At 43.2% G+C, this 72,089-nt stretch overlaps 1 pseudogene; it reads right to left on the bottom strand.

Annotated features, from left to right (window-relative positions):
- Positions 1–28,864: 28,864 nt before the first annotated feature.
- LOC118729550 lies at positions 28,865–29,559 on the bottom strand (annotated as a pseudogene).
- Positions 29,560–72,089: the final 42,530 nt, after the last annotated feature.

Here is a 72,089-nt window from a genome sequence, read left to right as displayed (position 1 = left end):
CTTGTCCCTTCGGGAAGCTGTTCTCCACAGAAGCATCTCCCCAATCATCTGTGGCGTACAGAGGACGGGAGCTCTTCAAGAATGCTAATACTGCTCTTCTCAGTGTGGCTTTTTTTCTAGCCAGTAGATCAGCTACTGTAAATCTACTCTAATATTCCGGTCTCCTTAAGTCTTTGGGTTCCCTTCTCTACATCAGGAAATGGGTGGCACTCAAAGCCCTTGTGCACAGGCCATTATGAAAACCCAGTTTCAAACAACCAAGAGAGTTTAATCCCCTTCCAATCATGTTGAATGCAGAATTTTTTTGGTGAGGCCCCCTCTAAGATAAATATGATCCAATCTAAAATTATATGCTTCTCTTCCTAACACTCTCAGAAAATTTTCCCTTAATCTTGTCATGCTTTGGGTATACAGGCCTTCTCTTCCCAGGTTCGATTTTGCCTTCAGGGCATGTTGGAATCTGACTCTAATTGTAGGTCTGGAGTAATGAGCAGAGGTAGAGGTAGAAGACTCCCCTTACAAGGTGACCCCTGAGAAAGTTAGTGTCTTTGAACAAAACAGGGCCAGCCTCATCAGAATGGGAGGAGGGCTACTATTGTTAGCCCAGGATGCTCTGTGATTTCTGGGGCTTTAATTTTGGGGGGTTATCTGACTCTTCCAAAATATCTCCACTTCAGTATCATGGGAAGAACACCAATAAACAACTTAAAAGACTTGATGAAACTGTGAATTCAATCTATTTTGTAATTCTTCTATCTTCAGGATCCATCTCTGCCTCTGATTCTCAGCTTCATTAGCTCTCTGCCTTCATGAGATAAAATCGTTTTTTAGGGAAGTCACAGAAACTGCTTATTCACTGACCATGCTTCAAAGTGAGAATCTGAATCCTTATGCCTGTGGTTGTTTTTTAAAAATGTTATCACACTCCTCAGTCTAGAGTTCTTTCTATCAAACCACACTTCTCTTCCAATCTAGGATTGAATTTGTCTGCATATTACAGACAGCCAAAAATAAGAGTGGGCCTAAGCTAGAAAGCCTTGTCACAGGACCCAAGCTCCTTTAGGCTTCCCCTCCCACCGTCCCTAAGGCATAGCCTTCTCTGGTTGGAGGCAGCTGCTGGAGTTCCACTCATCATGTCATGTTCAAGCAGCGGGGTAGAAGGAGGAGTGCAGAGAGACTGCCCATGATAGGATTAGCTGTCTTTTCAGGTCTCCCAGAAGCTGCATTTTACTGCTGCTTACATTTCATTGGGCAGAAGCAAGTCACATGGCCATAGCAAATTTCAAAGAAGGCTGGGGATGGGTGGGTGGGGGGTAGGTGAGTGGGAGAAAATAGATCTTTATTAAGGATAGCCCTGCTAAAAAATGAAGTGTTCAGCTAAAAATACACCCAGCTAAAAATGAAAATTTGCCTTTATTTGGAGAGAAGGAGATGGATATTGGGATAGGCAGATAGCAAGCTCTCCCGATCCCCTTTGGCATGAATATTTAAAGGATAATGGAGCTGTCAGGTCCTAGCAGAATAAGATGGCTCACACAGAAGAAATGAACTGAAAAAGAAATTAATGGAAAAATTATTTTCAAAGGTTTGGGACAGATTAAGAGAACTGTAAAGGGGTTCTGAGACATCCAGACGCTAGTGTTGTGGGGTCGAACCCTGGGTTCAAAATAAGACCACCGGAAGCTGATAATTTATTTTTAAAAAAGCAAACAAGAATTTATTAAACTGGCCAGGGCAGCTGCAAGAGCACCACACGCAGGCAGACCCTACACGACTGCCCCGCTTTAGGGGCAGGTAGTTATTTTTAAAGGTTCTGAGAAGGAAAACCCCCATTCTGCAACAAACTGTTGTTTGGAATTTTCTGCTGTTCTTCCTAGATAAAATGTTGCTTTCTAGTTTGCTTTAGCCCGTTTGAAGAATGATGAAGATAAACTTAGCTGTCTGACCTTGCAGGCCAGAGACCAGATATGCCCACAATCTCAATACTATGCCAGGTGCATTTTTATTTTAATTGGATAGAACAGCATTGTTTTTCAAGGCCAGCATCAAGATTCCCACTAAGTGCACATAGGGCTGGTTCTTTAATAAAAAAATTTAAAAAAGGAAGTTCTGCCTGTAACCTTGCTTAGAATTTGAATTCATCCTATTTCAGCTAGTAACAAAAGGAAGCTGCTCCCACCTCCTAGACTCAAAAGGCAAGAGAGGGGCCGAGATTAAAGACCCCAACCTCTCTATCCCCCTCCCCTCCTATCTTCTACATGCAACCCCCCCATGTCCCACCTGAGGGCAAGGGAGCCTGGGTGATGCAGCCTCGGAGACCTCTGGGGGCCTAGAGCCAATAGAGGAGGGCAGAGGATGGTGTGAGACAAATGGGGAATATCCAGCACAGTCACCTCTGCAGATACTACCAGACCCCATGTCTCCTCATACAAGGCAAGGTGACTGGCCCTTACCGTGTGATTTGCAGCAGTTTGAGTTCCAGGAGAATCTTAAACTTTCAGCAAGGGCACAGGAGGGGAGAGCCCCAAGCTATGTCGTGGGGATGATGAGGAATGCTCTGTCAGCTCAGAACTTGGTGCAGAAATGAAACCACAACCTGCCCCCTCTCTGTGCAAAGAGAGTAAGGACCATTACCTGCTTTCTCTCTGTCGTACAGCTTCTGAGTGAGCTGCAAACAATGTGCAAGAATCAGTGGGTGGCTAACTGCTCAAACACAAACACCAATAGGCACACCTAAGTCTCCACAGGCAGGCAGAGAAGAGCAGGAAAACAGAAGCAAGGGAGACGCATCTTTTTTTTAAATTTTTTTTTTATTTTTACATATTTTATTATTTTTTTTGCCCCCCTCCCTCCCTCCCACACATCCCCTCCCTCCCCAAAGTTTTGTGTCCATTGGTTGTACTTATATGCATGTACACAAGTCCTTCGGTTGATCTATTAACTCCTCCAGATCTTCCTCCCCTCCCCACTGTTATTTGACAGTCTGCCTGTTGCTTTACTTTCTCTATATCTGTCTCTTGGTTCATCAGTTTATAATGATCTTTATCATCCACCAATGAGTGAGGTCATGTGGTGTTTCTCCTTCATTGATTGGCTTATTTCACTCAGCATGATGTTCTTCAATTCCATCCAGGTTGCTGCAAATGATGAGAATTCCTTCTTTTTTATGGCAGCATAGTATTCCATTGTATAGATGTACCATAGTTTTTGGATCCAATTATCTGCTGACGGGCACCTAGGCTGTTTCCAAATTCTGGCTATTGTAGATTGTGCTGCTATGAACATAGGGGTGCAAATATCCTTTCTGATTGGTGTTTCTAGTTTCTCGGGATATATTCCTAGGAGTGGGATTACTGGGTCAAATGGGAGTTCCATTTTCAGTTTTTTTGAGGAAACTCCACACTGTTCTCCACAGTGGTTGTACCAGTCTGCATTCCCACCAGCAGTGCACGAGGGTTCCTTTTGGGAGACGCATCTTTACACACTCCCGTCCCTCTTTGATTCTGAGTGTGAATTGCATATTGCCTGCTGTTGTTTCCAATGTATGTGTCCTACTTTATCTATGTCCTCCAAAACACATAACAGTGAGGTAGAATACTATAGAAAAATGCAGTCTGGAAGCCCTGGATTCAAGACTTCTTGGAAAGAGCACATTGTATCGTTTCCATTACAGAAAATATCTTGAATAGGCAACTCTAGAGAGACACAAAGTAGACGAGTGGTTTCCAGGAGCTGGAGAGCAGGGAATGAGGAATGGCAGTTAAATATTTGGGGCTGCTTTGGGAGTGATAAAAAAAGGTTCTAAAATTGATTATGGTGTTGATTGCACAACTCTGCAAATATACTAAAATCCATTGAATTTTATACTTTAACTAGAGGCCTGGTGCACATCCGGAGGGGGGTGGTCCCTCAGCCTGCCTGTGCACCTCTCGCAGTCTGGGAGCCCTAGGGGGATGTCCAACTGACGGCTCAGTTGGCCTAAGCCATCAATCAGACATTCTTAGCATTGCCACGGAGGTGGGAGAGGCTCCCACCACTGCCATTGTGCTCACCAGCCTTGAGTCCGGCTTCTGGCTGAGTGGTTCTCCCCCTGTGGGATCACACTGACCACCAGGGGGCAGATCCTGTGTTGAGTGTCTGCCCCCGTTGGTCAGTGCACATCATAGTGACCGGTCATTCCACCATTTGATAATTTGCATATTAGCCTTTTATTATGTAGGATATGCTGTAAATGAGACCCCTAGAACCATAAGAAATGCAAAAAATTCACTGTTAACTCATTTCCGAATTGCCCTCACTTAAAATCAAACTCCACTCCTTCCCCCCACCACCACCACCTCCCCGTGGGGCATGTGCTGTGCACCTTAGGAACCACTGGGTTTGACACTCTTCCTCTCTGAGTTCATTTCTGAATACATACACATATACCATGAGAATAATAATCTCTTCTCCGCCTACCTCACTGGGTTGTCATGAGGAGGTTCTGAGCTAATAAATTTAGAAATGTTTCATCAAGTAAGTGATGTCTAAACGGGAAGGGATTGTTATTTTTAAGCCCAGGGTACCCTCTCAGGTAGCAGGTGCTGATTAGGGGAGGAGAGCATGATTGTTTCCTGGGACTGTAGCTATGGAAGCTTTGCAGAGGGTTCTGCAGGCCTCAGGGGGGCAGGCTCTGGCCAGCAGCCCTGCAGTGGTGGTCATTCCTGGAGGTGCTGGAGGGGGCAGGGCAATTAGGGGGGTGCTCAGGGAGCAGTAAGGCCAAAGGGGGATTAACTGTCAAACCTTCCTACTTGGCACCATTCTTTAAATTGTACATGGCTGTTTCCCAGCTATACCTGCTCAGGGTGGGGGTCCAATCTCCTGGAGCAGGGTGGGGGGCCAGGCCAGGTGGGCTAGGAGGGTGGGTTTAGCAGAGCCCCAGCGAGGTTCAGCGCGCTTCCACCGCAGAGATGGCACTGCAGCTGTGTGTGTGTGTGGGGGGGGAAGGTCTGACCCTGGGAGGCCACTCAGGCCTGCCTTCACCTGGATCTGCAGTTGTAGGGAGAAGAGGCATGCCCGGCCCCCTGGGGACACTGACCGGTGGTAGCCAGCATGCTATTGTTGTCGGCGCCCCTGGCGGGGGTGGTGGGGGAAGAGATTGGGAGTGGGGGAGCGAGCTGCAGCTACCCCCAAGGCTGGGTCTTCTCCCCAATGCTGGTCAGCCTCCCAGTCTGCCTGGGGTTACAGGGCTGGGGTAGGGTGTCCTTGCAGTAGGATTGGAAGAGCTCCCTATGGTCTTTTCCTCTATCTTCTTTGCAGTCCAGGCTCCTGTCAGGCACTCTCCTCAGACCCCTTGGAACTTGGATCCCGCCACCCACCCACTGCTGCTCACACAGCCTCCTGCTGGTCTGTCAATATGCAAATTGGTCATTACTGGGACACCATAAGGGACAACTAGCATATCACCTCTTTATATGTATAGAAGGTATTAAAGGATGAGCTGTGGATTATACCTCAATATATAACAGAAAAAACACACTATACTTGGCATTTATTCGCAGCTTCTGCATCTGTAAAATGGGCACAGTAACATCTGCCTCCCAGAGCTGCTTCAAAGATTTAATGAAATACTGTGTGGAAAGCACATAGTGCTCAAAAAAGTTAACTCTTTTATTGTAATATGCCCATTAAATATTTGCCATCTGATTCCTACATTTTAAAAATCAAAGTGGAATCAGTATAAAGCTGAATGTTAAAGCAGAAAGGGTGCTTGGAAATCCATCTAGATCTACTCTTTCACTCTGAAAATAAGCAATTAGTGACAAATCTAGAAAAATCACCACTGACAGAAGAGTATCGAAGAAGCTTATGAGAGTGAGTGCATGACAGGCATTTTGCCACACTACTTACTCATGTGCACTCTGAGCCTGGCTTGGCCCTTTGCAAAGAGTGTGCAGAAGAGCTTTTGCAATTCTTTTACATGTTAGAGAACATGTGTCTGCTCACTAGAGTCTAAATGAAAATGACTTTAGACGGTTGATAATTGTTTTAATTCTATTAAAATTTCCATGGTAGATTTAAAAAAACAATGTCATAGTATTTTCCTTAATCTTAGAAATGGTGAAAATGTTAAATATTAAAGCTGCTCCAAACCACTTACATGAGGTTTTAAAATTATATCTTTCTCTTTTTCCCTACACACACACACACACACACACACACACACACAGAGCTTAACATCTCTGATCAGGACATAGTTTATAATCAATTGTTTGCTCTGATTTAATTGACAGCATCATTCTCTTTCCTAGCTTAACATAAAGTAATGGTGTATCTTAAAACGAATGACAAATTAAAATATATATATATATATATATATATATATATATATATATATATATATAACATACTAGAGGGCTGGTACACGAAATTCGTGCATGGGGACATAGGGGTTGTCCCTCAGCCCAGCCTGCACCCTCTTCAATCTGGGACCCCTCAAGGGATATCCGACTGCCCGTTTAGGCCTGGTCCCTCTCAACTGCCCTCCCTTGCAGGCCTGGTCCTTCCCAACTGCCCTCCCCTGCTGGCCATCTTGTGTCCATATAGGGGCGGGATTTTTGACCACATAGGAGCAGCCATATTGTGTGTTGGAGTGATGGTCAATCTGCATATTATTCTTTTATTAGATAGAATAGAGGCTTGGTGCATGGGTGGGAGCCAGCTGGTTTGCCCTGAGGGTGTCCCAGATCAGGGTGGGGGTTCTCCTGGGGCGTGTGGTGGCCTGGGTGAAGGGCCTGTGGTGGTTTGCAGCCCAGTCATGCCCCCCAGTGACCCAAGTGGAGGTCCTGGTATCTGGAATTTATTTACCTTCTGCAATTGAAACTTTGTAGCCTGGAGCGGAGTCAAGCCTCCTGCTTGCTCCATGGCCAGCAGCTATTTCTGTTTGGATTTGTTTACCTTCTATAATTGAAACTTTGTAGCCTTGAGTGGAGGCTTATGCTGGCAAGGGCAGGTGGAAAGCTTGGCTTCCTCCGTTGCAGGGGAAATGCCTCCATCCTGTTCTCTGTGACTGTAGCCATCTTTGTTGGGTTTATTTGCATAGTTGCTCTAATTGGCTGGTGGGTGTGGCTTGTGGGTGTAGTGGAGTGATGGTTAATGTTACTCTTTTATTAGGTAGGATATTATATATACATATACAGTAGGTTCTTAGGTTACATCGGAGAAGCGTTCCTATGGTCTGACATAAGATGATTTTCTTCATAAGTTGAAACCCACCCACCTACATAAGCACCTACGTCACTCACATGGAGCACATACACAGCAGTAATGAAGTGAAACAGTAAAAACATTCTAAAAGAAAGATAACAATTTCTGACCTTTACTTTTGGTAAATAAATACCGGTAATAAAAAACAGAAAGCCCTATGTTCATACATTGAAATGATGGAATTTTTTTTTTAATAAATAAATGGGAGATGGTGACGTAACCACAAAATGACGTATGTCGAGTCCACCATAACCCGAGGATTATATATAAATATATATAAAATGACCTAGAAACGTGTGCTGGTTTAATGCTCAGAATACTAAAGGGGTCGTGACTGATTTGAGTTTCAGAAAAAAAAGTGAAGCTCAAACATGTCCACAGGGGCACAGTCCTCTTTACATGACTAGACTCTGCATCTGTGGGACCCATTAATAGACAGTCTGGCCTCATTGGTACTTTTGTTCATCTAATTAGGGAAACAATCAGCACAACTATGATTGGGTGACTGGGTTCTTTCAGGAGACACCAGAAACATGCAGATGTCACATATTTGTGTGCTCAGTCCTTGGAATGTCCCACATTCAGCCCAGGCTCCTACAGGCAACAGAGTAGCCGTTTGGAGATTGCAGAAGGCGAAGGATTGGATGAGCCTCCCACCTGAATCAGCAAGGTCTTCTTCTAATTGTCTTGCTTATTTCAGGGCAATGGGATTTCTGCAGCTCAAAGGCATGGTTTGAGGGTCTGAAATGGATGTGCCAAAGGGTCTGACTGGCAAATACCTAGTAAAATAATAATTGTCTAGAGCAGGGGTGTCGAACTCAATCAGAGAAGGGGCCAAAATCTAAAATCCAGCCTAAATCGCGGGCCGAATGGTTTACTGAACAGTCATAAACTGTCATTGTGATGGACACGCAGCAGAGTGCAGTGATGACAGCGCGGTGTGGGCCACATTGCAAGGCCTGGTGGGACGGATTTGGCCTGCGGGCCTTGTGTTTGACACATGTGGTCTAGAGGCTGCTGGAGATAATTAATTGGGGCTTTGGAGAACTTCCTCCTTAGTCCATTCAATTCATGAGGCCTTCTGCTCTTAGCGTGAGCTGCAAATACAATCCCTAGGACAACAAGACAGGGCAATCGAAGACTAATGTATTGCCAGCGCTGGCCTCCTGAATGCGTTTGGAGTGTCCTTGGAGGTGTGCTCTGGGTAAATGGCTTTGTTTTCTTCTCTACTTGAGAAGAAAAGGTTGTTGTCATTTGTCTGTCATATAGAATCACGTCCCCTTCCAAAGCACATGGGGATCCAGAGACACTCAGGGCCACTGGCACATGGCTTTGCCCACCAGCCTCTTCTGCCAAACAAGAGCAAACAGAAATACACAACACAAAGTCAAGTCAGCCATAAAAGATTTGTTAGGATCATCCTGAGGTTTTGATGTCTAAGATAGAAAGGAGTGCAGAAGGAAGAGTCTTATTGAAACCCAACTTTAGGGTAGGGACGCTGATCAGTCAGCAGTGTGTTCTGCTCAGTTGGCACAAGAATGTCCAGAAGGGTTCCATTCACTCGATCACCAAATATTTATTGCCCACCTACTGTGAGTACATATTCTTCTAGGCACTGAGAATATGGAAATAGTCAATGGAACAGACAATCTCTAGCCACCTGTATGTTCTCTTCTAAAAGATGAAGACAATAAGCAAATCGATGAATAGTACATGAGGAGGTGATAAGTGATAAATGCTGTGAGAAAAAGATAAGGCAAGTTGAGGTGAGGGAATGTCCAAGTGAGGGTGGCACGTTGCTGTTGTATGTGGGTAGACAGGGCACTCCTCTCTGAGAGGGTGAGCTTGAGCAGGGAGGGGGTCATGAGAACACTGTGGTGGAGTCCCCCAGAAGAGAGAAGAGCAAGTACCAGTACAAAGGCCCTGGTGCAGGAGCCCGCTCGGCATATCCAAGGACTATGTGGAGGCCTCGTGGCTGGAGCAGGTGGAGCTGGGTGGTGGTGGGAGGTGAGATCTGAGAGGGCTGGGGGTGGGATTAAGATCCTGGTAGGGCCAAAACTGGTTTGGCTCAGTGGATAGAGCGTCGGCCTGCGGACTGAAAGGTCCCAGGTTCTATTCCAGTCAAGGACATGTACATTGGTTGCGGGCACATCCCCAGTGGGGGGTGTGCAGGAGGCAGCTGATCGATGTTTCTCTCTCATCACTGTTTCTAACTCTCTATCCCTCTCTCTTCCCCTCTGTAAAAAATCAATAAAATATTTAAAAAAAAATCCTGGTGGGCTTTTCGAGCCATTGTAAGGACTTGGACTTTCCTGTGAGATGAGAGGGTTTGGAGGAGTTTGAGCAGAAGAGTGATATGCCCTGATCACATTTAGCAAGAGCTCCGACTGCTGTGTGAAGAGCACACCATGGCGGGGGCGAGAGCAGAATCCAGGTGAAGAGGAGATGGCATGGACCAGGATAGTGAGGGTGGAGTGGTGGGGATGGTCTGATTTTAGATGTATTTTGAAGGTATATGGGATAGGGATGAGCTGATGGACTGCATAGGGGAGGCACAAGAAAAAGAGGTGTGAAGGGGGACTATGAACTTTCAGGCCTGCACAGCTGGAAAGACAGAGTTGTCTGCTGAGCCAGGAGCACTGGAAGTGAAGCCAGAATCTTGGGTAAAATCCTATTTCTCACTTGTTAAGTCTGAGGTATTCATTAGCTCTCCAAGTGGAATACTGAGTAAGCAGCTGTGAGTCTGAGCAGTTGGGGAGTCCCCACCCACAGATGGTATTCAAGGGACTGAATGAAATGGCCTGGGCTGGTGTGAATACAGAAAAGAGTGGAAGATAGAGTCCTGGGCTGCTAGAACACACTCCAAGCTGGTAGCTCAGCCCGGCCTTGCACTGTCCTAATGATGGAGTCAGGCAGAGTCCAGGATCAGTGCTTTCTGTCTCCTGGGGACTTGCTGGGATAGATAGAAATAAAGTAAGTACCTAATCTGGTTGGCAAATGTTTGGGTGAGGCCTACACCTAAACAAAGGGTACTGTCCTCTCTACCAAGGGTACAGTCCAAACCTCTCCTGACACCCCCAACCCCACTCCACATAGGCAATGTCCAGGGTAGCAATTCTGTCCCTTCCCTGCTGTTATCATCTTAACATGGGTAACCAGCAGAGCGGTGACTTTATTCTGAGATGGATGGCCTGTAAGCCTTGGTTTTACTGCATGCTGCTGGGTGACATTGGGCAAGTCTCCGAGCCTCAGTTTCCTCATGTCCACATACCTCACAGGCATATTTTGACAATTAAATTGGATTATATGTATAAAGACACTGCCCTAGTGTCTGGAAAATAAGAGGTAATTATAGCTGAAGCCGGTTTGGCTCATTGGTAGAGCGTCGGTCTGCGGACTAAAAGGTCCCAGGTTCGATTCCGGTCAAGGGCATGTACATTGGTTGCGGGCACATCCCCGGTAGGGAGTGTGCAAGAGGCAACTGGTCGATGTTTCTCTCTCATCGACGTTTCTAGCTCTCTATCTCTCTCCCTTCCTCTCTGTAAAAAAATCAATAAAATATATATTTAAAAAAAGAGGTAATTATAATAGTAAATAGTATGTGCCAGGTACAATTTTATACATTTTTTATATATTCACTTAATTATCACAACAACCCCATGAGGAAGATACTGTTATTATTTCCACTTTACAGACAACTTTAAGTAACTTGGCCAGCTGGTAACTCTAGTGGCCTCCCTCTAGGAATGATTCATTTAGCCATTATGCTATACTGCTTCTAGAGAATACTTTAGAATTTTTTTACACTAGTTTTATGAAAAATAAATATGTGGCTCAAGTTTTGTGTTTTTTCCTTGCTATTAAATTGCATTCATTATATGATCCTAGACAACTGTCATCATTTTTATACTAAAAGAGTCAGCTTGATGCAACGGCAAGAAAAGAAAAATTCAAATGTTCTCAAACACAAGAGATAAGATCTTATCACCCACCTTCTTTGTGGAAGCCAGGTCAGAGCAGCTGCCCATACAAAGCAAGCCAGAGATATGCCTTTCTTCTCCAATAGACAAGAACTGACCAAAAAGGAAAACTGTGATTTTAGAAAGCCATGAAAGGGGGCACAGACAGAGAGGGATTTGCATGTTAGAATGTCAGCAGAAACTGAAGTCCATTTGTGCCTGCACGCATGCCTCCGCACCCCTCTATGTTAAAGTATGTGTGTGAGTGTGGTGGAAGGTATGGGTACATGGGGATGCTTGTGCATAGGGTGTGCATGCAGTGTGCATTTGGAATGTGTAACACTTACTGACTAACAAAGGAGTTGGCCCTGTGGGTATTTGGCACAAAGGGGTGGGCTAGGATTAATGATCTGGTTTATGGTCCTTTAAATAATTGAACTGGTAACACTGAGAAGGGAAAACAGTTACCAGGGAGGAAATAAATTCAATTTTCCATTTTTCCATAAAGTAGGATTGCTTTGTTTAGTAAATAGAAGTACAGGACTCCCAGTTAAATTTGAATTTCAGATAAACAATTAATAATTTTTGGTATAAATATGTTACATGCAATGTTTGGACATCCTTTATCAAAAAATTATTATCAGGAAATCAGATTGAATTAAACTGCTATATTTTAGCTGGCAACCTTATCATAAAAGAGAATGACTTTAAACACTTGCTTGAATTATAAAAACACTAGAGGCCCGGTGCACAAAATCTGTGCACTGGGGATGGGGAGGAGATTTGTCCCTCAGCCCAGCCTGCACCCTCTCCAATCTGGGACCCCTCAGGGGATGTCTGACTGCCAGTTTAGGCCAGATCCCTATGGGATGTCAAACATCCCTCTCATAATCTAGGGCTGCTGGCTCCCAACTGCTCACCTGCCTGCCAGCCTGATCACCCCCTAACCACTTTCCTACCAGCCTGACCAACACCTAGCTGCTCCCCTGCCAGGCCAATTGCCCCCAACTACCCTCCCTGCCAGCCATCTTGTGGTGGCCATCTTTGACCACATGGGGGTGGCCATCATGTGTGAAGGAAAGAGGGTCAATTTGCATATTACCTCTTTATTATATAGGATTTAAAATTGAAAAACTAGCAAAGACCTTTGGTTCTGGTTGGGGAGTCACTCCTTTTCTCTTTCAGAAAGTCCCTTAGTGACTGAATCACCAGCAGTGGATGGGAGTTAATCTGGTGAGCACTCTGCCCTCTTGCCAGGAAACCCTGCAGAATTTCACATCCTCATCCTCAGGAACAATGGTCAGAGCACTTCACAGTCTTCATTCTCCATTTCAATAAGAATAATAATAAAAATCAAGACTTTCCAACAGGATTTTAATTAAAGTCCTTTCATTACAGACTTGTAAAAAGTATTATTATGCCATGGCTTAAAAGCCATCCAGTATCTTGTAGGCTTCAATTTCTTTTCCCTCTTTCTAGTTTGCAAGGAAACAGAAGCCTTCCCTTCAAGTGAATAGCAAAATCTGGGAAGCCTGAGGAAAGAATAGCACACTGATGGAAATGCAGAGAAGAAACTTCTCATGAGCCCTGGGATCTCAACACAGGCACAGGTGAGGTCCGGAGCAGGTCCAGAGAGGGCCTGTGATGATGTGATTGGAGAGGAGCCCCAGATGCTTGGACAGGAGTCTGGACCACACAGACTTCTTCCATTCATCCTTTCCCGGAATGAAGTAGCGTGTGTGGATAAGCGGGGTGGGGGGATAACAGCCCCTGAATCTTTACTCTCTTATTGTGTGAGCTGCAAGCTCTTAGGCCTCTGCTGTCCTCATCTGCAAGTGGCTGAAATGCTAGTGCCCACAGCACATCCCAGAGTTCCTGTGAGGACTAAATGTCAACGTTAAGAAAGCCGTGCCTGGCTCTCAGAAGACACTTTATAAATGTCAGTCATTATTATTATTGTCATTGCTGGGCTGTTTTCCTAAGTTCAGTTATAATTTTTGCAACAACCTATTCTGATGGTAGATATAATGCATAGTCATAGATTAATATGCAAAAATATAGAAAACGCACAGGGAAAAATTAATCCAGAAATACCCAGAAAACTATCTCTGTGTGTCTTTGTTTTTTCCTCTCTGGATGTACTCCTGGTTCTCAAAGCTGATGGTGCATCAGAAGCACCTGGGGAGCTTTAGAAACACAGACACCTGGACCCCTACACACATCTCATAAATAAGAACCTATAAGAGTAGGGGCAATGGATCTGTGTTTAAAAGATACCAACAAGCATTCCAGAATATTCTATTGCAAAATCACACTTAAGAACCCTGACATTCACTCATTGATGTGCTCTCTTCCTCTCATATCATTTTCAAAAGCTGTACATTCAGTTTTAGAACTTGTTTTTTTTTCAAATTGCCTTATCTCTCACCATCATTCTTTCACAATATCTGGTGGCTTTTTGTTGTTGTTGTTTTTAAGGCTTTAGCTATAGTTTCTAATCAGCTCGGATCCACTGCTTTTCACTCAAAGTCCTCTCTCAAAATGAATTTTAGAATGTCATCACTCCTGCCTACTCTGGCCCGACGAGGCTGCCGTGGCTGATGAATAGAGGCCTATTATTCCCCATTACTCTTTCCCCCCCTCTCGAATTCCAGCCCCTACCTAATGGCCATGCGTGGCTCTGGCCTTTGGGTCGTCTCTATGGCTTTGTGACTAAAGCTTGAGACCACGCCGGCAGACACCTCAGAGCAGGTTTGCACATTTTCTTCCCTAAAATATTACTTTGGTATATAACACTGTTTTTCATTTAGTGCTCAGCTGACCATGGTGGCAGTTTATTTCAGCTCAAAACAACCTCCAGAGACTCTGAAGGGCAATTTCCTTGGCTGTTCAAGTGACATTTTAGGAAAATAAAATGACATTAAAATGCCATAAAAAGTCCCTCGTAGACAGCTGTCTCCAATTACTGATTAATAAGAATGGGAATGGGGTGAACAAGGGCCATAAACCAATTAAGAGCAGACACCAGTGTCCTGCTGCCAGTGACTGAGATTGCTGCAGTAGGTGCAGCCGTCACCGGACAACAGGCATCGCCGCCTGTCTGTTCTCCCGCTGACACTCCGACTGCTGAAGGGAAGTGCAAATGATAGTCATTAGAAAACTTTTCAAAACCCTGACAACCAGGGGTTTCTCAAGAAATGCCTTGATGAAATGTGCAATGACATCCTCTGGATGTCATTCAGAGGAAATAGCAGCATCTTGGGGTTTGGCAGGTTATTCTCTGGTATTTGAGCAGATCGGGCCCTCAGAAGTGGAACATTTGCTTCAGTGTCACTGGCCAGGCCAACAGGTCACTCTGAGGACAGCAGGGCTTCAATGAAGAAGCCAGAGCTGTTCAGAGAATGAAGAGATAAGGAATGGTGTGCCAGGCACTCTTGAGGTTGATTGAGGAAGCATCAGCTGACAGCCTCTCCTCTCCTGGGGGAATAAATCTTTTGAATGGTGCTGGCTGGATGGATAGCTTTCTCTTTAAGGGTGAAAGAGATGAGGATTCTTAGAAAACTTTTCAAAACCCTGACAACCAGGGTTGTCATGAACTGAGCTGTGGTGTGCTGGCCTGTTCCCCTCATTGCAGGCCTAGGGATGACATATGGGAATGTTTGTTCAGTGGGAAAGAATGTGGGTGTTGTAGTCACACAAAGATTCAGTTCCTTCCCTTCCAACTGGTTATGTAGTATCTCCAAGGCTCGGTTTCTTCCTCTGTGTAATGGGATAGGTACTCACTGCAGAGTGTGGAGCCCAAGCAAGGTCAGTGCATGCACAGTCTGGTTTCCCACAGTCATCAGGGCCAGAGAGAGGGGAAGTGAAAGCCTCAGCACCAGGCTGAGGTGGGGGATGTTGCTCAGGGTGAAAAGAAGGCTTTGCTTGAGGGGCAATATGACTCAGACCTCTTTCTTGGCTAAGGCCCTGGCTGAGGCCAGGCCCCTGAGTGTGATGGTTCAATGGTTTGCCATGCCAGTGTGATTGCCCTCCTCTGGTTGGTGGGTTAGCAAAGCCTGACTGCTAATAGAAGTCCTACTGTGGCCTGCCAAAACTTAGATCAAATCTTCTCTGTGGGGCCACTTATACTATGATTCTTTTTGATCCCAAATAATGGAAATTGCAGGATCCCAGGAGGCCAAGATCAGTCAGAAGGCTTGTGGATTTTATACCCTATTTCCCACAGCTCCTGTCTCCAGCCTAAAATGAGCATCTTTAGTTCTCCAGACCATCCTCATCCCAGAGATGGCAACTCCCATCCGGTGTACGGTAATAGTGATGATGGATGTCAGAGGAGATGCCCAGGACCCAACCAGGTCTGTGTAAGCCCATCTGGTGACCAAGCCGGGGAAGGAAGCTTGCTAACTCTCTTCATGAGTTTCTTCAGAGTAGAAACTGAGCGCCCAATGATGGCATTACATATCATCTCTCCCTCTTGGACACTGAAGGGATGGTTTCTTGTTGTTCTTAAATTGAAACAAGAAAGTGGGCAAGAATAATTTATAAACAAAGCATGATTTTAAGCACAAGATTTATGTACATCTATTCTTTCCCTTATGCAGATAGGCAACCTTTCTCTTATTGTAAAAACAATAGATATTGATCTCAATCTGCTCATTGCTCTTGATTTTCATGGGGGAAGGGAAAAGATATTCTTTGGGCCTTATCTAGAGAATTTTTCATGCTAGGAGCCAACATCCCCAAGCACCTACTACTACTGAGCAGTGTGTTAGATACTCTACAAAATTACTTCACACCAACTCCTCTTGTTTTAAAGATAACAAAACTGAGGTTTTAGCTGGGAACCCTCAGAGGAGAAATCAGGAGGATTGTGGGACTTGGGTGGTAACTGCCTTTCCCCTTGTCTGCAGAGAAAGGAGCCAGCAAGGTCCATGTTGGAGGACCATGAAAGGAACTCAGGGCCTGGGTTCCAGCCAAATAGTCAGCAAAGGACACAAGGTGACTTATGGATCTCATGTATGAGTCAAGATTCTTGGGTGCAAGTGACAGAAAACAAAACTCAAGCTAGCTGTAAGCTAAAAGAGAAGAAATCTACTGGCTCACCTAACAGTGGGACCAGACATGTAAATAACATTTGTTCTCTGTCTCCTTTCTCTCCTCTGTGTCAGCCTCCTCCTCTCCCATCACAGGCAGACACCCCACACTCAGCCAGGCCCTTAAGCTCCTAGCTCAACAAGACTAGCAGAAACTGCAAGTCCTCTCAATGAATATTAAACCTACACAATGATACTGAATATCAATGGAGAGCAGGGCTCTGATAAGTCCTGTTTGTCCAGTGTGCCCGTCACTGTACCAGTTATAACCCCATGATGGGGTAATAGTGTATGAGGACAAGCATGGCCAGGTAAGGCAGTAAACTGAGATTGACAATTCCATGTGAAGGATATGGACTAGGGGTGAAGGAGCTCCCCAGAGGAAGTCAGGGGAGCCGAGCATGGTGGAGGCCTGCCTGGGTACCAGGCCTGGCTCCACCCCTCACCAACTCTTGGCTCTGGGCTAGTTCATCTTTCTTAGGCTCATAAAGTTGTAGGATATATGAAATAACATATGGAAAGTAGTGCACAGTGCCTACCCATAGTAAATGCCTCAAGTAATAGCTATTAAATTATCCTTCCCTTTTACAAATTGTTCAATGTCCCAAATGTAGGGGTCTAGAACTCAAATGCCTTCAGGGGCCAGGAGAGTAATTTAAAAGTGTAAAGCTACTTGGAGCAGGGCAACAGGGAATGGAGAAAGCTAGGATAAATGGGGGAATACACGTTCTGCTAAAAGAAAGTCAATCTTATAACAAAAAGGAAAGGAAGAAATGGAGAAAAAGAAAAATGAAGAAAGGATAACATTGTACTCATCTGCAAGCTGGATTTTGCCCTGAAGCCATCAGTTTGCAGCCCTTGGTCTGATTTTTTTTTTAATATAGTTTTTTTTTTGGTATTTTGTTTGTTTGTTTGTTTGTTTGTTTGATTTTTAGAGAAAGAGAAAGGGAGAAAGAGATGAAAAGATCAATGAGAGAGAAACACCAGTTAGCTTCCTCCTGCATGCTCCCTACTGGGAATTGAGCCAGAAACTCTGGCTCAAGCCCTGACAGAGATCCAACCAGTGATCTCTTGGTGAATGGGTTGAAGCTCAGCCACTGAGCAATGACATCCAGTACCTTGTTCTGATTTAAACATGAATATATAGGGTGGGGCAAAAAGTAAGCTTACAGTTGTGAGTATGCAAAACAGAGTTTATTGTTATATTATTATTTATTAATTATTGTAGTATTTTCCATATGAACAACAGCCACTATGCTTTTGCCCCATCCTGTGTTTTAAGGAGCTTAGTGAGCTATGTTTGGTAAACATTCCAGGTAGCCTATAGTTTTCAAAGCCTTAGTGGCAAAGGAAACTACTTATCAAATGTATAATCAAAGAGGATTCAAGTCACTAAGTAATTCAGAGTAAAGGAGTGATCTAGCCCACAACTAGTGTCAATGATATATTCACTAATTTTCAGTAGTTTATTATCAGTGGCAACAGCATAATATCGGTTCTGTCTTTGTTTATTCAAAGGATGAGACAATTTCCAGACAGGAATTTTTTGGCAATTGAACAGCATAATATTGGTTTCACAGGTGAGAGAGAAGTAATATTTGAAAAAGGAATGAAGTTAAGGGAGATGCACACATTCATTCATTCTGCCAACATTTATTGAGCACTGACTCTGGGTCATAGCCTGGGATGGAGCGCGTACCAGTAACCCAGTTGGGAGGACACAATTACAGAGCTGGGGGAAGAGCTCTGATAGAAGTATGTGCAGGGATTCATGGGCCATATTCAAAGGGCACTGTGATGGTTAATTTTATTCATTAACTTGGAGGGTCCAGGGGGAGACATACACCCCCAATAATGTTTAGTTAAACATTATTGGGGGTGTATGTCTGTGAGTGTTTTTAGATGACATTAGTATTTGAATAAGTGGAGTAAGTCAAATTGCCCACCCCAGTTAGCATTATCCAGCTACTGAAGGTCTATGGGAGAAAAGGCAAAGAAAGCATTCTCCCTCTCTCTCTCCCCACCCTCCCTCCCTTCCATATTTGAACTGGGTGCCTCCTGCCTTTGGACTTGAATTGGATTTATATCATCAGCTCTCCTGAGTCTCTGGTTTATTAAGCGCAGTCTTGGACTTGTTAGCCTGATTATGTACATGAGCCAATTCCTTATAGCAAATATCTTTAGAGAGATATATAGAATCTATTAGTTCTGTTTCTCTGGAGAATGCAGACTAATATAGGCCTCCTGCTCAGTCTGGCCAGGAAGGCTAGGGAAGCGAGGCTGTTGTAAGGATAGCCTCCTGGAAGCTGACACTTGGCTGGATCCTGAGGAACAGAGCAGTTACCAAGGAGGAAGGTTGCTTATTGCATGCTGAGAGGCTCTGTCCCCAGACTTTCCAGTTCAAAATGGTAACCAATTACTTGGATGAATATAGAAAAGGCACATTCTGCACTGGAAGATAGTGAATAGTGAGAGACAGGAGTTACTTTGGATAGTGGCAAAATGATGTTGGCAGGGTAGAGGATGGGCTAAGCTAAGGTCAGTGAAAGGCCTTTCATTTATGTTAAAGAAACAAAACAATAACCAGCTGTACAAGCTGAGCAGGGGGTCAAGGTGGGGGGAAAGGACATTTTAAACAATATTTTAATTAAGATATTATTGACATATAATATTTTATTAATTTTATGTGTGCAACATAGTGATTTGATATATGTGTATATTGAGACACGATCATGACAATGAGTTTAACATCATCACACATAGTTGGTGATGAGAACTTTTAAGATTATTTTCTATTAATAGAAGCTTTCAAATATTCAGTACAGCATTGTTAATATTGACACCGTGCTGTACATTACATCCCCAGGATGTATTTTTCTTGTAACTGGAAGTTTGTGCCTTTTGACCCCCTCCCCCATTTCCCCACTCCCTACCTCTGGCAGCCACCAATCTGTTCTCTGCTCTCTGTTAATATGAGCTCTTGCGGGTATTTGGTTGCTTATTTTTCTCTTCCTTAGATTCCACATATAAGTGATATGTGTGTTTTTTATGACTTATTTTATTTAGTACAACACCTTCAAGTTCCATCATGTTGTTAAAAATGACAAGATTTATTTCATGCCCTAACTGGTTTGGCTCAGTGCATATAGCATCGGCTTGTGAAACAAAGGATCCCAGGTTCGAGAGATATATAGAATCTATTAGTTCAGATAAAGGGCACTTACCTTGGTTACAGACTCCTCCCCGGCAGCCCGGGCCCTGGTTGGGGCATGCGCAGGAGGCCACCAATTGACATGTTTCTCTTCCATGGATGCTTCTCTTTGTCTTTCCCTCTCTAAAATCAATGAAAAAATATCCTTGGGAGAGAATTTAAAATAAAATATTTACTTCATTTCATTTTTATGACTGAATAATGTTCAGTGTGTGTGTGTGTGTGTGTGTGTGTGAGAGAGAGAGAGAGAGAGAGAGAGAGAGAGAGAGAGAGAGAATGAGAGAGAGAGAATGAGAGAGAGAGAGAGAGAGAGAGAGAGAGAGAGAGAGAGAGAGAGAGAGAGAGAGATTTTGTTTATCCGTTTATCCATTGATAGACACTTAGGTTGTTTCCATACCTTAGCTATTGAAAATAATGCTGCAATGAACATGATGGTGTAGATATCTTTTTGAGATAGTGATTTCATTTTTTTAATAAGTACCCAGAAGTGGAATTGCTGGATTACAGGGTAAAAATACTTCTTTATATGCTATGCTTCAGTTCAGACGTTGGCAAACCATCGCTCATCAGCCAAATGAAGTCAGTTGCCTGCTTTTGTAAATAAGGATTTGCATGTTGTCTGCAGCTGCTTTCCTGCTACAGTGGCAGAGTAGTTGCGATAGAGACTGAATGTACTGCAAAGTGGAAAATACAGAATGGGGTTTACAATTTTGTTCATATGGAAAATAATACAATGATTAATAACTAATAATTCAGAATAAACTCTGTGTTTTGCATACTCAGAACTATGAACCTGCTACTGCCCCACCCTGTACTATCATCTGGGTCTTCACTGAAAAGGGAGCGGACCCCTGGTACAGTCCCCTGGGAGTTCACTGGGAGTCAAAAGTGGGATAGGTACACTAAAAGCCAGTTCTCTCCTGGGACCCACTTATAAAAATACAGGTGCTTAAATCATTTGTGAATGAGTCAGTGAATGAACCAATGTCGACGCAAGAGAGAGGAGGGCCCACCCTGGTCTTTGTGGACCAGAACCCACAGGAGACCAGGCTCCGGTCTGGGGATACATGAAGGAGGAGCTCAGGAGGTGGCGTCCTGGGGAGGAATGCCGGTGACTGGCATGTACTCAGAGAAAAGGGCTGAGGTACACTGGCAAATGTTGCATCAAAGAAAGAAATAGGGATGGTCAGCCTGAAGAAGCAAGTGCCCAAGGGAGATTTCAACAGCATCAGCATCATTGGCAACATTTATTGATCTCGTATATTAATCTCTTTAAACATATCATCTCATACAATCCTCTTAAAGTGGTAGTGTAAGTCCAACCATTTTGAAAATGAGGAATCTGAGGCATAAAAACTTTAAATTGCCCAAGATCACACAACCAATAAATGGGGAAGCTGATATTCAATCCATGCAGTCTGCCTCTAGGGCCCATGTGCTTACTTGTATACTATTAGCTAGCTGTCCTCCATGGTTTAAAAAGATATGAATAATTTTGTTATCCCCAATTCCAACAGACAGAGAAAAGAGACTCTGTCTCAGTTGAAGGAAGACTTTTCCGATGTCCGATGTGATGGAACAGATTTTCTACTGGAGAGAAAACCTTGTCATTAGGGGGTGTTCAAGTAGGAACCTGGTGACGTGGCCTAGATTTCAGAGAGAGGATTCCAGAATAAATAAGAGCAGATATCCTCCAAGATCCCCTTTTCCTCTTGATTCTGTCATGGTCTGGGCCTTGGGACACTCCCTAGGATGGTTGACTTAGGTCAGCAAAAGGCAGCAGTGGAGGAGGACCTAGGAGAAAGGCATTTTTCTAACTGATTTGTATGTATTAACTCAGTTAACCTTCAAAACAGCTAAATGAACAGATACCTTGAGTATCATTGTTCCTATTTCACAGATGCAAAACTGAGTCATGCATACAGTGACTGCATAATTTATCCCGACTCATATAACTAGTAAGTATTAGAGCCAGGAGTTGAATTTAGGCCAGCTGACTACAGAGCCTGTGCTTTTAAGCATTTCCATATAAAAATCTCTTACTAAGAGGGGACGTGTCATTTAAAAAATGTTACTTTTACTCCCTCTGCCTCCGCAAGGAAGATCTTTGATACATCCTCTTCCCGTGTTGCACACCATTGAATTACGAGAAGCTAATGGTAACAGCTGCCACTGTAACATTCCCATTTTGTCAGGTGATAATTTGTAGGGTCTGATTCTTCTGCTTCAGAAGCAGACTCAGAGGTGGGAGGTTTCCAAATGCATCATACGCTCTCCAGATTAATCAAGCTGCTACAACTGTGTTCATTCTCTCAGAAGGCCCACCTGAACGTATTAACAATAATGTCCTACTTACAATGTGTCTTGCTCCTGTCAAAGTATTGATTCTACTGTGAAAACAACTGGATTTCTATACTGCTTCTACTTGACACTTGTGATTCCTGCACATTAGTTTCCTTGAAGATGCAATTTGATAATAGCTTGATGCATAGTAGATGTTTGATACATATTTGTTTAATACTTGAATCAATTGAAATTTATTGACTTTAGGGGAATGAAGGTGATACGAGCATTTATTTTCCTTTCTGGTGCTTTTGAGCTCTGAACATGAGCAGCTAGTATGATTTTGTTTTCCTCCCCGAGATTTGTGCTATCAGTCATTAAGCAAACAAAAATTAGAGCAGCTTCTCAATTGCTTTGCATCTCTGAGGATAAAAAAATATTTCTCAAGAAAAACTGTTGTGGTTGTTATGTAGACAAGCACCATATTTCCAGCCTGCTTTTCTTGCAGATCTCTTTCTCCTCCATATTCAAAGAAAGCATTGCCAGTCCAATCAGGACAGAGAACATGAATAGTTAAATAACCGATCCACTCTGTAGATAAGAATCAAGGCTCTCATGTCTAAGGAGACCCGCTTGATTCATTGTGTACAAGGATGGAGCGTTCCTTGCCTGGATTAGTGCTTTAATTAACTGTCCAGCCTCTCAGGGCAGTCATTGTTTCAAAGGTACAGAGATGAGAGGCTTATGTGAAGGTGATTGCATAAGCAAGAGCTTTCTTATTAGGTCTGCACTTTCCTTCTTCCTCTATGTCTGCTCAGGGACTGAGCTTTATAACTCAATATGGCAAAACTGGCACCCTCTCCCTGGGTAAGTGGCCCCAGAGACAGGGCAGTACACTGCAGGCTCCTCAATGGCAAGAACTTTGTCTCACTGACTTTGTGCCTCTTGGCTTTGCACGGTGCCTAGCACACAGGAAGCGCCTAAGAAATCTTGGTTGAACTATTCAACTGAGGTCCATTCAGAAGGCACACACTCTGATGATCTTCTCTTTTACCCCCAGATAGTGTATCACCAGTCTCCAAATCTTATAGAATCTATTATGTTCAAAACATTTAATCAACAAGCAGCATGGGCACTGACTAATGAGCCATGGGTTTTGAACAGGATCCAGATGAACCCCTCCTGCAATAGACACTACTGGTATTGCCTGTTTGTTCCACTTGGGGATGTAGGAAAGGAGCATTTAAGGGGAGGGCACCACAATTGTTTATTTACTAGCTGAAAGGGAAGTATTTAAATATAATATTTTAACACCTAGCCGGTTTGCTAAGTGGATAGAGCATTGGCCTGCAGACTGAAAGGTCCCGGGTTTGATTCTGGTCAAAGGCACATGCCTGGCTGTGAACTCAGTCCCTGGTAGGGTGTGTGCAGGTGGTAACCAATCAATGACTTTCTCTCATCATTGATGTTTCTATCCCTCTCTCCCCTTCCCTTCTTCTCTAAAATGAATAAAAATATATTTCACAAAAGAAATAAAAAATAAATAATTTAACAAGGGTTCAGCTGTATTAGTGCACACCTGTTGATTGTATCTGTTTAATTCCCTTAAAGCCATCCACTACAATGCAGCCAGACTTATCTTATTTTTCCCCCAAAAAATGAAACATTGTTTTTCTTCCCACATAAACATAATTGTTGTAAATATACAATAAATAAAATTAGCTGGGAAGATGATAGAGGTAGCATCATTTTTTAAATTTCTCTGAATCTCCAAATGAAGACAGACAGAGCAACGAGATGGCTAAACCAAAAAGCCATGAACACATAGGAGAAAAAAACAAATGATAATCTAGTCCCCAAATCCACAAATGCACAAAGACCTGCATAGTATTCACATCTGTGCAGAGGGAGCAGTGGGGCATCAGAGGAATCTGAGAACAGGAAAATACCCAGTCAACAGGCATCCCCTGGAAAGCGTGGCAGGCCAATCAGAGAACAGCATCTGTGACTGAAAAAAGCTTTGCAACTCCAGCAGCAGGAGAGTGGAATGGGTTTGCTGTAAAAAGGGCAGGAGCTGGAGTAGTCCAGCCCCTATGAACTCTCAGAACGGATCAGCCAGGTAATCACCAGCTAAACTGTTATCACATTCCAGTACTAAGGGAATATTGGTGACAGGATTTTATTTGAGAACAGGCTTCAGACAGGAGAGACATGGTGAGAATTAAAAATAAGGGTTTTTTAAATCAAAATGAAAAGGTTGCTAAAAGGAAGAGAGTATGTCATACAATGGTTATATGCAGAAATATAATGCAGAAATAGCCCAGCTATTAAAAAATGAGGGGCAGGGTAGAGAGAGTAAATGAAAACATGTTCTCAAACGTCTTCAATAATAATATTTAATATGATTAGTATTGCTACTCTGAGTCGGTTTGAGAATAAATTAAATGGGAAAATATAAGGTATTCTAATTATATCATCCCTGTGTTCTGAAGAAATAAAATATAGATATAATACAAATGAGGTTAAGTAAAAATAAGCACATTTATATTATAAGGATTAGTATATCTACTAATACCAGTATATATATCTATATTACACAAAACTCTCTCCCTATGTATAATAAGTGTATACATATATCCTGTAGTCTATAGAATGTGTGTGTGCAGTCTTGTAGTCTTAGCTCTGTCTGCTGAGAGGCCTAAACATTTTGTGATCAAGGCAGCAACATAGAGCACTCTTAGTATCAAAATAGTGATCTTGAGATTTCATTTACCAGTAAAGTTAAGGCTTCTTGAAGAGATGGGTGATTTTCAGAGAAATAGCTTATTCCTATCTTGAACTGAAAACATACAACATAAGTCCAGAACACTTTGTCATACTGATAGCAAGGAATGTACCGAACACGCCAGTGACCTGGCAGGAAAACCCCTGAAGCTGGGCCGAAGAAGCTCTCGCTGGGCAAAGACCAGCCAATGTGCTTTCAGAAAGAAAAATCATTGCAATTAATTGAAATCCATCAAATATGTTTAAGTTCATGAATTCATACAAACATTTTTAAAAATTGATTAAGAGGATGAAAGAAAAGTAATTCATTATCTTGAAAACTGGTTAAGTAGAGAAATGCAATCAAACATTTACCTTGCCTTTTCTGCATGAACCATTAATACCAAGTAACCAGTAAAAGGGAATTCTCTCTTTATGAAAGCATTTCAATTAACAAATGAAAAAATGTAGAATTAGAAATCTTTTTAAATTTTTATTGTTTTTTACCAAGGTATACAGAAATATTTATATTATAAGGATTAGTATATCTAATGTAATCCCTGAAAAGTCGATTGAGGAACTGATCAACAGCTACTAACATCACCAAAAGAGGGACAACCCGACATCACGTGCCTCTTGATGAAGACACAGTGCCACCTGTGGTCTTGCCAAGGAGCGTCTGGATCCAGCTGCAGTTCTGCAGGAAAGACAGCGCAGAGGAAATACTGAAGCAGACCTAACTGTGCAGACAGCAACATCCAGACTGTGAAGACAACAAGGCAAATGCCCAGGGTTCTTCACCAGATTCAGGAAAAGAGAGGTATGAAGAGGGATCTTATAAATGAAAGAGACTTAAATAACATATCAATTTTTTAAAAATGGGTAAGATATCCAGAAATGCTTGCACACTTGAGTGATAAACTACAAAAAAATGTAAGAAAATTCGTACTTAAAAATCCAGGATATTTACTTTTGTGGGGAGGAGTAGGGATGAGGCACAAGTGGGGTTTCTATGATAAACATTTTGCAATATATGCAGATATCAAATTGTGGCTCTTCCAAAAAATACCAAGGCCTGGGCGAGTCTATTTTGAAGAAGTGTCATTAGAAGACATTTAAGTTTAAAAAATTTGGCTCTCAAAAGAAATTTCAATCATTGTACTGTTGATATTTGGCTCTGTTGAATAATGAGTTTGCCCACCACTATCTTAAATGAATACAATACTATATATGTTTGTTATATCTCAATAAAATTGGGGCGGATCTCGCCACCACAAATAATGTGTTAATATATTTCAAGAAGTGTCTCTATTACATATAATGATAAGAGATGAAAGATAGATCATTTACCCATGTTATTTTAATTAAAATACTGAATTTAAGTTTTACTTTTACAGAAGGAAAAAAACTAAAAGTAAACTAAATTCAGTTTCAGATAAATTTCTTTTCCCACCATAGAAGAAGTGTTTTTCAAGGCATTCTTGAAGTAAAGAAAAAATAGAAAATAATTAAAAGGTTGAAGTTATGACATTTTTATAAATTTATGATTTAATTTTAGATCATTGCAATTGGTTCCCTAAAGGTGAAAGATGAGGCAATTTTACTTTCTTCCTCTCTCATTCTCCCATCTCATGATTTAAAATATCTTTTCATTATTTTTACTGTATAAGGATTAGTAACATTTACATTTTGTAAAATTCAAAATGTTTGCTCTTAGTTCTGTATTTAAAAAGCTCACCAGCCCATCACCAGTACTCTTACCTCTTCTCTTGGTGTTTTCTTTTTCTGAATCCCTTTATTTAAAGTCATCTTGTTGTCATGAAGTAGTTTGATTGTTTTTATTATTATTATTATGAAAGACTCAAATGTTTTACTCTCTGAGTTCTTTCATGCTTGAAACATCTACCTGTGGCGAGATGAAATATTCCTAGGTCATACTTTTTTTCTCTCTAAACTCTGTTGACATGGCTTCTTTTCCTTCTGGCATTGAGATGGTATGGAAATATTTGTATGTATCCTAAACACAGCCATGGAAGATTTGCCTTTTCTGCCCAGATGTCTAAATAGCCATTTTCCTTTGAAAATGGTTCATGTTTGTTCAAAGTAGGTTTTTTTCCCCCCCTCATACGGTAAAAATTTTCCTCTGCAGATTTAATTCTTTCTTTATTTTAGGAAAAACATTCTTGTATTGTGTTTCTGAAAGCCTATTTTCTTGCATTTATTGGATTTTATACCCTAATTAGGAACACCAATTATCCTTAGGCTTGATTATCTTCTGGTTCTCTTATTATCTTCTCAATAATTGCTTTATTCCCTCTGTATTTTCCCTTTGTATTGTCATAATTATCTCAAGTCTTTTATCCATGCCATTAATTCAATTTTCAATCATATCTTTCCTGTTTGGCATTTCTGATTTATGTTAGGTATGTGATGGTGTTTCAGTACTTGATTCATTTCCTTAGCTCCAAAATATCCTTTTTATTCTTCCTCTGTTATTTTATCATCTCAATTTTGAGGTCTCCTCTCAGGTTCATATTCTTATTAAGGTCTTTTTAGTTAAGGCACCCCCTGGGGATCTCCTGTGTCTTGAAGCTATGTTTTCTTCCAAACTAGCTTTTCGTAATCACCCATTATTTTCTTTCATCTCCTCCCCTCCCTTTTTTGACTGTCACCATGTAATTTGTTCTCGTCTCATTCTTGTTTAGTAGGGGCAACTCCAAAAAGATCTTTTTGTAACTGTTATATTGTATGGAGGAAGTCTCCTTGCCCCGTTTCCCACCTTATCCAGAGTGAGTTTGTTTTCCTGTCTCTGAGCTTGTTTTGTTCATTGTTTTGTTTTTTTACATTAGGTATTAGAAAAAGAAGAACCTATGATCTTTTACTCTGCTACCTTTACCCTGAAATATTAGAAAGCTTTTTCTAAAATGCAAGCTTTATCCTGCCACGCCTTGCTTAAAATTCTCTGGTGGCTTATTATAGCTTTTATGAAGAGTGTCTTAACTTCTTAACTTGTACCCAAGATACTTTATTATTTGGCCCATCTACCTCCCCAATGTCAAGTCTCCCATCATTCTTTACCTCATTTGTTAATTGATTTTGGAAGGCTTTTTGCCAAGCCTGGATATGCCTCAGAACCCTTCTCAACGCAGGTAGCCTATTGGCCATCTGCTATAATCAAACCCCATTCATCCTTGAAAACTTAGTTCCAGGGTGTTTTTCTCTGGGAAGTTTTCCCAGAATCCTCCTTCTTTTCTTGCTCTCCTTTGTGTAAATGCCTCTCTTTTGTAATTTTCTGCTGTAGAATTTATCATGCTTAATTGTAATTGTGGTTTTATAAGTATATTTTTAATCAATTTCTGAGAGGAAGGGAGAGAAAGAGAGGGGGGGGGGGAAACACGTTAATGATGAAAGAGAATCATTGATTGGCTGCCTTTTGCATGCCCTACACTGGGGACTGAGCCTGTGTCCCAGGTATGTGCCCTGACTAGGAATCAACCACTGAGCCACACCGGTCAGGCAATTGTAATTGTTTTTTACAGAATAGTATAATGGGTTTTGGAGCCAGACTATCTGGGTTCAGAATTTAGCTCTGCTATTTGTGTGACTTTTGAGGGACATTATGCAACCTTTTTGTGCTTATTTCCTGATGAGAATTAATAGGTTAACACATGTGAAGCTTTCATTGATAACAGGCTCAATAAATGTTATTTATTTTCTTATTAAAGGGTGCCATCGCTGACAGCAGTAATGGTTTTGTAAGACCCAGAGCCTCTACTGGACAACCAGGAGCTGTCCAAGGTGCTAAAATAATGTTCATCACAGGACAATGCCCCTACTGTCTGTCATACATTTCGCTCCATAAGGGACAAATCCATGGTTATATTTTCCGGCTTTAGTGGTGGTTGGAGAAACTGTTTTTATCTTTGCATTTCCACAAGCACCACCCTAGTCCTGTGCTTGGTAACCTCATCAGCTTCATTTTGTGTGACTGAGGTCAACCTCCTAACTGGTCTCTCTACCTTTGGACCATTTGATTGACCAAAATTCACATATGTTCACATTATCCTTCTCCAAATCTATCTTTATATCAAGTCATGAACCTACTTACTAATTCACAAGACATTTAAAAATAATAGAAGCAACTCAAATGGCAACAGGAGGGGATGTTTAAATGATAATATACCTAAGAGAAATGTACATTAAGAAGCCAATAAAAATAATTATCAAGGCCATATAAAATATAGAAAATAATCTGTTGAGGGGAAATAGCAGACTAAAAAATGGTTTTTTAAAAACAGGCTTAATTCTCTTTAACTTTTCTTGTATAAAACTATGCGTGGCCACAGTTGGATGTGGGTCCTCTGCATGGAGATTCTGATGTGTGTCTTTAGAGGATGGTCAGTGAATTATTGATAGGGAGACTTGGTGGGCATGGCTTCTTTCCAGAGGTCAGGGGTGAGGCAGCAGGAAGTCTTGAAGATGGCATCAAAGGAGGCTGTGGCCAAGTTTCCTGGAGTGGCAGTGCAGCTCCTGTCCAAGGTGCAGCCGTCCTCAATGCCATTTTTCAGCAGCAGCTTCATGGGACTAGGGGCTATGACAATGACAATGGCCCTGGAGACAAAGCCACCAGCAGAGAGCGACATTGCCCAGTCACTCTACATGGGATAGTGTGGGGCTTGCTGATCTTGTTCCCTCAATCGTCTGGCCACACAAGGACTATGAAGAACTTGGTAAACATCATGGCCCCACGGATGGCAGTAGCTACTTCCCTGTGGCATGTAACACCTTGACTCATATGTCCGTTGTCATTCCCAATGGTGACAAATGCCTTGAACTTGGTCTGCTGGCCAGCACAAATCTGCTTTTACATGGACATAATCTTCAAAACCTAATCCTTAAGAATACTTCCAGAAAAAAAAAAATCAACCATCTCAGATTCCTTGATGGGCAGGCAGAAGAGCAAGAACTCTCCCAGGGATTTGATCTTCATGTCCTTGACCCAGCTTGGTGACAGGGATCCATTCCTTTTCCTTGGCCTTGCCTCCAAGAGCTCTGTGGCCTCAGCCCTGGCCCTAACCTAAGCCACAACCTTGGCCCTGAATGCCACTGCTAAATCCTCCACAGATGTTGCCATGGCTCCTATTCCAGGGCCCCTATGGTCCTGTGGGCTCTCTCGCTGCACTAGCATCAGCTGCTATTGGTGTTTCCTCAGAGAAGAAGCCACAATATGGTTTTAACAACATTCGTTCAATTACTAAACATGTATTAAGTATCTATTTTGTGATAGGCCTTAGAGATGTAAGAATTATTAAGAGAGTCCATTCTTTAAAGAAGGTCAGTGTCTAACAGGACAGATAATCGTGTAAACAGATTGCAAACAGAAGTGCATTTGGACAAAGAGTAGGAAGAAATATGGAAATAACATTAGGGGTGAATGTGTAAATTTTGTTTTTTAAATATCTGTTAGGAAGTGAACTCTACACAGATCCTCAGAGGAGAGAGCAGAATCAAATCCTCTGACACAGGCAACAAGTAAACTCTTTTCTACTCCACCCCTGCTCCTTCAGGCCACCTACAAAAAAAAAAGGGGGGGGGGAATGGAGTGCCCAATCCCAGGTGTGGCTCAGAGAAGGCAAATAGGCCTTGCCAAGGGCAAGAGGGGGGAAATGGCATAGCAATCTCACAGGCTTTCTACAGCAAAATAAGTGCATATTTTCAAGTGACTGTAAGCATCATGGCCCATGCAATAGAAACATTGGAGGGAATGTGTATAATGGTACCCTGAGGAGTATCCAGCCCCTCATTAGCTGTCCACCAGTCATGTGCCCCAGGACTCCCTAGAAGACCTGATCTTTTTGTTACTGAACAAGGGTTTGTTCCCCACAAGCAAAGAAGCCAGTACTATGACATTCTCAATACTTTTGAGAAAAAAAAGAGCAATTTGTTTAATCCTGAGTCTGTTTGCAGGATACAGAAGGCAACTCTCAATCTGGGTTTTTGTGGTGGGTTTCAAAGGGTTAGGGGAAACAGCTATGTGGAAGCTCTGGTGGGGCAAGTTTTACTGGAGAAACTTGGAGCTTGGCCATTCATGGTAAAGGGCTTCAGTGCCAGATCTTCCTGGACAATAGACCCTTTGCTTCTAAAAGGACTCTGGTGCTCAAGTTCCAGTTATATCCCTGTCCTCTGGTTGGGGTGGAGGGAGGAGAGAGAAGAGAAGGGTGAGAAGAGAGGGGAGGGAAAAGGAGGGGTGAGACTTTGGTTCTGGATTAAGTTGCAGGTGAAAGCTTTCCCCTCTGTGCATGTTTTGAATGCATGGCTTGTGATTTTGGTCTGTTGTCTCTAAAAAGCAACTCAGCATCTTGTTAGCACCATTTGAGCTAGTTCCATGGCTACATTACTGTAGCCCAGCCAGCTGGTATGGCTCAGTGGTTGAACGTCCACCGATTCCTGGTCAAGGCACATGCCAGGTTGCAGGCTCAATCCCCAGTGAGAGGCATGCAGGAGGCAGTCAATCAATGATTCTCCCTCATCATTGATGTTTCAATCTCTCTCTCACCCTCTCCTTTCCTCTCAGAAATCAATAAAAATATATTTTAAAAAAGATTATTCACTCTTTTAATTCAAATCTTCTATTCTTTTTAAGCTAGTCATCTTCTTTGAGAACTATTTCTTAGTTGACCCCATTCTATTCTAGAATAAATATTTGAAAGTCAGTTTTATTAGATATAAAATTCTTGGCTCACATTGCCACTACTCTGAAGAAGTTCCAGAGAGAGTAGAGACTATGATATATTAACACCCACATGTCATTATTTAATCTCATAGACTCTGGAGTCAGACAAATTTGGGTTAGAGCTGCTTCACTTAGTAGCCATGCAATTTCTGGAAAGTGTTTATCTAGATAAATCTTAGTTTCCTAATCTATTACATGGAAATAATAACACCTGGTAAAAGTGTAATAGTTTTGTAAGGGTGAAACAGATTGACACATGTAAAAGAACTTGTCACAGTGCCCAGGACATATAAAGTGCTCAATACATATAGTTAAGGCAATTTTGTTTCCTTGATATTATTCTTGATCTATTTCAGGAAAATATAAATTGATTCAACCAATAACATATGCCCCCCATAGTAGGTATTTAACAGATGCCTTGTGAAGGGCTATAATTTAAGAACATGATAAAGAAAACCAGTATTTTATTACTAATGCATCTCCAAATAGAAGATGACAGACTGGTAAGAAATTATGCTAATTGGTAACATTTCTTATCTACAAAAGGCAGACTAAATTATTCATTTCTCTTTTACTATTTATGTCAAATTATAAATTGGTTTGGTTTTGTTCAGTTTTATCAAGTGTCTATCTATGTTAATAATTAATGAAATAAGTTAGTTTGGCCTTCTGATCCCAGTGTATTTAAGATGGAAACCTATGAATCTGGCCTGAAGATCAAGAGGGTTGAATATAACTGCTGTTTATAACTAGTGGAGATATTGTTACACAATTAAGAAAAAAAGAAAAAAGCATACTATGTTCTCAATTATTATGAGGGTTTTAAGGAAACAAATAACATGTGTGATTTTAGATGGCTAAAGGAGGTATGATAATATGAAACAGAGATATCACTCATCATTAAACAATTTGAAGATCCTTTAAACATAAGAAAAAGATAAGGACCCTCCTCCTCATTGCCCTCCCCAAAACAGGAAATCTAATTCAATCTAGTTTCACTTTTAAATTGGTTCTTCAAGTTAGTTAATGGTAGCATTGAAAACATGGGGATTTCCATAGATGAGCATATGACTGTTTTCCATTACATCTGATGTGTTGTCATTTATTTGGTACAGTTCAATAATTGTCTTGGTTTCTGAGGGGAGTTTAAAAATTATTTGGGCTAACTAATACTTGAAGATCACCCTAACAATTATTTAACTGAAACTATCCCCTTCACACTAGGGGTCTTATTCAAGTTTAGCAAAAACAAACAAAAAAACAACAACAGTAGTTTAATTAGATATTGTATTCACAGAGCAAAAAATTTTTAATTAGGAAGTAGCGTTGTAGAAACAGCATAAGTAGCATAAAACAAGAGGCTGTGGTAAATATATTACATAAACCAATGAAGTACTAAGATTTCCTACAATGCTGAGCACAAAATATTCACATGGTAATGCTAAAGCAAGAATTTTACTTCTGTTCAGGTCTTTAACACATCTTTTTAGTCCAATTTTTCATTTTACAGATGAAGATGATAAGCTAGGGCCTAGGGATGGGAAGCTACTAATTTGACCTATGACAAGAGCTCAAAATTTTACTTTCAGTAACACCTTTCCACAGCTGCACCTTTTATATGAATCAGAGCACAGGAGGGCAGTAAAACATAGAAATGAAGTGAGTGGACCCTGGAGTCAAACTACCTGAGTTCAATCCTGGCTGTGCCACTAACAAGCTGTGTGACCTTGGGCAAATTACCTACCATCTCTGAGCTTTATATCTCCTGAAAAACCGTAGAATTATACTACTCACTTCATAGGATTTGTGGATTTAAAGTGATAACAGGTAAAGTCCCTGGTGCATAAGTAAGTACATTTAATAAAATTATTTCCCCAACGGCAAAACATTGAAGAGCAATCTGAAGAGTTTTCTGCCAGAGAAGGAATAAAAAAAAACACACACACCACTGTATGCATATCTTAAATTAAAGTACAAAGGAGTTTTCAGATTTCATTAATTTCCTTCCTTTACCTTTCCTTCTAAGATATGTCACCTCTCCTTTTATCAGTGCTGGTAGGCACCAAAGAGAAATTCAACACAATGTTTTTATTCATCAGATCATAAACTTAGTCTGTTTGATATTTGGTCTCCATAGAGCTGCTGACACTATATTAGTGTTAGAAAAATTATAACAGTATTTCTTTGACAGTGGTGATCTGCCAGGATTGCTGGCATTCAAAATCGTCTTCAGAAGTGTTTGCCTTTGCATTCCATTGCTGACTGCCTGCTTATCCGTCACAGCCCGGTTTGAAAATGCAAGAGTCCTCCTATGCTTTTCAAAAGATCCTTTTGTAAACAAGGAATATTTTTTTTCTACATCAAATTCAGGCTCCCTTGAATGCGGTGCTCTTTCATTTGCTTTGTTCTGCCCTAGAAGCCAAATAGAGAAAAGTCAGATTTCTGACCTCAAACCATCCTACTCTTGTTCTTGAGGGTTTGGATCCTGCCTTCCCCTGGCTCAAGGATGTTCAGTGTTTTCACAGTCACGATTCCCCCCCTCCCTCATCTTCCCAGAAGCATTCGCTTTTGGGGATGGGCTTTCCTTGTTGTTTGGAGAAGCTGGCTTGAAGGCGGGGAGGCTGTTTGCAAAGAGGAAGCCCTGCACGCAGGGGTTTGCCAGGAAGACCTGTGGGTTCCACAGTCCTGGGGAGCAGACCCCTCCCCGCGCTGAGCCGCTGCATCTGGAGAAAACTAGACCATCTCCGCTCCATGAGGCTCTTTGCCCCAGCCCTAAGCTGATCTGTGTTTACCCTCCTCGCTCTCCCCCCCATCCCACCCCTCCCCTTCCCTCTTAGGAATGCTCAGGGTTGGCATAGGACAATCGCAGACTCTACAAAGTAGGGAAGGGACACCAGGGGCCCTCCTCCCATACATCCAGGAGAACCGGAGTACTTTTAAGGTCTGAGCTCTCCCACCTCAGTCCCCCAACAATTCTCTCCCGCTCCTGACACTTGGTTACGGTAAAGGTCTGCCCAAACGCTCTACTCCTGCATTCTCCGGCTCAGAGCTGGGGAGGACCGCGGCACCTGGACCCAGCTCCTCTGGGGCGGGAGGGGAGGGTGAAGCGGCCTAGGAGGTGGGGACGCTCCCGTTCGATCAGGTCCCGGAGCAGGGAGGTCCCCTCGGCCCGCGCCCCGCCCCCGCGGAGGCCGCAGCCCGCTCGCCCGCCGCGGCGCACGCGTGTGCGGGCGGGGGCAGCGGCTCCCCGGCGCCCTCCGCTCCGCCCGCCCGTCCGTCCGCCTCTCCCGAGCCCAGCCCTGACGGCCCGGCGCCATGCGGAGGGTGAGTGCGCGGCGGCCCCCGAGGCGCGAGGGAGCCGGCGGCTGCTGAGAGCGCGGCGGGCGGGGAGCCTCGAGGGGAGCTGGGCGGGAAGGGCTCGGGGCGGGGGAGAGGGGTCTCGCAGGCCGCGCTGTAGCCGAGGCGGAGGGGCGCCCTTCGGCGACACGAGGATTGGGGGGTACCCAATCCTCGCCTAAGCGCCCTCGGTCCCGCGCTCCCTGATGTGGCGCAGCCACGTCGGGGCTCCCTGCCCGCGCACCCCGTGGGGCTATTCCCAGAGTCCCCTCCCCATTTCCGTTTTTAGGGGAGCCCCTTCCCGGGCGCCCCGCACGCGCGCTCGGCTCATTCCGCCGCCGCGTTCTGCTGCTCAGCCCCTCGCTCCATCCGGGGCGCCAGGGAACGGAGCCGCCGGGCGTCGGTGGGGCTCCCTGGGCGCGCACTCCGAGGAGGGGGGCCCCGCTTCCACGCCGGTGTGTGTGTGCGTGCGTGCGTGCGTGCGTATGTGAGTGTGTGTGTGTGTGTGTGTGTGTGTGTGTGTGTGCGTGTGTGTGTGTTTCGGGAGGGGATCCTCAGCCCTGATTTCTGGCGTTTGGAAGGCGCGAGGGAGTGTGAACTCAAGTTCCCTCTAACCCCCCCCCCCCCCCCCCCCCCACCACCACCACCACCAGCGAGCTAGGCGTTCCCCACCGACGGGCACCGCGCCGCGTCCTGGAGGCGGCGCCCTCCGCCGGGGCTGCATCCTGAAGCAGGTGCGGGGGTCCCAGCGCGCACCCCGCCTCCTGCAGCAGCGCTCTGAGTGGGAAAATTCCAGTCTGCAGGCTAAACTGCAGGGTTTATTCCACCTCAGGGATTGGAGCTCCTTACTGCCAGCCACGGGAGCAGGCACGAAGGCCCTGCGCAGCTCCTCTTACCTGTCTGGGGGAGCTCATCCCCTGGAAAGTGTTGGTCCCAGCGTGCTGTCTGCATCCGAACCTTGGAGATAGAGGCGGTTTTACTCCAAGGCTGGATCTCCGCACTTGCAGGGGAGAAGGGAAGTAGAGGAAACTTAAGGAAATCCACGTAGACATTTTCCCAGACCTAAGGCCAACTCCGTGACAGTTGAGGCGTCCCGGAGGCGTCCAGGAAAGAGTGTTGATTGGATGTTTTCTGAAGAGAGAAGGGTGAGAAGAAATAGTAAAAACAGAATAAGACTTTTCACTAGAGCCTTTGGATTTTTCTGGTTGCACTTTGGAGTTGCCTTGTTGCTAAATTACTTAGGTATCCATTACGTTAGTCATCTGAGCGGTCCTTTTACAGATTTCCTCTCAGCTGCTTCAGGGCGGGCTCTGGCCTCTGGTTTTGCAGGTGATGCCGGAATTAAGTCTTCTGTAAGCATCTGTGTATATGTGAGGGGTGGGCAAATGGTATTTGGGAGGTTTGTAGAACAAGGATGAATTGGCCCCAGCTGCCTCTGGAAAGTCTGCTTGTGAGCTGACATGGAAATTTACCTGGCTTACCTTTTGGACTTAGTCCAAACCTGCTCAGGTGTTTCTGGGGAGGACAGGATTCCAGCCTGGCTGACCAGCTAGTTTGAATGCCTGCCATTGGTTGAAGCAGCAGAAATGGAAACTGGCGGGGTAGCTTGTTTGAACTCCAAATTCAGGGGTCAGCAACCTCCTTTTATCCTCAATGCCACCGGGTAAGTAAAGAAAGCAGCTGAGATGGAATCTGAAGGCTTATGTAAGGTGTGTTAGAGGGAGAATCAAGATTTGGAGACAGCCAAAACTGGTTTGGCTCAGTGGATAGAGCGTCAGTCTGCGGACTGAAAAGTCCCAGGTTGGATTCCGGTCAAGGGCATGTGCATTGGTTGCAGGCACATCCCTGGTGGAAGGTGTGCAAGAGGCAGCTGAATCGATGTTTCTCTCTCATTGATGTTTCTAGCTCTCTATCCCTCTCCCTTCCTCTCTATAAAAAATCAATAAAATTTAAAAAAAGAAAAATATTTGGAGACAGATACAGATTTGCTTCCAGACCACCATAGTAAAGTGAGATCCCAATAAAGCAAGACGTAACCTTTTTCCCAGTGGTGGGTCTTGTCTTCAGTTTCAGTGAAGCACAGTACAAGGAGGCATGTCTGTATCTTAAAATGTGATTTGCATACTACTTGCTTTAAGATGGAAGAAATGGATGCCTGCTAGAAATGAAGATTTCTGAGCTCTACTTCCAGCCTATTCAATCAGAATCTCTGGGACTAGAGCTCAGCAATTTGATTTTAAACATCCACCACCACTACTATAAGGATTTGTAGTAAGCACCTACTAAGTGTAGGCACTGTGTTAAGCCCTAGGAGTATAGTGGGGAGATGACAGCCAAGAACCTGTTCTCTTGAAGGTTACATGCTAGTTGACAAATTAGACAATAAAGTAAACAAATAGGCCCTGTCTGGGTAGTTCAGTTGGTTAGAGCATTCTCCCCATGTACCAGGGGTAGGGAACATCTGGCCCGTGGCCCATATAAGGCCTGTGAAATCACTTGGTCAGGCCCTGCCAATGCATTAAGGGTGAGTCAATTAAATGTTTGACCAAATATAGCGGGCTAATTTTTTTCTAAAGCAGGCTAATTTTTAAGTTGATAATTTCGTATGGCCCGTGAATGATGTTATAAATATCCTAATGGCCATTGGCAGAAAAAAGGTTCCCCACTCTTGCCATACACCAAGGTTACTTATGGGTTTGATCCCCTATCAGGGCATGTCCAAGAATCAGTCAGTGAATGCATAAGTAAGTGAAACAACAAATTTCTCTCCCTCTCTCCCTCTCTCCCTCTCTCCCTCTCTCCCCCTCTCCCCCTCTCCCCCTCTCCCCCTCTCCCTCTCTCCCTCCCCTCCCCTCCCCTCTCCTCCCCTCCCCTCTCCTCCCCTCTCCTCTCCTCTCCCCTCCCTTCCCCTCCCCTCCTCTTCCCTCCTCTCCTCTCCTCTCCTTCTCTCCTCTCTTCTCCCCCTCTTTCCCTCCTACAGAGGAGTGTAATGATGTGATCTGGTTTACTTTTTTGAACATTATCTTGACTATTGTATATGAAATGGATTATGGAAGTGGTGGTAGTAATAAGGGAGAGAGTCCACTTTTCTGTGCAGGAGTGATGAAAGACAGGTGGAGAGATAGGATGTATTTCAAAGATAAAGTCAACTGAACTTGCTGATGTGAGAGGTAGGAATCCTCTAATGTACACCTAAGGTTGCCGTGTGTGTGTGTGTGTGTGTGTGTGTGTGTGTGTATGAGAGAGAGAGAGAGAGAGAGAGAGAGAGAGAGAGAGAGAGAGAGAGAGAGAGAGAGAAGGAGGGAAGGAGGGGGAGGGGGGCAATCTTCTGTGTACCTGGTACTGTGGTATATGTACTAAGAGTCCTTTGAAAGGTTATGTTGCTCAAGGCCACTCAGCTAAGTGTTGGAGCTGGGATTTGTACCTGGGTTTGTCTGACTCCAAGGCCCTGGCTCTTGCCATTATACTGTGCTGCATACGAACTGTGTGAGGAGGCTTACATGGTGCATTACCATTCTGCCCAGTGCTTTGAGCTTCATGGCATGACCACCAGAGAAGCCATGTGCTGAATTCTTCACATAGCTAGTTAATGTTTTGTTCTTTATTTTTCCTTCCAAAATGAACTCTTTCTATGCAAAGCCATAAGTGTCAGAGGCTTAGTTATATTTTAAAAGGCTTGTATTGAAAGAGAAACCACACACACACACACACACACACACACACACACAACAAACAAACAAACAAACAAACAAACAAAACCTGAATAGCACAGAAATTTTGAGAAAGAAAAATGAAAGAGGAATCTCACTACTTGATATCAAATTATAACACAAGGCTGTAGTAATCAAAACGACATGGTACTGGCATAAAACTCACACACACACACACACACACACACACAAACAACAACAACAACAACAACAAACAAAGAAAAACAGACAAATAAATAAATGAAACAGAATAGGGAGACCAGAAATAAACCTACACCTTTATGATCAATTAAGATTTGACAAAGGAGAAAAGAACAGACATTTGTATAAACATAGACTATTCAGTAAATGCTGTCAGGAAAATTGGGCAGATACATGCAAAAAAAAAATAAAATAAAATTAGACCACCTTGTTATAGCACACACAAGTGAATGTATGTGGTTTCTCTTTCATACCGGATTAAAGACTTAATTTTTGTGGCTTCTCTTTCAAACCAGATTAAAGACTAAATGTTAGACTTGAAATTATAAAAATTCTAGAAGAAAACATAGGCAGTAAAATTTCTTACATTTCTCACAGCATTTTTTTTTTTTTTTGCTGTATTTCCTTGGGCAAGGGAAACAAACAAACAAACAAAAATAAACAAATGGAACTACATAAAGAAAAAGAAACCATCACCAAATGAAAAGATGACTCCCTGAATAGGAGAGCATATTCAACAATGATATATCTGATAAAGGGTTGTATTCAAAATTTATAAAGGACTTATAACATTCAACACCAAAAACATCCCAAATCCAATTAAAAAATGGGCAAAGGATTTGAATAGATACCTTTCCAAAGAGAGCATACAATTGGCCAATAGACATACGAAAAGATGCTCAACATCACTAATCATCAGAGAAATGCAAATTAAAATAATAACGAGATAGCACCCACACCTGTCAGAATGGCTATCATCAATAAATCAACAAACAATAAATGTTGGTGAGAATATGAATAAAAAGGAACCTTCATACACTGCTAGTGGGAATGCAGATTGATGCATCCACTACGGACAGCAGTATGGAAAAATTTTTAATGTAACTGCCTTATGACCCAGTGATCCCACTTCTGGTAGTATATCAAAAGAAATCCAAAACAGTAATTCAAAAGAATATATGCACCTTTATGTTCATTGAAGCATTATTTACAACTAGAGGTCTGGCACACAAAAATTGTGCACTCCTCTGCAGGGAGTGCGGGAGTCCCCTCAGCCTGGCCTGCATTCTCTTGCAGTCTGGGTCCCTGCAGGGGATGTTCAACTGACGGCTTAGGTCCAGTCCCCGGGGGATCAGGTCTAAGCTGGCAATGAGACATCCGTCTGGCAGCCTGAGAGACCTTGGGTGATGTCTGACTAACAACTTAGGCCCACTCCCCACAAGAAGTGTGCCTAAGCCATTAGTTGCACATCCTTAGCACTGTCATGGAGGCGGGAGAGGCTCCAGCCACTGCCACGGAGCTCACCAAACGTGAGCCTGGCTTTTGGCTGAGCAGTGCTCCCCCTGTGGGAGTGCACTGACCACCATGGGACAATTACTACATTGAGCGTCTGTCCCCTGATGATCAGTGAGCATCATAGCGATTGGTCGTTTCACCGTTTGGTTGATTTGCATATTAGCCTTTTATTATATAGGATAGCCAAGATTTGGAAGCAGCCCAAGTGCCCATCAGTAAGTGAATGGATAAAAAAACCTGTGGTACATTATATAATGGAATACTATTCAGCCATAAAAAAGAAGAAAATCCTATCTTTTACGACAGCATAGATGGACCGATAGAGTATTATGATCCATGAAATAAGCCAGTCAAAAAAAGACAAGTACCAAAGGATTCCACTTATATGTGGAATCTAATGAACAAAATAAACTAACAAAATAGAAACATACAGAGCACAGACTAATATCTGTCAGAGGAGAGGGTTGGGGATCTTGGTGAAAAAGATGAAAAGAAAACAAGAAAACAACCTCATAGGCAGTATAGTGATTATCATAGGTGAAAGGGGGATAATGGTGATGGAAGGAGACTTGACTTGGGGTGGTGAACACACAATACAATATACAGATGATGTACTTTAGGATTGTAGCCCTGAAGTCTGCACTTATTTTTTCTTCTCTTGAATATAAGACCAGTATTTATAGATATACCTGGTTCTTTTATGGCTACATATGGGATGTCTTTTTTTTTTTTTTCCTTCAATCTTCACCTGAGGAATGCTGGTCTTTGTTGTTGTTTAGAGTGAGAGGTAAGGAGAAAAAGGTAAACATCAATGTGAGTGAGAAACATTAATCAGTTGCCTTTATACATCCTAACAGCTAGGGCTGGGATATCTACATGAATATACTAGAATTGTTTGTTTCTAGTCCTTTGCTATTATCAGCAGTGCTGCAATGGATAATCTTATACATACATTGCTTACATATGTGCAAGTATATCTGTATGACAAACTACAAAAGAACTTCTGGGTCAAGTGATATGAACCTCCTTACTTTTGTTAGGTGAAGCAGCATAGTGTAGGGGAGATATCTACACCCATGTCTATATCTTATCTATACCTATATCTAAGATCTCCAAGTATAGCACAGGCTTTAAGCTGGATTGCCAGGTGTTGCTTTTGACTCTGCCATTTACAAATTATTCTAGTCCCTTTACCTCTTCTTGCCTCAGTTGCCTGTTTTTTGTTTGTTTGTTTTTTTAAAGAGACATAATAGGGTTATTGTGAAGATGGTATTCATTAGTTTAGTTTGTGCTGCATAACAAATCACCCCCAAATTTAGTGTCTTAAGAGCAATAACTTCTTTTTTTAAAATATATTTTATTGATTTTTTACAGAGAGAAAGGGAGAGAGATAGAGAGCTAGAAACGTCAATGAAAATCATCGACCAGCTGCCTCTTGCACACCCCCTAGCAGGGATGTGCCCGCAGTCAATGTAAATGCCCTTGACCAGAATCGAACCTGGGACCCTTCAGTCTGCAGACCGACGCTCTACCACTGAGCCAAACCGGTTTCGGCAAGAGCAATAACTTCTTTACTTCGCTCATGACTCTATAGTTTGGCTGGGAGGCTCTTCTAATCTGGGCTGGCCCTACTGAGCTCTGCTGGGTTCTCTCATGCTTCTGCGATCACCTGGTAGGTCAGCTGCTAGCGGGAGGATATAGGATGGCCTCACCCATATGTCTGGCAGATGACTGGCTAGTTGTTCCTGCAGGGACCTTATTTGGGATGGCATGTGGTGTCTCATCTCATGTTAGGTCAGTTAGGTCAGGTTTCTTCGCATGGTGTTCTCAGGGTTCCAGAGGGCAGCAAGTGACAGCAGATCCCAAAGCATGAGCACTTTTTAGATCTCTGCTTGTGTCCCATTTGCCATTGTCCCACAGACCAAAGCACATACCCTAGCCAAGTTCAAGGATACACTCAGGGGAATCATTGCTGACATTTTGCAAACAACCTACCAAAAAATTGATTAAGCTAATGCTTGTAAAGTGACTAGTATAGTGCCAGGCATACTGTGAGTGCTATGTAAGACTGTTTAATTGAAAAAAGAGAGGAAAGGTGACCATATTGCCCACAGTTTACACCCCCACCAGCAACGTGTGAGAGAGCCTGATTCTTCTTCCCACTGTGTCAAAGTGATGCATCCCTGGAGAGGCAGATCTCCTTGTTACCATTTTGTAGATGAAAAGGTAATGCCCATAGATGGTAAGGCATTTTTTTCTGATGTTACAGGCACAACAAGAACTTGAATCCTTTATCTGACTCTCAAGCCCCTCCGCTGGTCTTGCCATTCTAGACAGAGGCGTGATTTTTGTGTTCCTAATGCTCACTCACTGCTCTCCTGCCTGCCCTCACATTTATGTGTCTCATTTCCATTTCACATTTGGATCTTTTAGGTTGAGAAGGATCTGTAAGTCTGTTGAAGTCTTTAACAGTGATTGGAACTTCAACCTGGCCTACTGAATTCAGAGAAAAGAGTCTACAAAGATAGTGGGCTCTGTTATGTCTGTGAAGAGATGATAAAAGGAAAACCTGTTTTAAGCTGAGAAAACAGATAAGTCTGGCCTTACTTTGTTTATCCTTCCTTTCCTTTCCTTTCGTCCTTTTGCTTCACTTTCTCCTTTGCAATTCAGGAGGTCCTTTCCACCATGGGCAGGTGTGAAGGTAGGCGATATCAGCTATTAGTGGTCAGGACTTGGTCTCTGGAGACAGATTGCTTGATTCAAATCCAGTCCAGCTATTTATTAGCTGTGTGACTTGGACTGGCTAACCTGAATTAAAAGGTTTTTCTGAGGTCTGAATGATAATCTGTTCAAAGTGCTCAGTTATTATTACATAAGAGGCCTGGTGCATGGATTTGTGCACCGATAGGGTCTCTCAGCCTGGCCTGTGGGAATTGGGCTGAAACTGGCAGTCTGACATCCCCTGAGGGGTCCTGGAGTGTGAGAGGGCACTCTGCAAAGTTGCTGTCACTCAGCAACTTCTGCATTGAGCGTCTGCCTCCTGGTGGTTAGTACACATCATAGCTAGTGGTTGGTCGATTGGTCAGCTGGTCACTTAGGCAATATATATATATATATAGGCCCAGTGCACAGATTTGTGAACATTGAAAGGAAATTAATTAGAAGGTGGCCAGTGGGTGGGACTGGGTGAGACAGGCTGGACACACCCTGAAGCCAACTTTCTTCAGTCCCTTTCTGGCCAGCTGCACCTGGGGCAATGCTGAGGCTTGAAGGCTGTCTGCAGAGTGAGGGGGGTCCCTCTGGAAATTGGGGTTCTTCTGCCTGGCCTGCAGGGATCAGGCCAAAACCAGCAGTCTGACTTCCCCCGAGGGGTCCTGGGGTGCAAGAGGGCACTCTTCAAAGTTGCTGTTGCTTGGCAGCTCCTGCATTGAGCGTCTGTCCCTTGGTAGTTATTGAACATCATACTTTCTGGCTAGTCAGCCTGTTGGTTTGGTTGCTTAGCCTTTTATAGATATAGATAGATAGCAGATTACTTTGCTTCTGTATTTTCTCTTCTGTTTCACTTCCCTTCTCCTCCAAACATACTCCTATGCCCCTAGATATGTATAATGTTTACTGAACCATTACTCTAAGCATCTTACATGTAATTATCTCATTCAATTCTCACAGCAAACCTATGAAATAAGTGCTATTTTATGCCCATGTTCAAATGAGGAAGCTAGACATTGAATGGCTAAGTAATTTGCCTAGAATGCCACAGCTAATACATGATGTAGCCAAGATTTTAAATCAGTCATTCTGGCATCACAGTCTGTGCATTTAATGCTTTTGCTAAATAAAAAGGGGGGATGGAAGGTTGAGGATTTAAAATTGTGAGCTTCTGCTCTAGGGAAACTGCTGCGGAACTCACATGCAGCCTCCATTCTTGGCAGCCTGAGTATACCCAGCTGTGCCTTGGACATAAATCCCAGAACAAAAATTATAAACTTCCAGTCCTTCTGCCAAAAGTCTTTCCACTTCAATTACTGTAATCTTAACAAGGATTCATGCATTGTGCTTCCCTTGTAACCGAGGTGTGACACTGTTGAAAATACACGGGGCTTTTTGAAGGTTTGAAAATCATTCTGGCTAGTGCCTAATATTGCCGCCTCTTGCTCCTTTTGATGGACTACCGGTACTTCTCTGGTGGCAGACAATGCTTGCCAAAGCCACAGGACAATAAAACAGATGCTAGTGTAGATAATAGATGACTTTCTGAATTTAGAATTGTGCATGTCTTCAAGTTGAAGGAAACAACTGAGGCTGCTTCTAAGCTTTGTTTGCATGTAGACTAAATGTGATGTAGTAACATTCATCAAACCAGTATTTTAAATGATACTCCTACTGTGTGCTAGGATCCATGGTGAGTGAGCAGGCTCAGCATGGCCCAATCACCTCATCAAGTTTGTAGGCCATCTGCAAAGATAGTTGAGCTGTTCTGTGAACAGTGGCATACTGTGGCAAAGGAAGAGTAAGTTGCTAGGGGGTTGATTGTAGTGGGAGTTCCTAACCTATCAGGGGAGGTTCATAAAAGCCTTCCAAATAAGGTAATTGTTTAGCTGAGATTCAAAAGGTGAACAAGGGCACCAGGGAAAGAGGAGGTGGATTGCATTCTAGGCAGAAAGAACAGCGTATGCAAAAGAGGAGCAACAAATGGTACACTTGAGGAAGTGAGATGCAGTCAGAGTAGCTGAACGGGTAGGATGCGGAGGTTGAGGTTGGAAAGGTAGAGAAAGGGCAGGTCATGAAAGACTAAGACATATTAAGAATTATCCTAAGGGCAACAAAAAGCCAGTGAGGGATTCTAAGAAGGTGTTTGACAATAACTGTTTGTTTCAGAAGGTTCCTTTGGCCAAAGGTGAAGAATGGGCTGGGCTGGTGGGACAAGCTTGGACATAGGAAGAGTGGTGAGGCAGCCACTACAGTAATCCAAATGACCTGTACTAGAGATGCCGTAAGGGAATGGGAGACACGCATTCTATTTCAGAGGTATTTAGCGGTAGAATCAGGACTGGGTGCTGATAGGATGTGGAGGATAGGGAGGAGAGGAGTTAGGAGTGACAGACTCTCAGGTTTCTGGCTTGGTAAACCTGGGTGTATGGGGTGCCATGACCTGAGATATAAAACTCTGGAGGAAAAAACAAGAAAATGGCTTCTGTTTTGTGCACATTGAGTTTGAGTCACCTGAGAATTATTAGAGTAGAGAGATCCATAGCAGATAATTATTAAGGTGTGTTCCTTACAATAAAGTTTTATTTAAATATATACATGTAGGAGTTTTTGGCATATGGTAATAGAAGCCATTGGGCTTATAGTATACCACGAAGAGAATGTATTTATGAATGGTTGTTTTGTAAATGCAGTTGTGCAGAAGAAGCACTTAGGGAGTTTGTTAAAAATGTAGATTCCTCTGGCCAGATTGCTCAGTTGGTTGGAGCATCATCCCAAAATGCCAAAGTTGCAATCCCCAGTCATGACACATGCAGGAATCAACTCCGGGGTGCATAAATGAGTGGAACAAAAAATATCTATCTGTCTATCTGTCAATATTGCTCTCTTTCTCTCCCTCCCTCCCTCTAAAATCAATTTAAAACTGCAGATTCTTGAGCAACATCTACTAAGCGGCTGATTCAGTAGGTCTGTGGTCAGAAATTGGAATTGACAATATCTAGTACTGTTGACAATATGCAAAATCTACAACCCAGCCATTTCACCCTTAGATATATGTCCTAGAGAATCTCTAGCATTTGGTAACCTATACTTTTTAAAAAGGGAAATCTTTACTATGTATAAAAAATATATAGGATCCACATATCAAATACTACTCATTCATAAAGAAGAATAGACTACTGTACATTCACAGACATCGATGAATCTCAAGCTGGACACAAAAGAATACATACTGTATGATTCCACTTATTTGAAATCCTAGAACAGGAAAAAGTAAATTATGGTGTTAATAATCAAAAGAGTGTTTTCTGGTAGGGACAGACTAAGAAGGGGCATGAAGGAATTCTCTGGGTGATGGAAATATTCTTGATATTGCCATGGTTCACATGGATGTATATGTTGATCAAACTCATTGGACTGCATACTTAAGATCTGCTTCACTGTATGTAAATTATACTTCAATAAAATATTCTAAAACAAAAAAAAGCAATAGAGATAAAGCTCTCCTAGTACCTCTCTTTCCTATCACAGATAGCCTCTATTCTGAATTTAACAAATCTATGCACTCCAAGTACTTTTGCTACTTATGCATATATTCTTAAGGAAGATGCTCTAATTTTTCATGCCTTTAAACTTTATATATATACTAGTAGCCCTGCACACAAATCTGTGCACCAGTAGTTTGCCAGTAACTCTCTGCCACCCTCCAGTAGCTCTCTGCCCACTGCCCCACCCTCCTGTAGCTCTCCCGTCCTCCCTCATAGCTTGCTACCCTGTCTCCTCCTGTAGCTCACTGCCTTACCCTCCTGCTAATCCGTGATCCAGTTGTTACACGATTAGTCATTATGATTCATGGTGTAACAACCACCCTGTTTCCCCGAAAATAAGACAGTGTCTTATAATATATTAATTTTTGCGGTAGGTCTTATTTTCAGGGGATGTCTTATCTTTCCATGCACTAGATGTCTTATTTTCGGGGAAACACGGCATTTGCATATATATATATATATATATATATATATATATATATACACACACACACACACACACACACACACACACTAATAAGTGTATATATGAATACACACACACTGCGTGGCCAGATTATTATGACCACCTGACGTTTGTAGGCAAATTAGCCATACACTGCATTGTATGGGATATGGAAGCTGAAGGCCTGTTCGAACACCTTTGCTATCTTCAGTTACCAAGATAAAACTTGGTAACTGAAGATAGCAAAGGTGTTCCAATTTCAAAACTCCAATTTGCACAGGAACACAAGGATTGGACAGTCAAGCACTGGAAAAAAAAAGTTATGTGACTCGATGAATCACATTTCCAGTTGTATCATGCAGATGACAGAGTGAGAATTTCACGGGAACAGCATGAAAGCATGCACCCCACATGCATGAATACAACCCTTCAAGCTGGTGGGGGCAGTGTTACAGTTTGGGGCATGTTTTTCTGGCATGATTTGGGCCCTTTAATTCATGTGGAACAACGTCTGAATAGCACAACACACCTAAGTATCATTGCTGATCAAATTCATCCTTTCATGTTGATGGCGTATCCCAATAGAGATGGCTTCTTCCAACAAGACAATATGCCATGCCACGGTGCCCCTATTGTGCAGCAGTGGTTTCAAGAATATGAAGGAGACTTTACTTTGCTTAGGTGGCCCCCACAATCACCAAATCTCAATCCAATTGAGCTTTGTGGGGTGAAGTTAAAAGAGCCATCAGGCAGCTGGTTCCACAACCATCAAATCTCACAGAACTGGACAGTGCTATTAATCAGGCATGGTGTCAGATTCCTCGCATCACCTTTCAACATCTCTTGGAGTCAATGCCAAGAAGAATTGCTGCAGTATTGAAGGTAAAAGGTGGCCCAACAAAGTACTGATGGGGTGGTCATAATAATCTGTATATCACGTGTGTATAGGAATGCCTGTATTCTGTAATTTGCTTTTTTGCTCAACATTATATATGTAAGTTCCATCTTTTTTATACCAGTAGCTGATAATGCATTTTTAGAGCAAAGCATATTTATGTATTGGAATACTATATAGTTAAGTTATCCTTTCTATTTTGCCATATATTTAGGTTCATTTCAAAACAATGCTGCTATGGCTTTGTGAGTGCAAGGGCACTTAGGGGTGGAGTAGTGGGGCGGCAGGATAAACATACTGTCAGTTCTAGTAAATATTACCATACTTTTTTCCAAAGAGATTACCAGATGGCCTAGATTTTTCCTTGGAACTGTCAGACTTAAAATTTTTTCAAATATGACAGGGATAAAATATTATTTCCTTATGTTTTTAATGTGTAGTTTCTGATTCGTGGTGTGAGTGAACATATTTTTATGTATTCATCGGCCTTTTGAGTTTCCTTTTCTGTGAATTACCTGCTCATATCTTTTACCCATTTCTCTTTTGGATTGTCTTTTTCTATAAGTTGAAAATATATTTTTCCAGTTTGTATAGTTTTTAATTGATTTATTTTGATGAATTTTAATGTATTCTATGTTATCTATTCATTCCTTTGTGATTTGTGCTTTTGGTTTTATAAAAAATTCTTCCATATCTGCAGACTAAAGATATTTACCTAATAAGACTTTGTTTTACCTATAATATTTACACCATTAATCCACTTGGAATTAAATTTAATGTATTAAGTGAGGTAGAAATTGTTTTTCCTCATATATATATTTGATTATTCCAGTAAGACTTATTGAATACCCATCTTTTTCCCACCAATGTGCAATGCCACCTTTGTCATATATAAATTTTCCAAGTATAGATGACTGTGTGGGTTCTTTTTTAAGATCTTAATTTGCTACTTAATATAGTAAATCTTTTTAAAAAAATATATATTTTATTGATTTTTTACAGAGAGGAAGAGAGAGGGATAGAGAGTTAGAAACATCAATGAGAGAGAATCATTGATCAGCTGCCTCTTGCACACCCGCTACTGGGGATGTGCCCGCAACCAAGGTACATGCCCCTGACCAGAATCGAACCCGGGACCTTTCAGTCCGCAGGCCAACACTCTATCCACTGAGCCAAACCGGTTTCGGCTTAATATAGTAAATCTTAACATCACGTAGGGTCACCCCATCTTGTTCTTGAATATGTTTAAATGCTTTATTCATTGATGTACCAACTGCCTAGAATAATGGCAGGCCTACAGCAGGGGCTCAATGTGTAGCTATTCAATGACTGACGGAATTTCATCTAGAACCTGCTAAATAAATAGCCCAGCAGTTCCCTGGCATGCTGGATAGTGTTTTACCTTTGAGGAGGAGAAGAGGAGGCAGTCTGGAACAGGTCTCTTACTTACACTCTTCCTTACTCTCTCTTGCCTTTGACCTTTCTCATTCAGAGCATATTCTTGAAGAAGGAATCCTTGGCAAGCCCAGCAGGGGTTAGTGAGAGTGGGATTGTTGCTAATTGTCATCTTGGAGGATTCTGACCATAAGATATAGATAGCTCTGTGAGGTCTTTTGAGATCTGGCCAATATCTGGGCCCCTTAAGCCTTGGAAATAGGACAGGGGGTCATCGCATACTAGATCTATGCATTTGAACATCTTTATTTTGTAGGTTAATGTTGCTGCAAAATGGACTTTCTTTGGCATGTTTTTGGCATGCTTTGGCATAGTTTTTGGCATGTTTTGTTAATTATAAAGGAACCACCATCCACTTAGTGCTTGTTATGTTTAAGACATCCTAAGCAGTTTGAATAATGTTATATATTAAATCAACTATTCAAAATTCTCTCTCTATCTCTTTTTGCCTTTTTGCAGTGGTAATGTTTATTCATTCTTTCGTTCCTCTAACATTCTTGAACTCTTGAGCTGAGTTAGGGACTAGGCCTACCAATGCACATCTTCTGAGCTCCAGGAACTCCCAGTCTAGTGAGGATCAGACTTTTAAACAAACAGTTGCCCTGCAATTTGAAGACTGGATTAACAAAAGCATCTCCCAAATCTAGAGCTAAATACCTCTAGAAAAGAGCATGATTACCTTTGAGGGCCAGGGAAGAGGAGTTGTGGTGTCCTGGGAATCTGAGAAGATGGTTTCAAGTAGGACATGACTCCTAAACACACTTTTAAAGTTCTGTCCATTCTCTCAAGCTTGACCTGATTACTTAGCCCTTCCTCTGATGTCTCTTTCTCAATGAGCATGTCTTCTGTCTTCCTGTATTCAGTGGTTTCTTGTCCATGAATTCTTCCCGTCACTACAATTTTTAAAATTACTGTTTTAACAACTTTATTGAGGAATTATTTACATGTTATGAAATTGACCAGTGTTAAGTGTTTAAGTCAATGATTTTTAGTAAATTTGATGAATCAAAACCATCATCTCAAGTATTAATCCCGTTTGACAGGAATCTGGGACTCAAAGTAATAAAATATTATATCCATGCACACCCCACTAGTGCATGGATACACTTCTTGGATTCAGCCCAGTGTGATGGCTTGTTAAAGCATTTTCAAGTTTTCAATAGAGTTCTTCAGTATAAGGGCTCCTTCTTTATTACCTTGGAATCTAAGGTCTGGGTACATTGTAAACTGGTAAGGATGTTAAAAGAGGGTTGAGGTAAAAACACTGGGAAAGAGGGCTGGATTCAGTCTTGTTTGAAATGTAAGTAAAATACTTTTGAATTGAACCAATACACACAAAGAGCCAAACAAAAACCCAACATTAAACACTTAACAGAGTTTAACTAACAATATGTGTGATAAAGCCGCAAAATAAAATATGTACTTGCAATGCTAATAGTAAACCCCTCTGATTACTGTTATTCTAAACCATTATGGTTATTATTTAGCTTTCCAGAGTATTTACAAACATCGATTTCCTAGTGGAGAATATTTTCTTATCCCCACTCCTAGTGGAGAATATTTTCTTATCCCCACATGGAATAGTCTAACAGGCAGTTCAAAGGGGCGAGGCACTCCACTTTTTCCAGTCGAAATTACAGGGTTTGAAATGTTCTGACAACTGAGGTAGCTGAGTGTTGTAACAATAGCAAATGCTTTATAATTTGTTTTGCCTTCAGAGATGTCTGGCAGAAATTAGGCTGCTGGTAATGGACCAGAACTGTCTGGACTCTGCAAGGCCACCCTTGGCTGCAGTGGAAGGGAAATGATAGCAGCTCTTGCCTTTCCATTTTGAATTATGCTTTATATGGTGCATTTCTGATTTTTTAAAAATATTAATGCTGCAAAAATGGCAACAGATACTTGTTGACAGAGGAAAGCTATCCGTTCCTCAATAAAAGGAACAGATACACACAGCCCGTGCAGAGGGCTCTGCTGGCTCCGTGTGCTCACCTGCCTCTATGCACCCACCATCCTATATAATAAAGAGGTAATATGAAAATTGACCCTCACAGGATGACTGCCTATGACCAGGCTGGCAGGGGGGTTAGTGAAGGATAACCAAATGACTGAACAGCAGGCTGTGTGGGGTGACCAGGCCAGCGTGTGGGGGTGGGGTGGGTGGGGTGGGGGGGCAATTGGAGTTACCAGGCTGGCAGGGGTATGGGGTGGGGGGCAGTTAGGGGCAACCAGGCCAGCAGGGAGGGGGCAGTTGGGGGTGACCAGGCCAGCAGAGGGGGCAATTAGGGATGATCAGGCTGGCACATAGAGGCAGTGAATGGGTGATCAGGCCAGCAGGCAGGCAGGTGAGTGATTAGGAGCCAGCAGTCCAGAATTGTGAGAGGGATGTCTGACTGCTGGTGATTGGACCTAAACAAGCAGTTGGACATCCCCTGAGGGGTCCTGGATTGGAGAGGGTGCAGGCTGGGCTTCCCTCAGCCAGTGATGAGTTTTATGCACCGGGCCTCTAGTTCTAACAATAGAACTGAATATGCAGAAACCTTCCTTGCCCCTTCACCTGGGTCAGGAACACACAGGAATTCTCTCAACTCAATTCAGGGACACTCAGGTGGAGATAACTAGACCATGGTATGCTTTATAGGTCAATGTTAACGAAAATATACCTGAGATGATTTTAAGTCCAGATTTTATCTCATATTCATGAAATGAAGGCTGGGTCAGAGTCAGTTTTTAGGAAACAGCCTAATACCTCCACTAAAGCAGGGATTGACATACTTTTCCGCTGAAGGGCCAGGTAATAAATATTTTAGGCTTTGTGGGTCTGTATGGCTACTTTTCACAACTACTTAACCCTGCCCTTGTAATGTGAAGGCAACCTTAGACAATAAAATTAACAAGTGTGGCTGTGTCAAAGTAAAATTTTATTTATAAACACTGAAATCTGAGTTGAATATAATTTTCACATGTCACAAAGTATCATTCTTCTGATTTATTTCCAATCATTTAAAGGTGTTAAAAATCATTCTTAACTTGCAGGCCGTGAAAACAAAAACAAAGCCAGGTTGCTGGATTCAGCCTGTGGACCATAATCTGCCGGGAGAATTAGAGCTTCTCCTGTGTCCCACGCTGCCCTGCAGTTTGCTTCCAGCATGTGAACCAGCCTTTTCTGCCATAGCCTGTCCTCCTCGCCGGTAGGTTGAGCAGAACCGCATAGACAAACCCCAAGAACCCATACCAAACCAGCATATTCCACTCTCCTGCCAGCCTCACTGCTGTCTCCTCATACACCCATCCACCCTTACCTACCCTTACGTGGTATGTCGGACCTCCATTCAGCTGTCACAATACATTGCTGTCTCCACAGAAGCATTACTGGAACACCAAACTTCTGGTGAGCTCTGGCCTGGTCTCATTTCAGAGTATCCACATAACTGACCAACTAATAACTGTTTATTTCCTGTTTACATGGGATCTTGCTCCTATCCTATGGGATCCTAGTTATATTACCTAAAACTTGCAATTATATATTAAAATAAAAGTAAGCCATTTAGCACTCAGCAGAATGTTACAGAAGTTCATAGTGAGGGTGTGGACATTACTTTCTTGGCAGAAGTGGATGCGTTTGTTTTCTTTATCTTTAGTAACTTTTTATTACAGGCTATAAAATAACTTTACAGAGTTAAGGTGTTAAAAATCATTCTTAACTTGCCAAATCATTCTTAACTTAAAATCATCTCAGGTATATTTTCTTTAACATTGACCTTTTTTCTGCCAAGGGCCATTTGGATATTTATAACACCATTCATGGGCCATATAAAATTATCAACCTAAAAATGAGCTTGCCCTGTTTGGTCAGACATTTAATTAACTCACCCGTAATGCCTTGGCAGGACCAGACCAACTGATTTTCAAGCTTTATGCAGCCTGCAGGCTGGACGTCCTCTACCCCTGCTTTAGAATGTTACAAGCCGTGTATGGTACAAGTTTATTAAAGTTCCTTTTGAGTGTATATTGTTGGTGCTTATATGGTGAAAGGTGGTTAAGTGGGATGCAAATTAAACTGTCTTTCCAAACTATGGGCAGAATTGTTTAGGTGCACTGCAGTTACTAGTTGGTCAGTTGTGTGGATACTTTGAAATGAGACCCAAGACCAGGCCAGAGCTCACCAGAAGTTTGGTGATGCTTCTGTGGAGATAGCATTGTATTGTGGCAGCTGAACGGAGGTCTGACATATACAGGCTTGTGACCTTGAACCACTCTGGGCCTCATTTTCCTTCTTTGAAACAGGGATGAAATGATTTATGTGAAGGCGTGTTTTGTAAACTCTGAAGTGTTGTCCATATGAAAGCCATTACTGTTATTTGCTGAGTGCAGTTCTTTGTTCACAAACTTGGCTGGTTATTAGAATTGTTTGTGTGAGCCGAAACCGGTTTGGCTCAATGGATAGAGCGTCGGCTTGGGGACTGAAGGGACCCGGGTTCGATTCCGGTCAGGGGCATGTACCTTGGTTGCGGGCATATCCCCAGTAGGGGGTGTGCAAGAGGCAGCTGATTGATGACTCTTTCATCGATGTTTCTAGCTCTCTATCTCTCTCCCTTCCTCTCTGTACAAAATCAATAAAATATATTTAAAAAAAAAAAAAAGAATTGTTTGTGTGAGTAGTGTGTGTGTCAGGGCAGAGGCGGGGGGGGGGGGGGGGAGGCGGGCGGGGGAGGGAGAGGAGAGGGGGCACTTTGGGAAACTCAGATTCCTGGTCTCACTCCAGACTTACTGAATCCCAATTTCTGTGATTGGTCCTCGAAGTCTATATTTTTAATAGGTTGTATAGGCAATTATGATGTGTTTGGGGAGCTCCATTTTCTACATAAGCCTCATTTGATGGACTTAGAAAATTTATGCCATTTATATGCAGGAACAATAAGGGAGTGGGAAGAGAGAGCATCAGGAAGAACGCAAATTATCTTTATTTTCTTGGGTTATGTTGTTTCAACAAGTAGAACGAGTGTTTTGGTATACGACGGAGTGTATATGCCCAAATCGTGTTTCTCTTCTGTCAGCTCTCCCTCTGCAGCCCTGAGATTTAGTGTTGTTTTCACTTTCTTCTGTGCACTGAAGCATGTTTGCAAAGGAGCATGGGATTCAGCACACCCTGAATGTACAACAGACTGACAATATCCTTTCCAGTCTTGCTACTCAAAACTCATCATTGAAAATGTTTTCTCAAGTCATTTCTGGGAACAACATAATTGTAATGTTGGCACCTACAGATCACAAACATAAAAAGAATTGCAGTAGTACTAAAAAGATAAATGAATTCTGAATTTCTCACATTTTCTGCAGTGCCTCTAATTTAAATATGAGTAATGGTAGAATTCAAATGAATGAAAGCACACACACACCCCTGCACATTGGCAGCCAGATTGTTTCAACAGCAGAACTCAGTGGTATGGCATACACACGAATGCTCTCTTTAGTGCTTTGAAACTTCCTAATGTTTGGGAGCCATACAGAGTATTTTTCTGTTTACAGGATTCCTTCCACACATATTAACTATTTGTTGTTGTTTTTCCAGATGTTTGTTAGAAAGTCATATAAGACAGTCTCACGGTCCTTATCTCAGCAATTCACAAGCTTGGTAGGAGATGGTCATGAATATACCACTGTAGAAAAAGTTAGCTTTCATATTATATTAATCAAATCACATTTCTAAATTTTATTCATTTTTTAAGAGAATTTTTCTCATAGGAAAATATGAGTTCGATATATCCTGTATGAAGCTGATCCTCTATTCCAGGCGTCTTCAAACTACGGCCCGCGGGCCACATGCGGCCCGCAGAGGAGTCTGATCCGGCCCGCCAGGTTTTTTGGGCAGTGAGCGCAGCCGAGGTGTTACAGTAGGAATTAGTAGTTCATATAGTCCGGCCCTCCAGCTCTCTGAGGGACCGTGATCTGGCCCCCACTATAAATGATGGAATAGAGTCTATTCCATCATTTGTTATTTATTATAGACTAGAAACCCGGTGTATAAAATTCATGCACAGAGGGGGGTTCCTCAGCACTGGCCTTCACCTTCTCTAATCTGGGACCCCTCAGGGGATGTTTGACTGACAGTTTAGGCCAAATCCCAGGGATTTGGCCTAAACTGGCAGTCAGGCATCTCTCTGGTAATCCGGGATGATTGGCTCCTAACCACTTGCCTGCCTTCCTGCCTGCCTGTCAGATTGCCCCTAACCCCTCTTCCTGCCAGCCTGATTGCACCTACCTTGTCCCCTACCTGCCTGATTGCACCTAACTGCCCCTGTCTGCCTGCCTGATTGCCCCTAACTGCCTTTACCTTGGCCCCCACCACCATGGCTTTGTCCAGAAGGAAGTTGGACATCTGGAAGATGGCCAGTTGACCCAGTCTAATTAGCATATTGCCCTTTTATTAGTATACTAGAGACCTGGTGCATAAAATTCATGTGCAGGTGTCCCTCAGCCCAGCCTGTACCCTTTTCAATCTGGGGCCCCTTGAGGGATGTCCAACTGCCCTCTCACAATCCAGGACTGCTGGCTCCCAACTGCTCACCTGCCTGCCTTCCTGATTGCCCTTAACCACTTCTGCCTGCCAGCTTGATCACCGCCTACCCACTCCCCTGCCAGCCTGATTGATGTCTAACTGCTCCCCTGCCAGCCTGTTTGCCCCCATCTTTCCTCCTATGCCAGCCTGGTCACCCCTAACTGCCCCCCCCCCCCCTTGCAGGATTGATCGCCTCCAAATGCTCTCCCTTTCAGGCCTGGTGCCTCCCAACTGCCCTCCCCTGCTGGCCATCTTGTGGTGGCCATCTTGTGTCCACATGGGGGCAGGATCTTTGACCACGTGGGGGCAACCATATTGTGTGTTGGAGTGATGGTCAATCTGCATATTACTCTTTTATTGGATAGGATAGAGGCCTGTTGCATGGGTGGGGGCCAGCTGGTGTCCTGCATCAGGATAGGGGTTCCTTGGGGTGTGGGGTGGCCTGGGTGAGGGGCCTGTGGTGGTTTGCAGGCCAGCCATGCCCCCTGGTGACCCAAGCAGAGGCCCTGGTATCTGTAATTTATTTACCTTCTACAATTGAAACTTTGTAGCCTTGAGTGGAGGCTTAGGCCGTCAAGGGCAGGCAGAAAGCTTGGCTTCCTCTGTTGCCTGGGAAACCCAAGCCTCCCTCCTGCTCACTGTGGCTGTAGCCATCTTTGTTGGGTTTATTTGCATACTCGCTCTGATTGGCTGGTGGGTGTGGCTTGTGGGCATAGCTTGTGGGGTAACAGAGAGATGATTAATTTGCATATTACTCTTTTATTAGATAGGACACATGTGTCAAACACAAGGCCCGCGGGCCAAATCCGTCACGCCAGGCCTTGCAATGTGGCCTGCACCGCGCTGGCATCACTGCACTCCGCTGCGTTTCCATCACAATGACAGTTTATGACTGTTCAGTAAACCATTTGGCCCGCAATTTAGGCTGGATTTTAGATTTTGGCCCCTTCTCTGATTGAGTTTGACACCCCTAAGATAGGATATCTATTATATAGGATAGGATTACTTAAATGAAGGAGGGGGCTTTTTCAGCAGGAGGAGATGCTCTTGTTAGACAAAAATCCATAACCCCTATATCTGGACTAATAGCCAGTCATATACACTATACTACCAAACCAGTCATTAAAAAATTGATTCAGTTTCTTACACCTTACACCAAATAGCTGATGTCCTTAAAACCCCTCCTCCACCCTCACCTTAGGCTCAACTATGCAGTGCACCCAGAGTAGGTTCTGATTGATTGGTTTCTGTGCTAATCAGCATCAAAAGCTCTGCCTCCTAGGCAGGCATAGGCTCCTTGCAATTCACCCAGTTTTGATTCTGATTGGTTGGTTTCTATGCCAGTTAGCATCTCCAGGCCTATCTCCAGGCCTGATCATACAGGCAGGGCTGATCAGCATCTACCCCAGGCTGGTGGGGAGCAGGCTGAACTGTTGACCTTTAAATGAGAGATAGAGGCTTGGCTGCTGGTGTGGCCTGGAGAGAGAAGCAGAGTCTGATCACCCTGCTTTTTTCTACAGGTCTCACCAGTGGCTCCTGCCACTGCTGACCAGCCCTCTCCTCTCTCTTTGAGAGGTCAGCAGTTCAGCCCACTCTCCTGCTGTGTGTAGCCTGGCATTCACTTGAGTCTTCAGTTATTTTAGATATTATGATCCTGGATCTTTATAGATATATAGGTTACATTTTTAAATTTTTATCCATTAAGTTGATGGAGATACTATGAAAAGTAGATGCTTAACAAATATTTGAGAGACTAAAAGAGGACACTTTCTATATTTAGTAATGTTATGTAGGTATGTTCATACCTGTTGTTTAGCATCCATTTCCAGCTACAACTCTCCCAAGAAGATGAGGTTGGATGCTGAGTCTCTCACTCCACATATCCAGAGATAAATTTCTAGCAAAATCTGAATACCTCTACCTTTCTCCTCTTACATGGACCGCAAAATCAGTATATCAGAAACTGAACTTATTTTCACCCTGAAGCCTGATCCTTTTCTTGGGGTTCTTATTTCAGGGAGCCCCCTGCTATTCTCCCAGATGCTGGGGCTTCAGTCTCGGATGTCCTCTGACTCAGTCATAATAAGGTGCTAAGCACTTTTGGGTGAGTCTTTGTTTTCTTCCCTTCCACTTCTACAGCTTTGTTTCCTAATGCAAGGTCCAAGGACTCTGAAGGGGTTCTATGCAAATATTATTTAGGGTTTGAGTGTTTTCCATCATAAGTTTTACAATTTCTATTTTCATGACCAGATAATCTAAAAAAATTAACAAGCCTGTGTTTGGGATTATCAAGATTTGTACCTGAGGTTCTGCCACTGATTTTAATGTCCTCAGGTGTGTCTGTGTGGCCTCTAAATCACGCAGGTTCTCTTCTGGGCTCTCGTGGTGCCCACTTTTGTCTAGAATTTTCACATTGTTATAATTGTGTGTGTGTTGTTTTTCCCCGTGCACTGTGAGATCTCAGAGGACAGGGATTATGTCTGGCTTATTTTTGTATTCCCAGAAACTAGCTTTGGGCCAACACATAGTTGGGACATATAGTTGTAGTCACTGTGTATATATTATTTTGGAGTTTGCTTTTCCCACCATACACACACATTCCCATGAATGGCTGCAGTTAATTTAATATTAACTAGTATTTAGTCATGTTGAGAGATGATATTTGGCTGAAACCATCCCTTATTTTCAGACTTTTTGGATTATTTTCATTTGTTGGCTGAATGTATAGTTAAAAGTCATCTTTGCAGTTATTTTTCTCTAATCTAGATTGTTTTCTTGGGAATCCTCTAATGGAATTACCAAGCCAAAAGGCACAAGCAGTTTTATTCCTCTTGTAATATGAGTCTAGCTGTTATTTTAATCCTTACCTGAGAATCTGTTTTTTATTGATTTGAGAGAGAGAGAGAGAGAGGGGTATGAGAGAAACATCGATTGGTTGTGCCCCAACCGGAGATCGAAACCTGGGCATACACTTCAACAGGGAATTGAATCTTTGACTCCTCTGTGCACAGCATGACACTCCAACCAACTGACCCACATTGGCCAGCTTTAGGCTTTTTTTAATGAGTAGACTGGACTGAGAAGTAATTACAACCTCTTTTTAGACATGTTTCTTTCACTTTCATATAAACTCTGTCTGAGAAAGAACAAATGATGATTATCATCCTCCTGCCAGTGCACTGTCATTGCTGACATGACCCATGCTCCCTCCAGTCTTCACACCTCAGGCCACACCTTCAGAAATGTGCAAAGTGCATATACTTCAGCCTGAGTAATGTTTCAACAGGCAAACTAATGATTAAATCCAGTCATTCTCCAAGGGAACAGAGGCTTTCCATTGCTTGCAAGATGAACTTCCACTATGTTGTCAAGGCATACAGAGCCCTCAAGACGTGGCTTCTGTTTTCCCCTCTAGGCTTGCTTTTGGCTGCTGCTGGATGCATGCTCTGCTCACCCTGAAGCCACTACTTTCAGTTGGGAATATACATGCTGTCCCCTCCATCTGAAGTGAATCCCCAACCCCTTGCCTACCTGGCATGGCCTTACTCATTCTTTCTTTCTTTTAATTTATCTTTGTTGCTGATGCCCCTCCACCCCCATTAACCCTTCCATTCTGCCGCTCCACATCTACCTCCGCCCCCCTTCCACCCCCAGACTTTCACCACACTATTGTCTGTGACCATGGGTTATGCATATATGCCTATAAGTTCTTTGGTTAATCCCTTCCCATCTCCTCCTATTCCCCTTCCCTGTAGCGGTGTTTCTCTCTTTTCCGCATCCATCACAGAAAAGGAACGAGTTGCTGAGTGGAGGAGCTGGGGATTAAGAAATTAAGGTAAGAAAGACAGCAAGACACAGAAATAGAAGCAAGCTGGGAGCAAGGTGGGATGCCATTCTCTCTGATGGAAAGGCAGCGACCACCTGAGTCCATGCAGCACATTTATTTTTATAGTATCAAAGGAGCTTATTTGCATTCTTAAATAGGCCCTAGCATTATTGGATTTACATATTTAGACTCGCCCCTGCCAACACCTGGACAAAAGCAAGAAGTCAGAACTCAATAATACCCCCCTAGTCCCCCGCCTTCTTGATGGGGGTGTAACTGTGTCTCGGCTCTGCCAGTTGCCTTGGGCTCAGCTGATAGCAATTTAAAGAATGTCCGTGTGCCTTCCCAGGTGGCCCTCTACACTTCCCTCTGAGATTTGTCAGTCTATTCCATGCTTCTATGTCTCTGGATCTGTTTGGTTCATTAGTTTATTTATTCATTAGATTCTATATGTAAGTGAAGTCATGTGACAGATGAATACTATGCAGCTATAAAAAAGGTCTCTTACCCTTTGAGACAGCATGAAGGCACCTGGAGAATATTATGCCAAGTGAAATAAGCCAGTCAGAGAAAGACTTACGCATTCTTTCAGCCTCAGCTGAAAGTTGTAAGTGTTGCCCTCCTTCCAACCTTTATTACTTGCCCAATCCCTATTCTCCTAGAATGTTTTCCATCCTTCATTAAAGCTTGTGTCATCTATTGATATAATGAAGCTCTTTGTTAATTTTTTCATTTCCTCACTTAGATTGTGAGCTTATTAAGGATAGGAAATTTGTCAGTCAAGTAACCCAGATTTTTATGCCATAGCCCATAAGCTGGTCCAATAAACATTTTGTGAATGAACAGAACTGTTACTTTGTCTTACATATTCATAAGCAAACTACTTATAGGTAAATTTACTTATTTGTAAATTGAAAATCCATTCGAGGTATATATAGTAATTCTCAATTGTCCAGAATATCAATGTGTTAAATACTCCCTCCCTCCCTGATTGTTTACCGAGTTTCCCCAAAAATAAGACATCCTCCGAAAATAAGACCTACTTACAGGTTTCCTTCTGAGTGAAATATAAGGCATCCCCCTGAAAATAAGGCCCACCTAGGCTAAACACGAGAGATTTGGTCCACTGATTCTGAAAGAAATGGAGTCACAAGAAATTCACCAGGAAATTCAGGAATTGGATTGTTATGATGATGTTCCAGAAGATGATGACATGATTGTCATTGAATAAATGAGTAAATTCTTGATACTGTAGGATTCACAGTTTGTCTGGTTTGTGTTGACAACTACTGTACTACTGTACCGTATACAGGTAATAAATTTCCTTTATTTTCATTTAATAATAAATGTGTACCATATTCTTCTTCATGGAAAAATAAGACATCCCCTGAAAATAAGACCTAGTGCATCTTTGGGAGCAAAAATTAATATAAGACATTGTCTTATTTTCAGGGAAACAGGGTAGTATTTTTTAAAGGGCGGCAATTGTAATTTTGTTTAGTAACTAACTGTAAGCTGTAGACTAGGGGTGTCGAACTCAATCAAAGAAGGGGCCAAAATCTAAAATCCAGCCTAAATCGCGGGCCGAATGGCTTACTGAACAATCATAAACTGTCATTGTGATGGAAACGCAGCGGAGTGCAGTGATGCCAGCGCGGTGCAGGCCACATTGCAAGGCCTGGCGTGACGGATTTGGCCCGCGGGCCTTGTGTTTGACACATGTGCTCTAGACTGTAAGCTACCTTCTTCGCCATCATATTGCCAGAGCTCAGTGCTCATATAGAACACCCAGTAAGAACTCAATAACTATTTGCTGGATGAGTCAATAGCTGAATGAATGAAATTTTGAGAAAATGCACTAACCATGTGGTATGTCACATACCCAGACACATGGGAATTTACTGCATTTATATTTATACTCATCTGCCCTGTTTTATTCACACCATTTTGTTGATGTGCCCAATTTAACTGGTTGCTTTTCTTGATGACCTGTGCCATCTTCCGCCTCTACTGTTGCATGACTCAAGGCCCATTGGAACTGTGCCATCTCCCGCTCATCTCTTTGACAGGAGATGCCTTGAAAATGTCAATCACTAGCCAGGAAGTGAATGCCTTGGGGGTAATGAGCAAGATAATACTTTTGCTCTCCAATGGGGCAGCAGGCAGTCTCATTTATCTCTAAACTTCAAATCTAAATCGCCAATATCCTGTTGTTCTGGGGGATAAATAAACTGTATCTGCAAGACCGAGCTGATTCACATAGACCCGATGTTATGAAGAGCCTGCTGCCAAAACCTGAGGAGGCCGTTTTGAGAGAAGCATGGAGTATTGACAGGGAGAGATCATCCCCCTTCTCTGTGTTGAATCTCTGGGATGTATCGCACTTTGTGGTATCGTGGAGAGCATTTGCGTGTTTTTTTTTTGTTTGTTTTTTTTGTTTTTTTTTTACCGCAGTCTATTATGAGGAACAAAAAAATACCATCTACTATTTAGTTTCTCTCTTGAATTGTTTAGTCTTATTAAAAAGCTTTATAAAGGAATAAAAAAAAAAAGTAGTAGTAATTAATGGAAGGGAGGGAGTAAAATGGTGTGGCAAGGAAAAAGAATTATCCTCAGCTGTATATTGGAATGAGGAGAGACTGAGGAAGGCTTTGAAAAGAAAGAAACCTGGAATGGCAACACAAGTCCTGTTAGTTGGCTCATTAAAAAAGGTATTATACATTCTCAATGACCTGCTCCCAGGCTCAGGATTCCTATCAAAGCCCTGCTGTGTGAAAGCTAAAATCTTAATGGAAAATAGAATGGATTGAGCCAGTATCGTATCTATTACAGCCATTGTCAATGCTGACTGCTCTCAAGTGCATTCTTTTTATGATCCTGGAAGGACACTGGAGGCCTTGCAGTCCTGAACATCATTCAGCTTTAGCCGCAGGGCTAGCTGGAGACAGCAGTGCCCAGCAGGCATAGACCAGGCAGGGCCTGGGTGTCTGAATGGCAGAGGCCATTGTTTCTGTGTCAGAGAAGCCTGTACCCATGTGGCCAGTGGTACTAAATGAGGCTGACTCCTGTGTCAGGACAAGGGTGAGCAGTCACTGGGGCAAGTGAGCCGTGCCGGGCACACAGGAGTAAACTGAGTAATGAACGCAAGAGTACAGGGAGAGTGAAGGAAGGTGAGGGATCTGAGACAGATGAAGTTTTTGTTACTCCATATCCAAGCCCACTGAGGTTTCCTTGGCTCTGAAATCCAGGGGAAGCTGATGTATTAGGGTTCTCCAGAGAAACAGACCAATAGGATGTGCATATATGAGGAGGTTCGGTATAGGAATTGGCTCCTGTGGTTATGGGGGCCGAGAAGTCCCGTGATCTGCTGTTCCCACGCTGGAGGCCAGGAGAGCCAGGGGTGTAATTCAGCCCGAGACGGAAGGCCTGAGAATCGGCTGATGGCAGCAGTCCTGATCTGAGTCTGAAATCAGAGAGTCAGAGCTCTGGTGTGAGGTCCAAGAGCAGGAGATGGTGTCTCAGCTCAGGCAGAGGGAGGAGGTTTACCTTTGCTCTGCTTTTTGCTCTTTTCAGGCCTCAACTGGTTGAATGCTGCCCACCCACCTTGAGGAGGCCCATCTGCTTTACTCAGTTCAGCACTTCAAATATTAGCCTCTTCCAGGCACAGCCTCACAGACAAATCCAGAAATAATGTTTTACCAACTATCTGGGCATCCTAGCTCAGTTAAGTTGACGCATAAAAATAACCACCACAGCTGGTTAATTCGTAAGTGCCCATGGAAACGCGCATGCATGTAGTTCCAGAGCACCTACCTAATTGCTCTCCACCAGGGCCACTAGAGAAAGGCAGGCTCTGGCAGCATACAGGAAGAGCGAGAGAGGTGCGGGCTGTTTGTAAGGATTGCGGGTAAAGGACACATTTATAACGGGTGGATGATTGTTGTTTGGGCCTGCATGAATGGAGACATCTCCAGTTACTTATAAGAGAGGGCTTTATTTTATTTTGTTGTTGTTTTCCTGCCCATGGGAGAGGACCACAAACATTCTTTGGATGAGCAGAGCAGACCTAAGAACCAAGGGCAGTGAGATGGGGAAGGCAGAGAATGGGCTGGGGTGTTGGGTGGACTAGCTGTGGGTTTGGGGAAAGATGTGAGCCTGGGAGGCAGAAGCCCTGGGTCCTAGTTCTGAATCTGTCATGAATGACTTCATTGTCATCAGAACTGAATCCAGACTATGTCACTGGATGTGGGGATGTTAGATTGTTTAGAGAACAATGAGGTTGCTTCTCAAACATGGATTTGACAAGCAGTCTTCCATAATCTGAAGCAAAATTGGCACAAAGAAGAAAATGAATATGGTTGGTTTGTCGTGAAGCTAAGTGTACTCAGTTTAATGAATTCTCCTCTATTCTAAGATTGGGTTTGTCCCAATTCTTGATGTAAAATTCCTTTCCTTTATGAAGTGATGGTGAAAGTAGATGGTGGTTAGATTGTTTTTATTTTTTAATGATGTTACTTGGCAAAGTAAAATGTTGGCAGCATTGTTTTAATCCTTTAAATTCTTTTTAAATTTTAATGGTACACAAAATCCATAATACTCAGCCAGATAATCTTTTTTTTTTTTAATTCTCAACCAAGGATATTTTCCCATTGATTTTCAGAGAGAGTGGAAGAGAGAGGGAAAGACAAAGAAATATCAATGTGAGAGAAACATATCAATTGATTGCCTCCTGCACGAGCCCGGACCAGGACCAGGGCCCCGGGGGCAGGAGTGGGAGTTGGGCGGAGAGGAGCCTGCAACTGAAGTATGTGCCCTTGATAGGAATCGAACCTGGGACCCTTTGGTTTGCAGGCTGATGCTCTATCCACTGAGCCAAACCGGCTAAGGCCAAATAACCTTTAAAGTTCCTTTCAGTTCCAGCAGTTGGGGATTCTAACCTTTTTTGCCTCTGCCACTGTGAGGCAAGAAACTCAAGAGTCAGTTTCTGGTTGCATTCTGAAACAAGCTGTATTTTTGCCTGGAAAAATCATAGTGCCATATATAAGTATTAGGGATGCTTCAACTTTTTCTTCAAGTGAAACAAAACCTGAAACATTACTTTAAACCTTAATTTAACCAGAGACTGGAACTGAAATACTGCAGCAACACCGTCAGACACCACTAGTGGAAATGTAAATTGGCCTAGTGGAAGGGTTAGTAAACCTCCTCTGTAAAACAGCAGATTGTAAATATTTTAAGCTTACGGTCACATGAGGTCTCTATCACATATTATTTCATCCCCACTCCTTTTTTTAAAAACAACTTTTTGAACATGCCAAAGCACTTTAGTTCACGGGCTGGATTTGGCCTATGGATCATAATTAACCAACCCCTGATCTCTTGACAGTGGCTTGGCTTTATTTGTCCAAGTAAGAAATGCAAGGTTATCCACAGGCCCAGCAATTTCACTTGCGGGAATGTATCATACAGATAGGCGTGTATCTATGCAAAATGGCCTGTGTACTTTACTCATTTGCATTGTTTGCAATACCAAAATAGTGGCAGTAATCTAAATATTCATTAATAGAAACTGGTTAGTTAATAGAACATTCATAGATAAGTCTTTTAAAAGAATGAGGCAGCTCTTTATGGAATAACAACCTCATTGTTCTCTAAACAGGTGCACAAAATTCATGCAGGGGTGGGTGGTGGGTGGGTAGTGTCCTTCAGCCAAGCCTGCACCGTCTCCAATCTGGGACCCCTCAAGGGATGTCTGACTGCCTTTTAGGCTCGATTCCTGTAGGCCGTGGGACATCCTCCTCACAATCCAGGAGATTGCTGGCTCCCAACTGCTCACCTGCCTGCCTTCCTGATTGCCCCTAACTGCTTCTCCTGCCAGCCTGATAACCCCCTAAGCACTCTCCTGCTAGCCTGATTGATTCCTAACTGCTCTCCTGCCAGCCCGATTGCCCCTAACTGCCCTTTCTTGCCAACCTGGTCACCCCTAACTGCCCTCCCCTACCAGCCTGGTCATCCCTAACTGTTCTCCCCTGCAGGCTAGCCCTCCCAACTGCTCTACCCTGCAAGCCTGGTCTCCCCCAACTACCATCCCCTGCGGGCCTGGTCACTCCTAACTGCTCACCCCTGCAGGCCTGGTCCCCCCCAACTGCTCTCCCCTGCAGGCCTGGGTGGTCCCCCCCCTTCCCAGCTGCCCTTCTCTGCAGGCCCAGTTGCCCCCAACTGCCCTCCCTTGTTAGGCCTGGTCCCTCCCAAATGCTCTCCCCTGCTGCCCATCTTATGGCGACCATCTTGTGTCCACATTGGGGGCAGGATCTTTGACCACATGGAGGCAGCCATCTTGTGTGTTGGAGTGACAGTCAATTTGCATATTACTCTTTTATTAGAAAGGATAGAGGTCTGATGTGCCGGTGGGGGCCACCTGGTTTGCCCTGAAGGGTGTCCCAGATCAGGGTGGGGGTTCCCTTGGGGTGAGGGGTGACCTGGGTTGAGAGGCCTGTGGTGGTTTGCAGGCCAGCCACGCCCCCTGGTGACCCAAGCAGAGCCAGGGCCAACTGGAAGCAGGTATCTGGGATTTATTTATCTTCTATAATTGAAACTTTGTAACCCTGAGTGGAGACTAGGGATGGCCAGGGTGGGTGGGGAGATTGGTTTCCTCCATCACCAGGGCAACTCAAACCTCCTGCTTACTCCAGCTCCATGGCCACCGCCATCTTAGTTGGCTTAATTTGCATACTCACTCTGATTGTCTGGTGGGCATGATGGAGTGATGATCAGTTTGCATGTTTCTCTTTTATTAAATAGGATACCTGAACTATACCATTAAGAGGGAAAAGCAAGGTGTAATACAGCGCATTTAGTATTATATCATTTATTAGTTAAAATGAATAGTGTATGTGTGTGTACTCATGTATGCACACTTGGGTACACAAGTGTTTGCACTTTTTACATATATAGAATACTGACTGGTAACTATGATTGTCAATGAGGAGGGGAATGGAATGTCTTTGGAATAAGGAAGCTTTTTGCTTTACATTATTTTGTAACTTCTAAGTTTGGTGCCATGTGTATTTATCACCTATTCAAAAAATAAATTCATTTTTAAATGAACTACAATGGGGAAAATAATGATACTTCTCAATGTGGGTAAATTCAAAGATGTTATGGCTTTAAATAGATCTGAGTCTCTCTTAAATCACTGTCCTGAAAAACATACACATTTGGTTCCCATCACACAAAGGTACTGACAGAATAATCATTCTTTGTCAGCCTTTGATCATCAGAGGTAGTAAAATACCCATCTCAAAAGGTTGGTTTTAAGGTTATCCTGTTGGAAGTGTTCCCTCTGATTTTTAAAATTGTAAGCAGTCACTACAAGTTGATCTGAAGAATGAATATTCAGGACGAGTTTAGCTTGGTGACAAAATAAAGCCCACAGCCATGGAATGTCAATGCTGAAGTTTCACCGAGCCTTGTCCAACTGGTTTTCTCAGTGTCCTAAGACATGTAGATCAGGCAACTAGTGATGGCAAAACCTCTGACTCAAACTTGCCTGCCTTTATCCACACTACTGGCCTGCAGAAGGCTGTGCCTCTCCCACCTTTATATCTGTGCAGTCCCACCTTTATATTTCTCCCTAGAAGGCAGAGATGTGGAACATGGTTCTCCACCTGTTGGTCTCCCTTAGTCATACCCAGCCTGGTCTCTGTGGTCTGCTGTGGAGTTTCTCTTCTCTCTCACTTCTGCCCTACCCCCTGGGACGATTTTAAACAGCTCACCTAACAGTTCTTGCTCCTTGTCCCCATCAGAAGGCTCAGCTGCTTCCTTGGGTCCTTCCCTGAGACAGCTAAAGTGTTGGAGCAAAAATAGTACTGTCTCACCCTGGCTGGTGTGGTTCAGTGGGTTAGAACATTGTCCCATATATGAGAGGTCACCAACCTTTCTGACCTCATGGACCACCAGTGGTCTGCAGACCACCAGTTGGCGACCTCTGCATATCGTAAAGTTGCGGGTTCAATTACTGGTCAGGACACATAACTAGGTTGCAGGTTCCATCCTTGGTCAGAGTGCATATGGGAGGTAACCGATCAATGTTTCTCCCTCACACCTCTCTCTTGTCTCTTGTCTTTCTTCTCTCTCTCTCTCTCTCTCTCTCTCTCTCTCTCTCTCTCTCTCTCTCTCTCCCTCTCTCTCTCTCTCTCTCTCTTTCTTTCTTTTGTCTATCTCTGTCTCTCTCTCACTTTCACTCTCTCACTTTTCCTCTCGCTAAAGTCAATAAACATATCCTTGGGTAAAGATTTAAAAAGCAGAACAGCACTGTCTCTTCTAGAGAGTAGAGAGGAAGGGTGACTTGTGGCCAAACATTATGGAAGGGAGAAGATGTGAAGGAAAAGGACAGAGGGTTACTGAGGTTTAGACGTAGTGAGCTAAGGACAGAAGAGGTATAGTATGATAGATTGCAAGGATGGCCAGTTTTTCACCTCCCCCTATGCCCATAATGTTTTCAGTTCTTTTCACTAAAGACGTAGATTCTGTGTCCTCATCCCTTGAATCTGGCCTGGTCTTGTGACCTTGGCTTTAACCAATAGAATGCTGTATTGATGAATGGTGTTCCAGTTCCAAGCCTAGGCCTTTACTTGTTCTCTTACATTCCACCATTGCCAGGAGAATACTTTTGGAGCAGAGCCAGATGACCCTAGTTTTCCCAGCCAAGGACTTCCTAAATCAGTAAACAGCCAGCTGCCCCCAGGGTGATAATTATACCAGGATAAGTCATCCCAGCCAAATCAGCAGAGCCATTTAAGTGACAATCACATTTAACAAAAAGAGCTGTGAGCACTTACTGTTGTATGCCAGTGACGTTTTTACATTGCATTTTCTGCAGATTTATTGTGAAAATGTCTGTATCTATAAAAGCCCAGTGACCCGACCAGAACAACTGGTTGCTATGACATGCACTAACCACCAGAGGGCAGCTGCTCAATGCAGGATCTTCCCCCCTGGTGGTCAGTGTGCTCCCACAGGGGGAACGCTGCTCAGCCAAAAGCCCTGAGCCAAGCTAATGGCTGGCCAGTGGAGCTACGATGGCAGGAACCTCTCCCACCTCTGCGGCAGCGCTAAAGATGTCTGACTGACAGCTTAGGCAGCTTAGGCCTAAGACATTCCCTGAGGGTCTCAGACTGTAGGGGAGCGCAGGCTGGGCTGAGGGAGCCTGCCCCAAGAGCACGAATGTCGTGCACCGGGCCTGTAGTAGCTACATAATCTGCCAGCAAAAGCCTGTTAGCTATAATGGGGGACATGCTCCCTCACAAAAAGTGTAAAGCTCATAGAAAATCTTTCACAACACATTGTTGGACTTACATAAACAAAAAAATTTACTAAAAGACATATAAAAAAATTTTAACAGATGAAAATTGTATCAGGTTTCTTTTTTCCCATTTTTATTTTTTTGTAATCTTTATTGTTGAAAGTATTATACATGTCCCTTTTTCCATCTATTGACCTCTTTAACCCCGCCTTCTCTTCCCAGGCCTTCACCACTCTGTTCTCTGTGCCATGGTTATGCAAACATGCATCCAAGTTATTTGGTTGATCTCTTCCCATCCATCCACCCCTGCCTTCCTCCATCAGCTTTCTCAATGCTAGCATATTGAATAGTTTACACTTGTCATTTACACACACACACACACACACACACACACACACACACACACCCCGTTATTTTATAGATTTTATATAAGCCCATGGAGTGCTAAAGAGTAAGATCATTGCTACAGCCTTTCTGGGAGCTCATTTGGTAATGTGCAAAGAAAGCTTTGAAAGAGTCTGTTCTTTTGGCCTCAAGAAACAGACACCCTGGCTAAACGTGGTTTAAACAATAAGAGGTTTGGATTTATTATCTCCCTGTTTTGAGGTATAGTGTTTCCAGGGATTCAGTGGCTCACCACAACCACAAAGGACGTGGTTCTTTCTTTCTTTCTCCTGTCCTCAGTGTGTTGGCTCTTCCCCTTAGGCCTTGCTCCTCACAGTCACAAGACGGCTGTTGCATAAGTTCCAGGCAACAGATCCTCACACACTGATTCCTCTAGTAGAGAAAAGGGCCTATTCCTTCCTGCCCAGGTATCTTTTTATAATGAAACCTTTTTCAAAACTCCCTAAAAGACTTCTCAAATCTCACAGGCCAGAATGTCATTAAATGGCCCCTGCAAAAACAGGCATGGGCTGGATTTACCCTATAGCTCCAGGCGTCCTCAAACTTTTTAAAGTGGGGGCCAGATCACGGTCCCTCAGAGAGCTGGAGGGCCGGACTATATGAACTACTAATTCCTACTGTAACACCTCGGCTGCGCTCACTGCCCAAAAAACCTGGCGGGCCGGATCAGACTCCTCTGCGGGCCGCATGTGGCCCGCGGGCCGTAGTTTGAAGACGCCTGCAGGAGTCTCCTCTCTTTCCTTTGCTGGAGAGGACTCTACTCTGAGCACATGATAGAGTGTAGGGTGAAAAACTGAACAAAACAGGTGTCTGGCAGCAAGGAAGGGATGTGTGTGTTTGTGTGTATGTGTGTGTCTGTGTGTGTATATGTGTGTGTGTGTGTGTAGGGGGACTGGCTTCAAGAAGATGACCAGCAGTCCATGCTCTTTGAATCAGGAATTTCAGTTCCAGAAGTTTATTCTAAAGAAGTAAAGTGGACAAAGCTTTCTGTGCTCAAATAATATCATTTTCAATAATTAAAAATTAGGTATATACTTATAGAATTATAACATATTAGAGGCCCATTACGCGATATTTGTGCCCTTGGCTTCACTCCCAGCAGCTGGGAGCCAGCAAGTCCCCAATCCCCAGGACCCGGGAGCCAGCAAGTACTTGCTCGGGCCACCTGGAGTCACCAAGTCCTCAATTCTATCTGGAGCACCACTTCAGTAGCTCTCTTCACCACCCCCCCTCCCCCTTCCCCTTATACCAGGCTTCACACTGCTCCAAGTCTGATATGCAAATTAGCCTCCATCTTTGTTGTGTTAATTTGCATACTCACTCTGATTGGCTGTGGGCATAGCAGTGATGGTTAATTTGCATGTTTCCCTTTTATTAGGTAAGATATGGCACAGGTTTAAATTATTGTACACTATGATAAATGGTATTATGAAACCATTAAAATCATGTTTTCATGGCATAAAAAACTACAGAGTGAAGGGGAAACAAGACATGGAATTATAAGTACACTGATCCCTTTTTGATTCACTCATATACATTGAAGATTAGAAAGAAATACACCAGAGTATTGATTTTCTTCTGGTGATAAATTATGGATAATTTTCTCCTTTTCTGTATTTGCTGACCTTTCTACAATAAGTATTTAATACTTTTAGGATCAGGAAAATTAACACTAAAATCATACATTTCCATTGTATCAGTTAAATTCTGGTGTGTAGCAAACTATGCCAAAATTTAGTTACTTTACTTAGGTCATGATTCAACAGGCCAACAATTTGGACTAGGTTCAGGTTAGCAGTTCTCTTCTTGGCTGGGGTTGCTCACGTGTCTATGTTAGCTACTGGGTTGGCTGGGGGCCTTCTCGGAGATCTCATCTTTAAGTAGGCAAGCTCTGGCTGTTCTCTTGTCTGTAGAGCAGGGTTCCAAGAGAGTGAACAAAATAAGAAGGCATGACGACTAAATGAACAGCCAGAGCAGAGCCTCGTGGGCCTACGTTCAGAATGACATACTGTTGCTTCTGCCATTCTGTTTCCCAAAGCAAGTTACAAGGCCAGCCCAGCTCCAAGGGGTAGGGAAGTAACACCTCCTTCACCCCTAACCCGGTGATGGAAGAAGGCACGTAATCATGTCAAATAAAGGATGTAATCTGTCACTGCATCATAAAAATAAAGAAAAAACAAAAGAAGCCTTACCCAAAGATTACTGAAACAAACCGTGAAGCAAAAGACATATATTTAGGTGACAAAAACTTTGAAATGTTTTCCTTCAAGATCATTGGGACAATTTTTTTTTAAATCAATCTTTATTGTTCATATTGTTACAAAGGTTCCTCATCTCTTCCCCCCTCCACCAGGTTCCCACCCCACCCTCCGCCCCCTCCCCATCCCCCATTGTCCTCATCTATAGGTGCAGTTTATGTTCAGTCTCTTCCTCCCTCCCTTTCCCCGATAGTAAATCCCTTTTCAGATAGTAAATCAGTTACTTAGCATTTTCTCATATCAATAATACCACCACATGCCCAATGATACATTTCACACAAAAGACATTTCCAAATAGGTCAACCAGCCTCATCCAGGCCCCACCCAAGGCACTCACAGATCAACACCCCAGGCCTATACTAACTCAACACATCCAGATCTAAGCCTTCATCACTTGATTCAGCAGACCCTCAGGTTCCCACAAAAGTTTCCAGCCATGTCTGAGAGGCAGCCGTGGGGCAGGGGCAGGTGAAGAGCGAGCTGTTCCGGGCCTGGCTGTTCCGGGCCTGGCCTCCGTTGCTCTGGTTCGTTCCACAACCAGCTGCTCCGGGTCTGGTCACCGCTGCTCCCGACCTAGTTGCCCTGGACTTGGCTGCTGCTGCTCCGGGCCTGGCCACACCAGACCCGGCTGCTCCGGGCCTGGCTGCTCCCAGCCTGGCAGCCGCTGCTCCAGGCCTGGCCGCACCCGACCTGGCTGCTCCGGGCCTGGCCGCTCCCAGCCTGGCAGCCGCTGCTCCGGGCCTGGCCACACAAGACCCGGCTGCTCCGGGCCTGGCCGCTCCCAGCCTGGCATCCGCTGCTCCGGGCCTGGCCGCTCCCAGCCTGGCAACCGCTGCTTTGGGCCTGGCTGCACCA

Source organism: Pipistrellus kuhlii, unplaced genomic scaffold (genome assembly GCF_014108245.1).
Source record: "Pipistrellus kuhlii isolate mPipKuh1 unplaced genomic scaffold, mPipKuh1.p scaffold_m20_p_3, whole genome shotgun sequence".
Taxonomy (NCBI): Eukaryota; Metazoa; Chordata; class Mammalia; order Chiroptera; family Vespertilionidae; genus Pipistrellus; species Pipistrellus kuhlii.
Note: the sequence above shows the minus strand (reverse complement) of the source record. Positions and strands in the feature narration are given on the sequence as shown.